General features: G+C 33.2%; 3 protein-coding genes and 1 long non-coding RNA gene across 4 annotated transcripts; 1 reads left to right on the top strand and 3 right to left on the bottom strand.

Annotated features, from left to right (window-relative positions):
- The first annotated feature begins 7,752 nt into the window (after nt 1-7,752).
- LOC115874243 lies at nt 7,753-9,606 on the top strand. The gene is made up of 2 exons (XR_004048804.1): nt 7,753-7,919; nt 9,480-9,606. It is a non-coding gene; the product is annotated as an uncharacterized LOC115874243 (long non-coding RNA).
- A 4,270-nt stretch (nt 9,607-13,876) lies between these two features.
- LOC115874283 (ATP-dependent helicase brm-like) lies at nt 13,877-55,657 on the bottom strand. Its single transcript, XM_030889389.1, has 4 exons — nt 55,467-55,657; nt 28,951-29,478; nt 23,421-23,611; nt 13,877-13,919 (listed from the first exon to the last, which is right to left on the bottom strand). Exons 2-4 carry the CDS (start codon nt 29,413-29,415, stop codon nt 13,877-13,879), a joined length of 699 nt encoding a protein of 232 aa, XP_030745249.1. The 5' UTR covers nt 29,416-29,478; nt 55,467-55,657.
- On the bottom strand, nt 34,598-35,246 carry LOC115874284. The gene is made up of 2 exons (XM_030889390.1): nt 34,961-35,246; nt 34,598-34,887 (listed from the first exon to the last, which is right to left on the bottom strand). The coding sequence occupies exons 1-2, from the start codon at nt 35,244-35,246 to the stop codon at nt 34,598-34,600; spliced, it is 576 nt and encodes a 191-aa protein (XP_030745250.1).
- A 790-nt stretch (nt 55,658-56,447) lies between the features above and the next one.
- LOC115874285 lies at nt 56,448-56,978 on the bottom strand. The gene has a single exon (XM_030889392.1). The coding sequence runs from the start codon at nt 56,976-56,978 to the stop codon at nt 56,448-56,450; it is 531 nt and encodes a 176-aa protein (XP_030745252.1).
- Between the last annotated feature and the right edge of the window lie 15,111 nt (nt 56,979-72,089).

Raw genomic sequence — 72,089 nt, forward strand, 5'->3', positions numbered from 1 at the left:
AAAAAGGCTTCGGAATAAAATTAATTGATCGTAAGACAATAACGTATTACAGTAGAGTAATGTAAAATAAAATAATATTAGAAATCTCCTAAAAAGTGACAGTGGCCGACTAGATTTTTTCCTAAAAAAATTGCAGCAGCCCACTATATTCTTTATCTAAAAATGTTTTTTTGTCCGGACATGTAATGCTTTACATTTTATTTTTTAATTTCAAATCGGTGAGTTTTATAAAAAAAACAAGTGACAAAAAAGTTTCTAAAGAAACTAAACTATCCAAATTATTTTTTTTTACATGTGTTTGATAAGATTTTTTTTTTAAATTTCCTTAATAAGAATGAGAGGGGTAGTTTATTTCAATCCCTTCCACTCATTTTAAAAAAGTGAGAAAATTACCAGAAAGTGTGTTTTCATAACAGGAATGCTTCTATAAAATTTCATTAGTCTATCGCTGTTCGTTTTCAAGACAAAAAATAAAAACATTGTTTTTCCGCCATCTTTGTACCGCGATATCTCCCTAATGATTGACTTTTGACCCAACGTTTATATAGCAAACTACCCTTTATTTTGAACAAGGAATCACCCCTTGAAGTTTTTCGCATTTGTTTTGAAACACCCTGTATATACCGGGTGCGTCTCAACAGTGGCTCGCCAAGTTTGAGCATGTACCAAGTGTGTGGTACTAAATTACTCGTAAAAAAATGCTTTTTCCAAATATGATAATGAGCCACCCTTGTTCCATTTGAAAAAAATTGCGGTATGATTAAAAATACGATTTGGACATCGTTTAACCGGCCAGGACAAGAAACGAAGAACATTCGACGATCAAATCAATTTTTCCAAGGCTCCTTGATTAAAAAATAGTGTTTTTAAAACAGCCATGGCACTCTAGATTGGAATTTAGAATACGACTTTTTAAGGGAGATTGTCAAAAGTTCACATATGTTATGTCATTCTATTCAGAGTGTAACTTTCTATCGAATAAAGTAAAAAATACCGAGAGTGTCATTTAAAAATCAAAAGTTGTAGTCATTTCCGATAAAACAGGAAGTGACCAAAAACAATTGAATATATGATAATCAATCCTAATTTATGTCACATACTAACATACCAAATCTCGACGATGACATTCCTATAATTTTACGTAAAAAATGACAGCGATCTTCTTTCATAGCCATCGCTGACGCCATTTTTTTTGTAATTTATTCATTCATTTTTATTAAGTATTATTAACTCTAAAAAACTATAATAAATTTCAAATTTCGGTATAGTAAATATAAATTCCTATGTGGTATTTTGGCAGCGACGAATCGTCAAAGAGATCGCCTAGACAAGTGAAAGATCGTTAATTACAACTTTCTAAGTTGTGATTACGAAATAGTTACCTACTATACTAACCTTCTCAATGCTAGACGGCGAACGCGACCTTTAAATTTTATTTTCGATTTTCGATCATCGGCGGACTATCAATTCGAAGTGATTGGCTGGGTTTTCAAAGAAAAGCTTACATTTTTAGACGGCATTTTTGTAATACTACATAAATTAATAAATATTAGACATTGTTATTCTTATATTTATACGGTGCATTTATATTTTTTCAGTCTAATTGTTTATTTTTAAACTGCTCGTAACTATTGATGAGGAAAAAAAAGTCTTGGTCTTGCAGGGTCCAAACTTGGTCTTGGTTTTAGTCTAGGACCCTTGCATCTCAGCATTTACAATAAAGAGTACAAAATGCATTAAGAAGTATAAGAAGAAGATCTGTTCAAAGAGCTATAAATAAAGTTGAACGAAAAATAGATTTGAGCAATATGGAGGGTGGTAACCCTTTCGAACATGTACAGCATTAGAAACTAGTTTGTAGAAGTTATTTTATTTATAATAACTAGGATTAATATTATGCAAATTATTAGATCGTACACTGAGATTTCAAATTCTCAATAAAAAAGGTTAAAAATAATATATTTAAATTGCTGACTTGGATATTATTTATTTGAACCTTTCATTTGGCTCGATTTTCCTTGTTCAGTGTTAGTTATTACTGATCGATATTGTTGCGATGAATATAATCAGATTAAGTAATTTAAAACACCAGAGTCGGATTTGAAATTATTATTTTAAATAATAATTAAATAGTTTTGTTGTTGTTAAGGTACCCAAAACAAACAAAAAAAGTATAAGTGTGGCATATCATTGTACTTAGGCGACCGAGTTCTTTCAAAATCTGATATAAAAAATGCAGGTCCGTATTTAAAAAAAAATAAATTGGCCTCTTATCTCACAAATTATCAGCTAATTTGAAAATCAAAAAATACTATCAAATAGCCCTAATAAAGTGGCTATGATGATGTGCAATTATTTTTTTGATTTTCTAAAATGTAACGATAGGAAAAAATAAAATTGATTTTCAAAAAATCCGTTTTTCCAAAAAACTTAGCGATCCTTGAAAATTTTAAAACATCTTGGGGAACATCCCAAGGCGGCAACTTTGCCCCAATTTAACTATCTTCGTATCTATTACGGTTTCCGAGATACCAATGCTCGTACCTCGAATTTGCAGCACCCTGTATACAACTAACTTGTCAACTCTGCTAGACTTCAAATCAATAGTAAATCTACGTAGTAAAAACAAAAAAAATAATAGTTTTGTTCATTATCGTGTACATGGTCAATTATTTTTTAAATATTATTAATTTTAGATTCAATAATTAATTATTATCATACATATAAAGATTATGTCAAATATTTAATTTACAATAACAACAAACCAACAAATAACATGTATTCGAAAACACTTGTCATTTTCAGCTGTTTACATTGTAAATTTAATATTTGACAATCAATAAATAATTCAAAATTAAATTACAATTGTGATTACAATCCACTCAGAAATAAAATAAGAGGAAGTAATACTTAGTTTTACAGGTTCAGTTGGTCAGGTACTTTCGGTACCGGGATTTCCCGGTTCTTTTGGGACATCAAAGAACCTTCTTCTTCTTCTTCTTTCAGTGCCTATCCTCTATGGATGTTGGCAATCATATTGGTCCACATAATCCTATTGACAGCCGCCCTGAATAGATGTACGGTCGTCATTCCCGTCCACTGTCTAATATTTTTCAGCCATGATGTTCGTCGGCGTCCCTGACTTCTTCTACTATCTATTTTGCCCTGCAGTATCAGTTGGATAAGTTGGTATTTATCATTACGCATCACATGCCCAAGGTATGCCATTTTTTTCACTTTAACACTATGTACTATTTCTAGTTCCTTTTGCATTCTCTGGATCACGGTGTTGTTTGTGACATGGTAAGTGTATGAGATCCTGAGCATGCGGCGATAGCACCACATTTCAAAGGCTTCCAAGCGTCTAGATGTAGCATCTGTCAGGGTCCAAGCTTCCACTCCATATAGAGGACTCCATAAGGAGCCCCCACTCCGTAAGGAGCGTGGATAATACGTAGCACCTTCCCATATAGCACGTCCAAATGAAATTACGTTTCTACAAGGGAGACACATGAGAAACAACATATGTTAAAGTGAACCTAAGTGTTCATCTAGTTCTAACATATACATATGAGATACACGCAGGTTTATATTGATAGAATTGTGTGATACAGTGTTTACTAGTTGTATACCGTATACACTCAAGATTCTAAAGAGTTTTTTGTAACGTAACAAATAATTATTAAAATGATGAAATCTGACGTCGGTATATGAGACATACAATGTATAAGTCATATGTATGTGTGATACTTCGTATCATAGTTGTGCCTATAGTACACACCTTGTAAAAATATGACGTATACACATAATATAAATATCTATATAGACACTTTGTAATAGTGTACTGTTGTGTCTACATTCTAGCATGAAATGAAGGTGTGCGCATGCGCGGATAGCCTCAGCGTAGATACACCGACCAAGTGTATCTTATGTGTCCCTCTCCTTTCTCCTTTCTAGGAGTGGTATGTGTTAGCAGCCATTATTGTTTTATCATTCTGAAGCTCTATATAAATGTTCTGTTTGTGTGTAGTTTAAAAGAGATTTTAAGGTAAGTACAAGTTTTTAATTACCTTGTTACACCTTCCTAAGAGTATTATTAATATTATAGCAGCGACTCTTCCCTTACTCGATACCCAATTTACCAAATTTTGACTCCAATGAATGAAAACTCCAAATATTCTCGTATAATGATAAAGAGGTTAGCCGAGTTAGCTCTGCAATATAATTTTTTTTAATTTGGAAATAATGAAAATCTAAATGGACCAGAGAAAGAAAGATTTAAACACTTCAAAGAACTTCTTACACTGATATTCGGTAAGTTATTGATGGATCGATATACAGATATGTTTAATATTCAATAATCAGTTTCATATAAAATTTAAGGGTGAGATTGTTAATCTGGAAATAAAATACAACAACATAAAGTCCAACAGAGTGCTCGATGAATGAGTATGCTAATAAACCAACTGCTTGGAGGGAAAAGGGGAGAAAAAAATGATTAAACGAGGTCCACCAAATCGTGGCGATATACCAGTGTTTACCATTTTAGTATGTTGTTATACTAGGTACTTATATTTTTAATATATTTTGATACAAATTCTGTTCTTTTACAGTGTTTTCTTACTTCTGGTTTCTCCAGTGTAAATAATAATTATTATTGTATTATTTGCGCTATTGCGTTCCATGATATAAAGAAATATAAGAATTTTATTTTTTAACCAATTAATCCATGTTATGGAAGAAAAATGGTACATTTAATACAAAACAAAAATGGAACAATTTTAAGGCTACTTCTCTTGAACTTACGATCGAGATACTTTTGGAAAATACAAAGTTTTGCATTCCTAATTTTCGTTCTAAAAAGATATAATTGGTATCATTGAATAGATATTTCTTAAAAAGAACGAAAAGTTAGGCATCAAAACTTGTGTTATTTCCTAAATTCGTTCATAAGGAGTAGTTTTATCTAGCACAAGATGTATAGTATACGAAGCAAAATACATACGTATACACGCGGTAGTCACAACTGCAATGTGTAAACATATTTTAAACGTAATACACAAGCACTGTGTATCCTACGGCACACTGTGTATCCCTTACTTTGTGTATCCGTAAATGCTATACTGTGGCTACATTGTGAGGCGGACGTTTAACCTTTGTGCATACGTGTTGAACTACAATGTGTAAACGTTGCATATTTACATCGGGGGAATTGTGTCACCCTGTGTCTACATCTAATAATGTAAACACATCGTAAATGTGATTTGATGTGCTATATGGGTTAGGACCTGTGTTCTTATAGCAATATTCAGGTGCATATTGCATAGGATTTTTCTAAGACGGTTAAAAACGGTTCTGGCTTTTTCTATACGGCATCTGATCTCTCGTGAGTGATCCTATTCCTTGTTCAAGCTGCAGCCCAAATACATGATTGTATCTGCTGTTTCCAAGGTTTCATTATTCGCCCTAAACTGGTGGTACTGCGCCTCATCGTTTTTACTAACTACTAGAATTTTGGTCTTCTTGCAGTTAAGTCTCATACCATACATATCACATGCCTCTACTACTCGGTCTATTAATTTCTGCAATCCCTCAGCACTATCTGCTATGAGAACTGTATCGTCCGCGTACCTTAAATTATTCATGGTTTCTCCATTGATCTTTATTCCTTCTTCTGTTTCACTGAGCGCTTGTCTAAACAGTATTTCGGAGTACGTAGTAAACAGAATTGGTGACAGTATGCATCCCTGATGCACTCCCCGACCCACTGTAAATTCTTGGGAGGTTTCGTTGTCTACACGTACGGTCGCTCTCTGGTGCAGCAATATTCCATTAATATTTCAAATAGTTTGTGATGTTGCACCCTATCAAACGCCTTCTCGAAGTCTATAAAACAAGCGTAGACATCGCAGTTTACGTCTCTGTATCAGGACCTGTATAGAAAACAGGGCTTCTCGCGTTCCCATTCCACTTCTGAATTCAAACTGAACTTTGCTCATGTTTTCTTCAAGCTTTCTATATATGCGAGAGTGAATGATGTTAAGTAGGATTTTCAATGCATGGCTCATCAAGCTTATAATTCGGTAGTCAGAGCACCTAGCAGCATTTGCTCTCTTAGGAAGGGGAATAAACGTGGAAACAAGCCAGTCGCTAGGCAATTCTCCTGTTTCGTATATTTTATTGAGTAGCTTTGTCAGAAGTTTAAGTTGGTTATCTTCCGACAGCTTCAGTATTTCTGCTTGAACATTGTCTGGTCCAGTGGCTTTGTTATTTTTTAACCGTGTTATTGAGTGCCGTACCTCATCTAGTGTTATTTCTGAACCTGAATCAGCATGGACAATGGTTTCCGCCTGTTGCTCCTCATCAAACAGCTCTCCCATGTATTCTCTCCACCTTTCCAGTATTCCTCCGGTGTCAGTTATAAGACCACCTTGTTTGTCCAATACCAAGTTACTGCTGCGTGAGCTAGTCCTTCCTGCCATGGTCTTGTTTTTCTTGTGCAGGTTGAAGGTGTCATGTTTTTGTTCCAAGGCTTCAATCTCCCTACATTGGATCTGTAACCATTGTTCCTTTGCTTCTTTGAGCTTTTTGTTGTTTATTTTCTTCTACGTTCTTTCGTTCTTATTCCTGTGTTTTTATCGTTCTTCCATAAGATCCAAGATTTCTTCTGTCATCCATTGCTGTTTTTTTTGTTCCTTTTTCAGGTTTAAGCATATTATCTGCTACAAGATGTTTTATTTTGCTCCAGGTATCTTCTACATCCATGTCTTCATAATTTATATCCAGAGATATAATCTTTAACTTCCATTCTTGTGGTGTTGTCCTTTAGCCTCTGGGTGTCTAGGCAAAGTTGTTTTATACAATGTCACAATAACCTTAACATGTCAAAATACTTGACACATAAATATACACTGCCCAAATATTTGAAAAAAAATATGTAAAGAGTCGTATTCATTTTTTTTGGAACCAGCTGTACATTATCCAAGTTGACAGATAATTATCAAATTTAGAAATGAATGTGACAATATGTCAGGGGTGTCTTCCATATATTGACCAAAATAGGCCAGACTTCTGCAACCAAATGCATAATATGGTGTTACATGGTATCGTCCAAACCATCTTTAAGGTAGGATTCTTTAATCCAGTACATATGTCCTTGTAGTATTTTAAACAAGGCCTTTCTAATATAATTAACTTGTGTTTAAACTTAACTATACTTAATCCGTCTGAAAAACTGCATTAATCACCAATGTCACAAAAAGTGATAATTCAATTATTTTGATTAGCAAATATGAAGAAATAAAGTTCTACTAAAAAAATAAAACAAAATCAATGTCGCATTAGTTAATACCCTTGATTATGTATAAATAGATGTACAATGAGGGCTTAGTACAAGCCCGTCTTCTAGGTGGCGCCTTGCCCGTTCTGAATTTTTGTATTCCCCTACGATTTTCTTTGAGGGGAATCCGTTAAACCCGCCCATCGTTCAAAAATGGAAGGGCGCGAGGTCACATCTATTGGGCCACTTATTAGCACGTTTCACCCATGTTTTACGAAAATAGCTTTATCCTTGTTTGTTTCAACTGTGACAAGAAAAAAGGAAAAAAGTTATATTCGCTTCTAAATTCGGCAGTTTTGTTGATCTTTCTCGACTTGTAATTTCGTTTCGTTTAGGTTATGTCTTATAAAAATAAATATTTATAAGCTTTTGAATTGAAATATACCTTAATGCATATCTGAGTAATTAAAAATTCAGTTTTTTCGTCCCTCGCGAAGAAACATAAACAGTATTTGTGAAATTTGGATTAGAAACTATTATTTTATTAGTTTATTTTGTTGTGTTTAAGTGTTGTGTATTTGTACCTACTGGATAATATTTTCCAACATATTTAATTAAGCAAAAAGCATCTGTTTTACAGGTAAGTAAATACTGTTCATATTTATTTCTAAATTCATATAAATTTGTTTTAAATCACTCTTGGGAAAAATGTTATAGAGTCTGATATAAGTTTAATAATAAACATTTGATAGATTGATAGATAGATTAAACGATAATGCCCAGTTTGCTTAAAAGTTTAAAAAAATACTGATTTTATGCTATAAATTGTTTCATTTCTCACTTTGCTTTTTGTCAGATATATTGTGTATTTTATAATTTTTCCGAGAATTTTTCTTAATAACTTGATAACGTAAAATATTTTTTATCTACAGTCAACCCTGTGTTTAGATAAAGCTTCATATCAGATTTCCTATTTTATATTTTCACTCAAATCATATTTTTTGTAAAATATGCTTGCAAAAGTAGCGTAAATTTGACAGGGAGGTATTTTTATAGATATACAGGATGATTCAAATATATATTTACTTTTAAAGTTATTAGTTATGAGCAAAGGTTATGAGTTTGTGAAAAGAAAGGCTATATTTTGTATTTTTGCTTGGTGGATTTGTTATTAAAATTCCAAAAAATACCATAATGTCGTAGTCGTATAGAGTTCATTTTGACCAAAGAATATATTTTGACCCTTTTTTGATTGAATTTTATTGTTTATATAATAAAATATATATTTAAAGCCCTCTCTTTCTAAGTTAAGTTAAAAATAGGTAATATCGACGTTTTTTACTGGAACTAATTTAAGTTAATAATTAATAATTATATAATTCATATAATAATATTAAAATAGACTAAATTGTTTATTATATACAGGATGAGTCAAAACTAGATATTATATTTTTTCTTTTGCTATTTCAAATGAAACACTGTATTTTATATCATAAATCAACAAAGCTTTTATGCAACTTTTGTTTTATTAAGATCTATATCCCAAATTAATAGTTATTAAATTGTTTTCACTGTCTCTTTGCGAATAAACATGATTTGTTTTACGCAATTTTTATTAGTAGGTTTGTCGTCAAAAGTGATGTATCTATTTATCAGCGACAAAAATTAAGAATTAGATGTCTAAAATAATTTCCTAATTATTTTTTACTTGGCATCAGTAAATATGATTTATTTTATCGATGCAGCTGAAAATAATTATCTATTCTAAAAGAGGACATTGCTGTATAAACATCGATTATGGATTTAAAAATTATTTTTCAAAACAAAGTTGGACAAAATTTTGGAGAAAAATTGGACTTCTGTTCGAAATAATTGAGAAAACCCAACATCTAGTTTTGACGCCCCCAGTATATATCGTGCATTATAGTTGATTATACTGCAATTTATTATACACACGTAGTTTTGTTTGGTGAAAATGAAACTTTCTAAAAGTATTCCCAATTAAAACATATTAAGAATTTCCTACATTATAATTTTGAAAGACGTTTGAGTGGGCAGACAATTTGGTCTAAAATAATCATATGTCTAAAAAAATTAGTCTAAAATAATCAAAAACCACTTAACACATATAACTCGCTTTTAAAAAATCTAAAAGAAATAAGTTTGTTTATTATATTCATATTTTATTAAATTATTATAGGTGTGACTGCTAAGTGGTCGTACTCGCCACTTTAACCAAGCATTGGTGGGACCTTCAGAGATCATAATGCGAATTTCTTCATACCATGTAAATCTATATACATGTATTAATAAATGCGTTTGCTTTATTAAATTTTTTTTCTTATACGGTATGAGCGAAAAAAAACGGCGTCTATTTGTTTACGTACAAATGACATCGATATTCATTTCCAAACCACCTCTGAGGCCGTTTTTTTTTATCGTATGGTATATATTTACATATCCCTTATCCTTTAATTCCGATTTATTTCTAATAATTATAAAAATAAGATACCTGATTAATTCTTCCGAAATATTATAAAATGAGATATCACGAAAGAAATAAAGTTAATTATCTCGTTTGTTTTGGGAATTCCAAAAAAATAAAAAAAAGGGTATAGAGAATCTTTAGAGACACAGTTCAAATGTTATTTTTGAGTATACTGGTTGCTTCAAAAAATGTGGCGGATACATGTTTTTTAATGCAAAACTCCATTTTTATTTTATTTTCGATTCTGCCTAAAATTCTATAACTTTTTTTTATAAATAACGTTAGTAAGTATTTACAATTTAAAAAAAAAGTAAAATTTTATTCCTATGTTACTTAACTGTCAGTTGTTTCCGAAGTTGGACTACACAAATTTGGTAGGAGTGTTTTACAGAGATGAAAAAAAAATATATTTATATGTAAAAATACTTGCAGTTAGATGCTACACTGTGTTCAAACATTTTTTTTGGCTGATCCGATATATATATTATTATTTTTTCTAGTGATTTTACAAAACCTTTCAACATTTGTTAAGAAAGTATATTAAGTACACCTATACTCAACAGCTTGCAATCTGTTCTGAATTTTATCCTTCTTTTAATTCATTTACATTATAACAAGTTGCCATATGACAAAACAAAAATTATTTATTATTAAACATTAAGTAAAGTGATTTATTTAGTTATATGACATTCTTAATAGAAGTTGAAGGATTTTGTAAAATCTATCAGAAAGAATTATAATATATCGGGTGTTTTTCAAAAGTAGCTTGATTGATGTATTCAATTAGTTTCGGTCATTTCTTGTTTCACCGGAAATGACTACAACTTTTGGTTTTTAAATGGTACCGTCGGTATTTTTTTACTTTATTTTGCAGAATATGGCATTCTCAATAGAATAATTCAATGTCAACTTTTGACTCTTTTACTTAAAAAATAGTATTTTAAAGTTCAATCTAGTAGAGTGCCATGATAATAAACAACATGTAACCGGTCGTAAAGATAACGACAGTTTGACTCGACATACGGAGTGTGTGGTACCAAATTATTTACCAAAATTAGGTACCAAAATTTATTAGGTATCAAAAAATGCTTTTCCAAATATGCTAATGAGCCACTCTCGTTTCATTAAAAAAAATTGAGTTATGATTAAAATACGAAATGGGCATATTTCAACTGACCAGGAAAAGACACAAAAAATATTAGACGACCAAATCAATTTTTCCAAAGCTCCTTGATTAATCCTTGATTAAAAAATAATGGTTTTAACACAGCCATGACACTAGATTGAATTTTAAAATGCTATTTTTGATTTAATTGAAAATGTCAAAAGTTGACATATGATTGTTGATGTCAAAAGTTGTCATTCTATTCAGAATGTCATTTTCTATCAAATAAAGTACCGTATGATCGAATAAAAACGGCGTCAGCAATGGCTATGAAATGAAAAGCGCTGTCATTTTATATGTAAATTTATATGAGAAATGTCATCGATGTTCATTTCATAGCCATCGCTGACGCCGTTTTTATTCGATCTTACGGTATAAAAAATACCGAGGGTACCATTTAAAAATCAAATGTATACATTTCCGGTGAAACAGGAAGTGACCGAAACTAACTGAATACGAATCAATCTCGATTTATGTCATATACCTACTAACATTCCCAATTTAGTTTTTTTCTCGGAATCTGAAAAAATAAAAAAGTTATAGAGGTGAACCACTTTAAAAAAAAACACTCAGTATAGGCTGTGTCATTGAAAGAGTCTGCAGATATTTTTTTAATTTTAAATACGTAGAATTAACCATTAATATATGTTGAACACCCTGTAGCATCTGCCTTAAATATCTACATAGTATCTAATATTTTTTCTTCATCAACAAATTGAAATATTAGAAAACTAGTTTTAGGTTACACCATTATACAAGGATTATACATAAAAAAGTAATAATTTTACGCAGGATCTAAAATAAAATAGGATGTTACATTTAAAAAAAAACATTATGTTAAATCCGTCATACTTTTTACAAAGTTACAGAGGTAGGTAGGTATAGTTTCATATATTTTTTTAATTATCCATCTAGAAATAAAATATATACATATATACCTAATATAATAATTTAGTATTTAACAAGGGGCCATGAAAATCAAAATAAATATAAATCCATATCCAAAAATAAAAAATGTAAATAACGCTTTGGGGTAAAAATTCGGTTCAAAGCAGATAAGATATTTTATTCTTTACCGAGAATTAAATTCGAAGAATTCCTAGTCCCTACTTCTTTGCCAAATTCAATAGTCTCCGCCCCTTTTTACGTTTTAATTTCTGCCACCAGTTGGCAGCATCGACTTATACAGGCACATTGACTAACTATTAATATATAAACAAGGTTAATACCAAAGATATTTTTAAATTCGGTTTGATTTGGTTTGGTTTTAAGAGTTTATTTTTAGAGTTTAAATATCTTTGGTTAATGCTTAAAAATGTTTTCTGTTATGAATTATTTTACTTTTCAAAATTTGATGAATTTCAATTGTTTAAAATAACCTCGAAAATAACTATGTATTGTAGGACCAAGAAATGTTTGATTATCGACAATAATTTCAATCCTAAATACCTTTGCTCAGATTTAATAATGTTAATTTTTATTATACTTATGTAACAATACACCAGAAAGTACTTGAGTTCGTTCATTGATTTCCTAATCCTAGATCTGAAGAGCTAACGCATTCGTGTTCTTTATTGTGACTTGTGATCATAAATAGATGCAATTAAACAAAGACTTAACATTTCCCATTTGTAATTACTCCAATTTGTTTCTTATCTGTTCTGCAACTTCATAGATTTCACAAGAGCTTTAATAACTACCACTACAAGGAGCATCAAAAAGTTTGTAATAAATGAAAAATTATACTATTAGAATATAAAAATGAATGTTGAAAAGAATGTGAATTTGCAGTTAACCAATTACAAAACTATGGTTTCCATTTAAAAAAAACATATTGTGTCATATGTCAAAAATGACAGGCTTCAGAAAAGACGGAGAACGAATTATCTACAACTTTTATCTGAAAACTTTTTGTCTAAAATAGATTATAATGGAAGTAGGAAGCATTTTTAAAATAGTCAAAATTTGTTTTTTTTTTCGAAATATCTAGTAAGCCATAAACGTTTTCAAAACTCTAAAAGCCGCATGTTTCTCCTCACAAAACTGCAATTCTTTCCCCCATTTAACCGACTCTCTAATTCCAGTAGTTTCCGAGATACCCATAGAGAACATCGTAGAAAACTCACCCTGTATTAAAAAAATAAATGTATTTTATTTGTATACAGGGTGGTGACAATTTCGAAACTCAACATTGGCATCTCTGAAACTACGAGACATACGAATTCGGATAAATTAGACCAATGTTCGTTATTAGAAATTTGACAAATGCCTATAAAGAAAACCTCGGTATTAGTTTCCGACTAATCCCAAAAAAAAAAGAAATTAATGCTTTTTTTATAAATGACAATATCTTCACAACTATACTGGGTGAGTCTTAAACAAGTTCAAATATTTTCAGGGCTGGTATATTTCGACCCCAGGAACACGTCTATTTATTACACGAGTTTTTTTTCCCAAAAAAGAGATGTTGAAAATCGTGCATTTTGTTTTAAATTTCCCTGCATATTTTTGAAAACTTTTTAGAACTGCCTGTTCACCGCAAATTTTTCCACGGCTTTACTCTATGGTTACGGAACTAAAAGGATGCAATTACAGAAAAAAATCCGGTGGCTCTCAAATTTTTTTCAAAAAAAATCGTTTTTTTTTAAATTTTCAAACTTAAATAACTCGGTTATTTTGGACTTTTCTGAAAAATGGCAAAGAGAAAATATGTTTCTTTTATCGAGATCTACCAGCCCTGAAAATATTTGCACTTATTTAAGACACTCACGCTGTATATCTATTGCAACGTGATTAGGTATTTTTATATTTTTGACCTCGGCGAGTTAAATGCCGTTTTCAATAATCTTCTAAGCCTTCTAGATTTCGCACAAACAGTCAAGTTTTATTTTCTTCTGGCCGCCATTTCGAATTTTTACAACATTAAATAGACCGAAAAAAAAATCTATAAGCTCAATTCAATTTTGGTCCAATAATCTGTAACATCTCTAGAAAATAAAGATTTTAAAAAAATATGCTCAATATCATGTCTGCTTTGGGGAATCAGTTAACTGTATGTTGTGAGAGTAAATATTTTTATAGATACTTTTTCGTAGTAGAGTATTTAGCATATAAGGGGTTGTTTAAACATTGTAACATTAAAACACCCTGTGCAATAATTTCGTGTGTAAATTTTCTTAAAACATAATTTTACGGTCTTGAGTATTTTGTTTTTTGGATCATGTCAATACATGCTTTGGTTAATTTTTAAGAACATAATGAACTTGCCACCAACAATTTGCAATTTGTTCAATTATCATTTTTTTTTTAAGTTACTTTTCAATATGACAAGCCGGCTTTAGTGATTATTGTGAACTATATACTACTATGAACTGCCCATCATGTTCGACGTTTGGCAAATGCTTGGCAGGAGGGTTGGAGGTTGCGAAGCGGTACCAGCTTCATTAAATGAACTTCAATTGGTTCTTAAAAAAGAATGAGAAAGCAAAACGCAATATGATATTATACGCAGCCTCAATGACAACATGAACGGACGTATACAGGCCGCTATTATAGCAGCCAATGGAGGCATACCAAAGTATTAGGGTACATTTTACATTTTTTTTCTGTTTGTATACTTGAGTATTACAGATGTTTTCTTTAATAATGTTAGTTTGGTTTGTTCAGACCCAATATTACTACAAATTCTTACACATTTCGATTTGTGGTCTCTTGAATTTCAGAAGAAATTTGACCATTGTTTTAGACTTAAAATGCCTAGAAACATTATTCACAGTTTAATAGAGTCAGAATAGTGACACTATCTCAACAGGGCTAACGGCAAGTTGCAATAGCTGAAATTGTAGGAGTTAACCAAAGCGATGTTTCGCGAATATTAAAGAAATTCTGGGCGAGAGACGAGGTTACAGACCAGCCAGGATGGGGTAGAAAGAGAGTTACTACTGCTGTGCAAGACCGTCAAATATCCCTAATTACACGACGCAATCCCCTGCTTTCTAGTACTTCTATTAAAAATGAGTTAGCTCGCCTTGAAGGAGTAAATGTTTCAAGAAAGACCATAGCAAGAAGACTCCATGATAGAGGATTACTTTTAAGGAGGCCTCTACGTGTTCCGAAGCTTAATTTATATCACAAAATGACGCGACTACAATGGGCTGAGAAGATGAGAGCAAATGGACCTAATTGGAATTTCGTCATGTTTAGTGATGAAACAAGAGTATGCCTAGTCTCAGACTCGCGACGAACTTTGGTATGGAGAGCATCTGGAAGACGAGCATGCTTGAATGCAGCTCAACCCCGTGTCCCGTTTCGAGGGGGAAGCATTATGGTATGGGTAGATATAATACGCGGAGCTCGAACTCCTCTTATTTTTATTGATGGCACAATAACAGATGCCTCATATCTTAGAGACGTTTTAGAGCCTTTTGTGCGTCCATTTCGAGGGGCAGTGGGGGATGAATTTGTTTACATGGACGATAATGCTCCTCCCCATCGCACTTTAGCGGTTCGCGAATTTTGTGAGGAAGGGGGTATAAGAAAACTGTGGTGGCCACCGATGTCTCCATATATGAATGTGATCGAGCATGCTTGGGACATGCTAAAACGCCATATTGCCAAAAGGAATGATCTTAAATGATGAGAAATGACCTTAAATGAATTGAAAATTGCTGTGCGCGAAACATGGGAAGCCATTCCTCAACATCTTCTGGACAACTTAATTGAGAGCATGCCACGTCGTCTCAGAGCTTGAGGTTCGAGGAGGCCATACAGACTGTTAGTTGTGAGAAATAATTAAAGTTGTTTTCTATATTTTCTGTTTAAAATGAAATTTGCTTTTGTTGATTTTCACTCATTATGAAATAAAATTATAATAACAGCCTAGTTGCACTTAGATTTTTAATAAAAGAATCATATTATGTCCAAAATAAAATAAAAATATCGATATATGCAATAATTTTGACCATGTGTGTATTTTTCTGACAGCGCTTTTGATCCTTTCGATTATAAATCGCCTAACCTTTAGTATAATCATACATATTTGGACTTCCTATCTCGTAATAAGCCCGATCCAATTACACCAAAGTACGGTAACGGTATTGCTCACTGTCGTAATCGAAGGTCTCGCTTCTAATCAAGACTCAATTCGCATTGCAGACATATCTCCCATGACTAATATCGAAACAGAAATTAATAAAACATCGAATAAAATGTGTGTACGCTCGCGGTACGTATGACATTTTACCATTTAAGCGAAAAAAAACCGTAACATTTTTAGGCAAACGGTGATTTGTTACAATTGGAATAAAGACAAAGCAAACAATAAAATACCTTTTCGAAGGTCGGTGAAGTGAAAGGACTCGGGAACGAACTATCGTTAAATCGACTTTTAAAAAGTTGTGCGTACGAGGGTGGTCCGATAATTACTCGTGTAGTCACGATGTGACGCTAACAGGGATGTGTTGGTAACTGGAGTACTATTTTTATGCAACACATTGACATTTAAGTACTACATTAGATAAATAAAACCGCACATGTGCGAGTCGGACTTACCCACCGAGGGTTCCGTGCAAATTTGTAGGTACCTGGTGGCCAATTAAGAATGGACGCCCGCTATATCTCAGAACCTGCTTATCGTATAACTATGGGAAAAAAAATCTAATAAGTAAATCGACCAAGAGAAATCGCTGGAAATTATTTTCAAGTTCGAAAAATGTCCGCTAAGGGCGTTTCGCTGATTGCCAATCAGAAAAGAGGGGTTTTCTCAAAAATATGCAGGTGAACAGGTATTTTAAATATTATTATTGTAATAATCGAGAAATTATTATTTTTTTGATATAGAGTGTTTTGCTCTATCTCATAAAATAAAGTGGTGGGGAAGGTTAAACTTGCTTTTAGTAAAATAAGGATAACTCTGGTTTAGGTTACACGATTTAAACAAACTAGGGCTCGTTTAAAAGAACTTTTCTTTATTAATGATCTCCAGTATAAATATTGTTTCCATAATTTTTTCGTGGTAGCTAGAGGGCGCTGTTTGACATCATAACAGATATTGCGCCTTTGCATAAAAAAAATAAATAGGAGCCTATATTTCTCTTTACACAGTTAAATAGAGCACAAAATTTCCAAAATATCAGCGTAAACCGCAACTTTCTATCTTCTTTCTAACCGGAGATATTAAGAGAACCAATCATGTTAGGGTGCCGCTTAGGATTATATAGTCTAAAAATTAGAGTAGTAGGCTAGGACACAAAAAGAGGTAAATTGGTTACGTCAAAATATCAAAACACATATTTTAATTTCATTTTAATACCATTTAATTGTCATGCATATTGAATCTGCTGACCTAGGTAGGCATGGAAATATGCCGCTCCAACGTCTCTATGTATTAAAGTAAGTGGTATCCAAGAAGCTCCACACATTCATAGCAAAATAAGCGGCACAACTACATCAAACTACACCAACTGCATTCATCGAATCAATTTCATCATGACGGATCCCCTAACAAAATTGGAAATTCATCTCTTAGAAATTATGGATAGTTCATGTCATTCTGAGAATTAAAAAAGTCCAATCATTCGCCATCCTAGAATTCCTGCCTAAACTTGTACCGACCAACTGGTCGTTTGACATCATCTATTATGATGTCAAATCAGCGCCCTATAGCTACCACGAAAAAAATTATGGAAACAAAATTAATACTGGAGATCGTTAAGGAAGAAAAGCTCTTTTAAACGAACCCTACTTTGTTTAAATCGGCTTAGCCAAACCAGAGTTATCCTTATTTTAATAATAGCAAGTTTAACCTTCCCCCACCACTTTATTTTATAGAGATAGAGCAAAACACTCTTATCAAAAAAAAATACAAATTTCTCAATGATTACAATAGTAATATTTAAAATACCTGTTCACCTGCATATTTTTGAGAAAAACTCTGTTTTCTGATTGGCTATCAGAGAAACGCCCTCTAGCGGACATTTTTCGAACTTGAAAATAATTTCGACCGACTTCTCTTGGTCGATTTACTTATTAGAATTTTTTTCCCAAAGTTATACGATAAGTAATTTCTGAGACACAGCCGGCGCCCATTCTTAGTTGGCCACCCGTTACATTATAAGTAAACTTTAAATAAAGACTACATATGCCCCCGGATTATCTTGTAGACTGTAAAATGTTTAAGATGGGAGTTAATCACCGCGACCTTACAGATCTATTTTGTTCCCCTTTCTTGAGTTATAACGAGCTATAACTCCCCAACTAACATTTTTTGTTTTATAATGGTAATGGTTACGTTTCGATAACCTACTTAATAAAACCTAAAAGCCTATCAATTGTTCGCGAAACGTTTTCGTTACCCTTATGACACCCCTATAGCACTTAAATGGAGAATCTTATAAAGGTAACGGTGACCAAATTTTAGTATCTTATAAAACCTTTAACGTGACCTTTACTCTCCATTTATTGGTAACTAAGAGGTTATCGTTACCTTTATAAACCATAAATAAGTTTTATAGCGGCAAGGAATACATTTTCGTTACCGCTTTAAAACCTTTAATATTCCTTATAATAGCCATTATAAAACGCCCCTTTCTACAACGTTTGTTTGCAATATATTCTATTTCAGGTTCTTGTTATTATTATTCAGCTTGTACTTTAAAGTTGACAGCAATGAATTTTCACTTTGATGAAAATGGCGTGTTATAATAATTATTATAACAACTTAAACACTCTGTAAGAATTCCATGAGGACTAAATTTTATTGGCATGGAAAATTTATCGAGTAATATTAACATTTTACCCTTCTTAAAACTAAAGCGCCCCCGTTTAGAACTTAAATATAATTTATTTTGTAAAAACCAAAAAATTAAAATAACGTCTCATGGTTTGTTTTTTTACAAATAAACATGCTTTTGAAAAAATACGTCTTAAAGCTTCGGTAATATTGCTTAAAATGTAATATTCTTCTTTTTTATGTAAGTACATACAACACAAACATAAAATGATCGCCTTATAAAAGGACGTCATGTTCGCCATTTCGCCTTTTAAAAACCTCTAGTTTTATATGGATCTTTAAGTAATCATCAACACCTTAAAAACTCTTATAACACTTTCCTAGGCGTCTTATGGGAATTTTGCGCTTGCAATAAAACTTTAGGTCCTTTTATGATACTTAATAGTTTTATAAGTTACAAAAAAGGTTTTATAGAAACTTGACCATTGACCATAACCCCACTTTTTGATTCGCGCGTTTTGGCTTTTGTAAAACATTTTTTTTCAATGCACTTCAAAATTGTCCAAAACACAGAAGATGGAAAATCAACGCCGTCTTTAACCAATTTTCCCTGATATCTATACATTCTTCCAAAGGTCATTTGCCCCTTCATTCATCGGTGGCAGTCGATTAGTCGAAGTATTTGGCAATATATCTTCTTGAGGAACGTCTAAGTTTTGGTAATTTTTAGTAGTGGTGTGTGGTGTGCTTTCCAAAATATTTTCACGGGTTTTAACGCACTTTCTATAAAAACTGCTACTGTATTTAATTCTTCTTCCATCTCTTTGATTTACAAAAGCAAAACAGGAACATAAAACATAACCTAACCTTAAAAATATAGCGCCCCCTATTCTACACATGAAAGGAGTTGCTACTGGGCCTATAAGTTTTATAATGTTCTTTAGGTTTTGTAGTAGCTGTAGAATATTTATTAGGTGCCTTAGATTTATAAGGGTTTTACGCAGTAAGCTATAAAACCCCAAGAGTAAAAGTTTTAAAATAAGATTTTTAAGAATGCTATAAAACCCTTTTAAAAAAACCTTAAGTAACCAACACCAAAGGTTTTATAAATAAGGTAACGAAAACATTTTGGATGCCATATTATAAAACTTCAAGTATTTTGGTATTTTTTCGAGGTGTTACAAAACTTTTAAGACCAATAGTGTTCTTATAAGACTTTAAACACTCTTATAAATATAAAGGTTCCTTATAAACCTCTTATAAATACCCGTTACCTTTTAATAAAACTTTAGGCTCCGAAAAATGTTACTTGGGTCATCATACAGTCTCGGGGCTTTAACGAAAGCCAGTATCTGACACGGCTCTACGGAAGCCAGCTCTCCATCCTCGACATCAGTCGTACCAAAGTTCATGGCAGGTACGGTCGACGTCTCGGCGCACGCAGTGATAAGGTATTCTGGTGTTTCCCCATTTTCCTCACAGAATTTGCATTCGCGGTTGTTTCTCAGCTTCAGCCGACTGAGATGTTCGTTGAAGAGACAGTGTCCTGTTAGAAACCCCGTGACAATCCGAAGATTGTTTTTACTTAAATCAAGGAAAATCTTTGATTTTTCTCGGTCGTAAGTTCTGAGAAACTTTTTCGAGTATCTTAGACCGTTGGAGGACACCCATTCCAGGTTAGGAATGGAGTCTTCCAGGTTCTTCAGTTCCGCTTTCGGTTAGTTCCCGCTTAGAAAAATCATGTTTTAGAGAAAACTAGAGACGCAAGAAATGATTTTTTATTCTTATGCATAATGATTTGAATGTACCCCGTATTATTACTAGAGATACGTTGTTCAAATACAGGAAATATAAGTGGCCTATATAAAAAATGACTTGCCAAGTAAAATTATGATTTATCGGCGACCACCTACCAATTTAGATTATCTTTTTAAAGCTTAGCTGTGTCGAAACTAGGTTGTAAATTGCAAATATTAATCGGAATTTAAAACCCTTTACGTAGATGCTTAAACGTTTCGCAATTCGCACGTTTCAAATTATGATTTATGTGCATTAGGTGGGTTCAGACGTATGCATATTTTATTTAATAAAATATAAAAAATATCATAATTTAGTTTACTGCAGTAACGTTCAATAAAATTACCATAATTTTTTTTAACCATTAATGTTGTAGAGGTATAAATAATTAGGATTATATTTTATATATACTCATTGGTAGAGGCAGTTAGATATCTAGGCTGTAGTCTTAAGCTGCGTATAAATATGTCGAGACGAGTGCGAGAGACACCCGAGACGAGTCAACCTCAAGCGGATTTGAAGTTGACTCGTCATATTTGGACGGGGTCTGAGCTTCGAGCCGAGCCTATGCTCAGTCGGACGGCGTTGTCTCCGTTTTTTCCGGAGCCTTTGGCGAACCATCAAAAGGATTGGGGCGTCTATTTAACCAGTGGCGTATACACCGCGGCTCCGCGGAACAAGTGCCTCGAGTCTCAAGGGGCTCGGATTCCACATCCCATTTTTATATAAAAATAAATATTCTTTCCTTTATTTGTAATAATGTTAATAATGCATCCTAACTAGAAATATGCAATTTTATCTTCTCTAAAATAGTATAGGTAAGTTAGCCAAAGTAGGTAAATCTCATATACAAAGATTTATTAGTGATTTCTGTTATAAAAACATGGAAATTTTATGAAAAATGAATAAACGTAATGAACTTTTCGTCGAGTTATTAACGGCTCAAACGTAAACTATGCGCTATTTGTGCTGAACGGAATTAAAGATGTAAAACAAGCTTCTTTACATATAGGATACATAGAAGATAAGAGAGGCAAATCGAGTGTGTTGAAAAAGGTGGCCATGCTATCAGAAGTTCCTTACGGTACTCTCATAAATAAAGGGAATCGACAAAAAAAGGAACGATCCGATATAGAAAAATCCAGAAATTTGAACTATCCAGACTACTAAGAAACTTAATTTATGGCAAATATGAAAATAATAAAGTTCCCGCCATAGAAATAATTAAAAAAAACTCTCCGAGCTTAAAAAAAACTGTTCAGAAAGCACAATATGGCGAAGGTTTAAAAAACTGGGAATTACATTTAAAATTATATACATATTAATAGTTTAAAAATTATTAATAAGCGTGCTGCAATGATGGAAAGCCATAGAATAATAATGTGGCAAATTGAATACCTTGAAAAAATATACAACTTTAAAAATGAAGAAATGCAGATATATTATTTACAATATATGTTCCAGGTTAGTTATTGGCATTTAAATGTAGATTTTTTTTTTAAATTAATAATTTAAATCTTAATTACTTAAATTTCTAATTTTTTAAATCAATAAAGTCGAATTAGGTCTTATCTTACAGCGCTTTCAGATGGAACGGAGCGTCCGCGACTTCGAGCAAGTACCATGAGCTTATAATTCTTTGGCTTATATGAACAATTTCACCTGGGTCGCGTATGCTCTGTCCGGATGAGCTATCTTGAAAAAACATCCGTGCTCTGCGCGTACGGTCCGCTCCATCTGAAAGCGCTGTTACTCTATTTTAAAATTTTATAGTTATACAAACTACATACAAAATATATTATTGAATAAAATAATTAAAGACTCAAAAAAACGGCACTGGCAAAAGGCTACGCCGCCGCCGCTGCCGTGCCGTTATCTCCAGGTATCTCAGTCGGCGTTCTCCAGTTTTTTTTTAATGTAAACAGTCCGAATATAATTAAAAATTTATCATGAATTCCTTTAATTTATCTAGCTTGTTTTTTTACCTATTTTGAAATTAAACAAACATATACAAGGTGTTTCAAAAAAACATGTTCCATCTCTCGTGGGGAAGTTCCTCACGTAAAAATAAGATTTATTTTTTATATCAACTAATCCAATTCTACTTTGATTCGTAGCTACAGGAGGTTAAAATAGTGTTCCCAGCCGTCCTCTATTCCAGAAACAGTCCTCTTTTTGATCTGATTGTCCTCTTTTCTCTCACGTATTGAAAACTTTGTTGCATACCAACTTCAAAATCTAAAAAATATTCGTTTATCGCCACAATGCTTTAAAGAATTGTTAATCTCTGTCTTTTCCGACTGATTTAGTTCTGGTCCTGGTAGTTTTTTGTATAAAACAGTGCCACCATCGTCGATTTTTTTCGTTAAATGCGAATAAGAAAATATCCCGATTATATTCTGGCCTTATCCCTTATTATTTTTATTTACAAGCGATCTTAAATTTATAACATATACATATATTTTATTTAATTGTTAACATTAGGGTAGTTTTACCAATAATTGTATATGTGTGGAATTCCACTGATATGTGTTTTAAGTTGTTTGTTAAATTTTTAAAATTTTTTGATTGTATTTTGCTCTCTTAACTTTGTAGTGTCCCGAAGATGGAAATAAATTTTGCGAAACGTCGACAAATTTAAAACAAAGGACTTCTGTTGATTTTTTTCGATCCTAATCCAATTAAAAAACACAGTATACTTAAATTTATTAATTAATTTTTTAAAATATTGAATGGTATGGAATAATACTTTAATATATTTATCAATATTTTAAAGTATCGATACTTTATATTCAATACAACCGATACCAAAATATCGATACTGCCTCAGTATCGCATAGCCCTATGAAGAATTTTGTGGGTTCGCCAAAGGCTCCACTGAAAATGGATAGCCGCGAGACAACGCCGTATTTCTGAACAATAATCAGCGGTGCAGTCGACACGTGTACCCAGGTAGTCATACCTCTCTACTCTTTCGAGCTCCTCACCTTCCGCGTACAGATGTTCATTGGGCACTCCAGTTTTAGTGACAATCATGTATTTAGTCTTTTTAACACTGAGTGCCAGACCATATTCTCGACTAGTTGTGATGACGTTATTTAACATATTCTGAAGGTCTTGCATGTTTTCAGCGAGAAGAACTGTATCGTCCGCCTAGCGCAAATTGTTCAGTGGTATGCCGTTAATAATATTAAAATAATATTTATTGATTTTTGAGCCCTTCAAAGCGTGAAGGCGCTTTTTATTGTGAGGCTCAATGTTTAGTCTTGCCGTAGTAGAATTATCTTTGGTCTTGCATAAAATTGGAATGGGGTGAGGGAGGGTTGCGTCCTGTCACCATTTTTTTTAATATCCCCTTGATGATATTCTAAAGAAGAACAATTGCTAAGAATCATCGTGGCATATTATACGTGTTAGAGGATCTGAGTTATGCAGATGACATATTATGTCTCCTTTCCAACAGTCACGCGGATATGGCATCAAAGCTACTTGACTCAAATGAAGCTCTAGAAGATAACCTGGCATGAGAAACCTGGACTCTTAAAGCGGACATTATAAGGAAACTGCAAGTCACACAACGCCCAATGGAACGAAATATGCTGGGAATAACCAAAAGAAAGACCGTAAAAGAATAGAGTGGATACAAAAATAGACTCTGGTAATACATGTCATCCACAGAATCAAATTCCTCAAGTGATAATAAGCAGGACACCTGGCAAGTAGGACGGACAACAGATGGACCACAAAAAATTACAGCATGGTACCCACAAGGAATTAAAAATCCTAGAGGAAGACTAAACCTGAGATGGGTATGATATATTAGGAAATTAGCATGGATAACTTGGGCCCGCATAGCCAACAATAGACAACAATGGGTCCAACTAAAAAAAGAGTAAGTGAGGAAGGTTACATCATAATTGGAAATGGTTGAACAAGCTGAGAATGATGATGATGATGATTAGGTACACTTGTTACGCAAATTAAAAGTTATGTAAATTATTTTATTTCTGTGTGTGTCAAGTGTGGACAAAAAATTAAAAACTACTATTTTCTCTTTATATTTGTAAAATTTACACAACAGTTAGGTACTTTAAAATATTTTTAGCTAGTCTAATTAATACAGAATTCTTTATCAAGGCTGTATAAATTAATTATAACAATAATATGTAATACGTTTAAGATCAATGACCTGTTTATTATTATTATTCCTATAGCATTGTGAATATAAAATATATATGCCAAAAAATAAATAATAAAATGCTACATTTTGGTAAAAGGTTTTTTCAATGACCAGCAGTTCCACATAACATCAAATTAATGAGTAAGGACATTTATTTTTACCAGTTGCGAAGATTCCTAAGAACGCAATAATAAGTAATATTAGAAAGGTAAATAATAAGATATGTTCCTTTTTTGTTGAAAAGAAAAAGCACTACAAAGAAAATGTCAAGAGTTTTAGATAGCATAGTAAAATATAATCAAATTATTATAAAATTACATTTAATTACCGTATATTCAGCTTTTTGTTAGTAGTAAATTATATATGTCATAAATTATTTATTTTATTGCAGAAACGTATGCACGTAAAATAATTTTAAGTAAATTTCTATTTAATCGATCGAATAAAATGTATGTAGTGTCATTAAATATTAAATAAAGCAACAAATATTCTATGTTTATGACATAATATTGGCAAAGTGTATGAATATTTGATTGCTGTTGTATAAAACGGGCCACACATTATACAATTTATCGTACTGCAGGTTGTACAACACAAATTTGATTCGACCGTTTGAACGACAGATCGGATGCACTGTTGTCCACGAACTTAAACTACTAGTTTAATGTCTGTCGTACAATAAATCGTTTCCCAGTTGATTTTGTCTTGTTCGCCGTGGCTTTGTGTTAGTCAAAAAGGACAATAGCTGCAATTGTGGTAGTTTTTTTAGTCGAAGATAAAAAAACCCTCCCAAAAATTGTAAAAATATTCAAAAGTAGCGTCTGCTTTTATTTATTTTAATTTTTCCAATAGATTCTCATAACATGCACTTCTTTAATTTTTGTTTAAGTATTCGTAATTTTTTACATCCCACACACCCATGGTAACGATATATTTTTATAAATTCTGACCAAAACTTTTATTTTCAATTTTTATGAACTGTATTGTACTTAATTTACCACGAAAAATGTTTAGATTTCGTTTCAACAAGAAGTGCTTGCACACAAACTTTCAAACCTATCGTATCTACTACTGCGTTGCAGTGCATTGTACTACAGATTGTATGCATGCTGTACTTCCGTACGATACGACAGAGTCTAACTGTAATAAGTTGCACTACAATGCCACTAACTATCCAACTATTGATCCAACGGTCGAAACTATTTGATTTTGTACAACTTGTAGTACGATAAATCGTATAATGTGTGGCCTGTTTAAGTAATAAATATTTTTATAATTAAAATTAAGAACATAACAAAATATGAGAATGAACCAGAATTAATAAGAGAGAAAAGTTATTTTGGTTTTTCATACATTACTTTATTTAAAAAATAAATCCATATATGATTGAGTTGTGTGAGCATGATTTAGTTGTTAACAAAAATGATATTATCATATCTTCCCCTAGGAGATGCAAGACCTTGTCGTTGTCGAGTACCCTGGTGTCATACCAGGCACCCTCTACTGTCTGTGGGCATTGGCCATGTATCATATGGGCAGAGGACGTGGGGGGTTTTAGTTTAACTGCCCGGACCAAGAGGAGACAACCTCACCAAAAACCTAAATCCTATGATGGCGGGATTAGGTCTAGTCTAGATAGAAGACTAGCCTCTGCTGAGCTGGTCTCAACCTTGGGGCACCAGGGAGCAACCTACTGTATTCTCGTCTCCCTTACTTCTACATGCAGGGCTGTGTAGAGGTGGATTGACTAAACCTTGCAGTGTATCACCAGTTTTGTCAGAACTCCAATGTAAGGACATCGAGTTGGAGAGTCATCAACTCGAGAGAGGAGAGCCACACAATACGAATTGACCTCACATTCAGAAAGGCAATAGGAAAAGAGATTATAGATCTGAGACAACGGTATCAGGTATAAGGAGAGACCAAGTTAAAGGAGTGGAGAAAATTGAGAGCTCCACCTTTATTGAAACCTCCAGCCTCCACCTCAAGGGTACCTGAGCTGAAGACAAGCTCCTCGACTGTGATGGCGGAAGACTCAACCCCAACTGTAGAAGGGTTATACCCTTGTAGAAGGTAGATCTCCACTCCTGAACAGTTTTATTGTCAGAGGAGGATGGGAAATACACTGTCCCTTATAACAGGAAGATCCCCATTCATGATGAGTTATAGAGTTTGATACTTCAGAACTTAAAATCATCTCTACTAAAGTAAATGTTAGTAAACAATAATAATATGAGTTTATAATGACAGTGGTATTACAACAACAATAAACAGTTTTTTAGAAGTTTGTTTATGAGGAAAAGCAGAGGCTTGCTTTCAATGCTAAAATTGCTGTAGATCGTTACCGTCTTATTCAAAAGCTAATATGTCCAACAAAAATAAAGCTATTGAGATGAGTCAAAAATGAACTTTCATCTTTAATTTAGAAAGAGATACTAAAAAGTCAAGTAATTTAGCTGCAAATTGCTTAAAAAAATCATCAAAATCGGCTCATTAGAACAAAATTTATTAAACTTTAAAACACTTAAAAATTTTAAGGTGCTCGTTTTTCCCAATTAATAGTACCCATGAGTGTAGATCCGGCGGAAATGGAACCTGGTTGCAGGTCCATGAAGTTTGACGTAACTCCGGATCCGACTCTTTTAAAATACCGGATCTAGAGAAGAAGAACCTACCAGCTAGCCTAATAATCTGGCAGTGTATCCATTATACCACGGTTTCTTTTAAAAATATAACAGAAAACAGTATTTTTGTTTTCCGTACATAATCAGGAGTTTATTTTTTTCCTTAAACAGCCTCTACACTATTCCCGAAATGTTTTACGAAATATTTCTGGAAATATTTCGTAAAACATTTCGCAAAACATTTCAGGAAACAGTACGATAAATATAAACCCGTGTTATAAAAATTAGTCCCCATCTATCCTGAAATAGATCGAGACCTGCCGTAATTGGTTGTTTATTTTTTTTATTGTTAACCCAGATTACCAGATTAACAATAAAAAACAAACAACCAATCACGGCGCGTCTCGATCAATTTCAGGAATCGTGGGAACTAATTTGTATAACAGGGGCTTATATTTATCGAGCTATTTTGTAAAATAGCAGGAGGCAATCAAGGTCAAATGTTGCGGTGGCTTCAGAAAAATAAGTAAACATAGAAAAACTGACATGAAAACATACAAGTTATCGATGGTAAATTAATTTGGCTATTTCTCGAAGGTTACACAAGAATATTTAGTTTTAATGATTGTCGAATATCATTAATTAGAATATAGTGAAAAAATATAAAACAGTGACTAACTAGCGGTCTACCGTTGATCGGCTTATAATCCATGGTATTGCGCCTCATGAACAAAATATACACAATATCATTTAAAAAATCGTCTAGTTATTTATTATTTCTGGTTATGGTAAAGTAACATTTATACTGTAGTCTGTAGCAAAGTTTAGTTTACAAATTTGGTTTTGTTATTCTAGTTTTAATTGTCTAAATCCTGCATAATAAATACTACTTGAATGGATTTATATCAAACCATGCTGGGTGCTAATAAGGGTATCATTTATAGATTCCTCTTAAGAACAATAAAAGAACATTGATTTTAAATAATGTCCGTGGACCATACTTTTGTTGACATCGGGTCAATTAATAATTTTACCAAGCGGATATATTGATAATGTTACCAGTATTACTCATCAAGCAATACTACTGTTATATTAATCAATTAAGGCCGTAAACAAACATATCATATACAATTTTATATACTAATTCATTATAATAAAATTAAATCATAAAAATATTGTAATTATATTCCTGCAGTTTAAGTGAAAAGTTTTGTTCCTAAATATCTACTATGCATATAATAAACGCGTGTTCAAATATTAATTCTGTGGAATATATATATATATCAATATAACATAAAACGAGATGTAATTAACGAAATATCTTCGTAACAACAGCTATTTTAAAAACGTCTAGGTTTACTTATTTCACTGAGATTTATGAAAAAAAATCCTTTGCCTCGGACACAGATACCGCCACGTTTTGGAAAAAGCTCAAAACAAAATTGAACGAGGCAACAAAAAACGCCAAAAAAAATCACCCCACGGCCTCCTCACGAATGGTTTTTTAGGCGCTATTAAGAATCGAAAGTAGGTCGAGGCAAACTGAAGTGGGTCAAGACAACTGCAAATAAATCGACATGCGTCAAAGTTGGGCGACGAAATGCGACCTTGACATGTTTCGAAGAGTTTTTCACGTAGTGTAGACGCTCTTTAACAGTTAATAAATAAAGATATTTAAAATGACTCACCGGTATTTGAACAAAACTTCCGTTATTTAACACTGGATGCGAGTACAGGGGCACAACCGGCACAGAACCGTTCTTCAGGTAAATCGGTCCCTGAATAGGAGTCACGGGAGGCACCGGATCGTCCTCGTCCTCGTAATCGTAATCGATGACCGCGTGCACTTTCGTCTTGGCACCGTCCTCCGTCACTCTCGTAAACACCGGTCCCTGCGGCTGCTGATTGGTCTGCGCCCCTTGGGGCAGCTGGTAGGGCCCCTTTTGGCTCTGGTGGCTTTGGGCTGGCGCCGGCCCATTTTGAGATCCCGCCCGAGCATAGTCTTCGTTCAAAAAGGGTTTTTGAGGTGGTGGGTAGGAGTAAGGCGTTTGGTAGGGTGGCAATTGGTGGGTGGGCGGTTGAGGAGGTCGGTAGAAGTTGGAGAGAGGGTTTGGAGTGGCGAGGAAAGGCGAGGTGTAGTTTAGTAAGGCCATGTTGTTGGGGGAGTGCTAGAGGACGGTCATTGGTGTGGTTTGGTGTAAAGTCGGTTCTATTTTCTGAAAAAGATAAAAATGGGTTAAATAAAACATTCCGTCACATTATTTTTGAGTAAAGTATTACCAAAATATAACTGTTTAATATATCCCTTCAACATCAGAGAATGTAAAGAAAATGATGGTACGGCTAGGCTTGTCAGATAAAATATTCAAAAATGTATGACCTATTTTGAATTATCTGTTTTAAATAAAAATAATGATTTATGTGCATTAAAATTAATGGTAAAATTCTGTCCATTTGTGTCCTACATAATATATTACGCTATTGCCATTCGTTACAGCTTAATTTAATATTATATTATTGCTAGCGCAACATATTTCAGAAAATAACGGAGTACTCAATAAATCACTTCAAAGCGCAATTCTATAATATAATACATAGTTAATATCAGCATTTATTAAAAATGCCAAGCCAAACCAAAATAAAATGAATAAAACATTAAAAACAAGCGAAGTTAAATAGATTTTCGCTGTAAGTAACGTACTTACTGTGTGAACAAAAATTGATTATGATTTCTGTATAGTACCTGCATAAAGGAGATCAGTTTGGACTAAAGATCAATATCGCGAAAACCCGGTGTGCTTCACTTGGGTAAAAAATGTATATGTGCCAAGCGACTGCCAATGACTGCGAAGAAGACGGCTTATATCTGCCATGTAAATATAATCGACTGATGCCAACGATTGCCAGCGACTGTCAAGAAAATGTAAATGTAATTCCACCCGCGGGACACCCCTGGCGAAAACAAAACTAATGGTTATTAGCAGGCAAGAATTTGATATTTTGCATCTTACTATCAACGAAGAAGTTATCCAAAAGAGCAGCTAAATTTAAATATTTGAGAGAAATTCTAATGAAAAATAGGATTGTTACGAATAAATGAAAACGCACATCGGAATTTGTAAAAAGTAGGCTAACTAAACTAAAAAAATGTATTTCTCCAAAGAACCTTGACCCTTAACCCTCTGCTGGGAATCCTAAAATGTATGGCCCATATTATTGTATGTCGTAGAAACATTGTCCCTTCACATGAAAACATCAAACAGAATAAAGCATTTAAAAAGAACAATAGAACGCTTTGAATCTCATCGGCCCAACATGTTTCATAATATCTTATTTGGGTCACATACACAATATCCATACTTGGGAAACTCATACTTTGTTTCGAATCTTATACTCTAAAGGAAAATCGAGGGGGAAATACAGACTGGAACGTAATCAGTATTCATGGGTCCGCAATATTAGAGATTGATATGGAATAGCGGAAACATATTTCGCCATTCAAAGAAAAAGGGTCCGCTACGTGGGGAGTGAACAACAGAAACGAGAAGAAGAACATATGTCTTTTTTCTTCTTCCGGTCCCATATGCAAGCTTTCAAGTTGGGATCATTATTTGTATACTCTCTTCAATTGATTGTAAGGGTATTGTCTTCTGCATGACGGAACATGGTTGTAGAATGTAGAATGAGTGAGAAGGGAGGTTAATCACTGGGACCCTAAAAATCTATTGTGCTCCCCTTCCTTGAGTCATCACACAGCCTGTAACCTATCATACCCCTGTTGTAGAGGGGACAGACATTTTCTGCACCTCTTTAACTTAGTCTCTCCTTAGACCTGATATCGGTGTTGTCCCGTATCTATAATAGAAGATAGGTCCTCTTTCTCTATATTCCTCCTTGGATTTGAGGTCAATTCCTATTGTGAGGACCTAACCATGACCCTCCTCCTTCGAGTTGATGTCTCGCCAACTCGATGTCCTTACATTGAAGTTCTGACCGTAGATAAGGCTCAGCAGGTAGGTGGTGTCTTTTTCCCCTTCCTCGGCAGAAAGACCGTGATGGCGGCCCCTTTAGGGATGTTTTCTGCCTTCACTGCGACCAGTTCCGGCCCTGGCCAATTTTTAAGCTTAGGTGCGATTTCCACCAACTAATTCACCGATTCGCGAGATACACAATCTATGAGGATCATGCCCACCCGAAAGTGTATCCCCGCAAAACGCAGCTGACCCACATTTTGTTGATCGTTGTGTTGTGATCCGATCGCCACTACTTCGTCCAGTATAGCCTCTTCTATAGACGTTTGCTGGTCGATGATCAGAGCAGTCTCTGGACGGAACGTGGTTACCGCGTCTGGTATCCCGCTTCAATCCCTGATGTTCAGGAGCCATGAGTGCTGTTTTCTTCCTGGCCCTCTTCGACCCTTAATTTTGCCCTTCAGGACCAGTTCCGTTGCGAGTTCCTCTCAAAATGTGCTCCAAATACAACATTTTCCGGGTCTTTACTATATTAAGGAGTTGTTTTTCGACACCAGCTTTCTGCAGGACTGCTTCGCTTGAAATGTGATCGATATACGAGATCTTAAGTAGTCGGCGGAGAGTCCATATCTCAAACGCATCATACATAGTACATAATCACTCTTAGTCGGAGGTCTAATGTCTAATGGTAAGCGTTGTTGTAGGAGGATATTCTGACGCCTTCGAAAAGTTGTTTTGGCCATGCTGATCCATCCATTTGTTATTGACAAACCTCCTAATAATATTAACATCCTTTATTGTTTAAAACTTAATATTTAATTTAGAAAAAGTAAAATTAAATATCTTCACAAGCTTACAATAAGGTTTTAGATAATCTGGCCTCACCATACTTTTCTTCTGCTCTGCATTGTTCCTGAAGGAAAGATTAAAAAAGACATCAGCCTTGCATATACATCGCTGCAAAGAAAAATTTAATATTGCAGCTTGCTTTGAAAAATTGCGCCTGTGTTCTGCTGCAATAAAATTTTGCTTCTTTATTACTATTATCAGGTATGCCAATCAAAGGCATGATAGTTCTTGAAATTAACACTTACCATTTAAACTACTTGATAGAAAATCTCTTAATCTCTAGGTTGTACCCTCAGGTGAATTAAGTATGAAAGTGTGTTTTAATTAGAAAATTATATGAAATACTATTAGAATTGTCTGTGATATTTGATATTAATATTTTTCTATACATTCAGTAGTAGTTGTTAGTCAATTTAAGTAACTAAGGTCAGACGCCAAAAGGAAAATATGACTATGTATGCTAATAGCACTATAAAACAACTTTTAATATTACTTATAACTCCTGTAAATGACTCATTATCTCGATAGTAGTTTGCTTTTCTATGGTGCCACAAAAGAATAAAATCAACAGATACACAGTTCTGCTATTAAGAACTTTTTGATTTATCGTTATTGAAACAGAATAAGATATAACATGAGATTAGTTATTAATAATTATATATCACAATTGTATTAAATATAAAACTGGTGCTAACGTTTGTGGTAAAAAATAATATACATTTCCATTGCTTATATTGGTTTACAAGATCAGTAAACAGAATTTTTAAGATTAGGTTGACTAATTCATCTAGTTCGTTAAGGTCGATTTGTTTTTAGTTCTCCTAAGTTAATTAATATTCAAGTAGTAATGAATTGCAATCTATTAACAATATTTTCTTCAATGAAAAGTCACTATACATGTCACAAAACACGATTAATTACGAATAATATACACGGTGCTGTTTTATTAACTGATTTTTTGTAATTTTTTCTCCTATAAGCACCCAACAACGTTTAATTATATTCAATGCGTTACTATAGGTATAGTAGTTGCATTAGTAATAAGCTAAAACGTCAGTTTCTGCTTCGCTGAGATACAAGAAATTTCCCACGATACCATGGTGGTATGATTTAGACCAAATAAAGAACAATGACATGTTTATTTTTCTGTTACAGTTTTTTTTCTAAAATGGTCATACTCAAGTTAAACAAGAATTAATGTAAATAAAACAAGGTTTGTCGAAATGGATTGTAAAATATCTTAAATAAATTTTATTCATAATTAAAAATGACTTGGATAACAATGTGACTACGTACGAGTTAGGAGTGTCTATATAATGTCACCCTTTTAACTAGTTGTGTTACGTATAGATGTTATAAACTAGAAATAATCCTGTTTTATGCGAAAAAAAATATTTTGAATACCTACTTTCATCGGCTTCATGAATTAAATTTACATTTTTGCATGAATTATTTTCCATTTACTCTACAATTTTATAACATACAATAGTATGTTATAAAAAGCAAAGTAACATTAACAAAGTAGTAGTAACATAACAAAAAAAGTAACATTCATTATTTGAAATTTCAAATGTATAGGTACCAGTGGCGACTCGTGAGTATATAGGAAGGTGAGGCTACATGAGGTTAATAATTTTGTTATATACTATAGGGGAGATCGGGGCAAGTTGGCGAAGTAAAATACAAAAGGCTCCAAAACACGAACTAACGGGTTTAAAAAAAAGATCCCATTTCATCTGTTAGTACATTTATTCAGGTACATAATAAAATATAAAAAACAAAATAAAAGTGTACTCTTGAAAAAATATAAAGAAAAAAACAAAAAAGTGCATTTTTCGTAACTTACCCCAGTACCGGGGTAAGATAAGGAGCCTATAGGGGCAAGATGACGATTATAAACAAATGTCGCAGGTATATGTGCCATCTTTTTCGTAGACTGTGCACGACTCGTGCCACCAACTCTCGCACGTGTTACAGTGGAATCCAGTCTTCTGTAGGAGGCTCAATATAGGATTACTGGCAGCCAGGACAAAAATGTCATTAGTTTTCTTCTTCTTTCCTACCTGCTTTTCACGATTTTCTTGAAATACCTTTCTCTTGACTTTCACAGAATCAACCTTCCTTCTTTTAATTTCTTTTAAGTTTTTTCACTGTTTTTCCTTTCCTGTTGGGTGGTGAGATGATGAGAGAAGCCCTTTGTTTAATTCTTTTGGTAGTTTTTATGGGACGTGTATATTTGGGAAAGGGTCTCATTTCAAGTAGTGTAACTCGACTATCAACATTAGAGACTGTTTGACTGGAGCTGGATGAACTTATAGTACCAAGAGCTTGTGCTTCATTGTTTTTTGCAGGATTTTTTTGCTGTAGGCCTGAAGGTTCAAGAAGAGACAAATTCATTGACCTTGCCTGCTGATTTTTTTTGGAAAGCAATGGGGGTTCAGCATCTGGTGTTTCATAGTTTTTATTCTTTGCAGAATCCATTTTATTCAATCCTGAGGGTCCTGGGAGAATTAAATTAACAAGCTTTTCGCGGCGGTGGTTTACCATCTTGTATTTCATTGTTTTTCGTTTTGGCTAGATCAATTCTGTTTGAGCCTGAAAACCCAGGAACTGCTAGTGGTTCATCGTCACTGCTTAAGAACTCGTGTTCTGCAGTTAGGTGCCTTTCACTCACCATAGAAGGGGCAAAATCGGCATCTCCAAAGATTTTGCAATTACAAGACTCAATGCCGCAAGCGGGAAAACTTTTTATGGCTGTTCCTACAGTTGCAGCCCTTAGATAAGCTTGCCCGAACAACTGACCAACTTCTTTATCAAATAGTTATCACAAGTCCGGTTATAGAAAGTTTTGAGAGCTCCAAAAAAACCAACATCCAACGGTTGTAGGCGGTGGGTACTCCATTATCCCTACAATAATTGATAGCTTCCAGTGAAGTGTGAGACGAGTGATTGTCAACGATCAACAATACGGGTATCTCTTTGTTTGGGCGAACAAATTTCACGAAATGTTTAAGGCATAGGACAAAGGCTTCTGTATTCATCCATCTACTGGGTTGAGCTATACCACCAGAGTTTGGAGGATATCCATTTAAAAGATCTGGTCGCATCCTAACTCCTCCAAAAATAAAAAGGGTGGAACGTAGCTCCGTTGACGAATTCATCATCTTGCCTCCGTCAACTTGCCCCAGGAAACATTTTTTAAGAAACAGCAAAAATTAAAATATTAATTAAGTGAAATTAGGTTGTATCTTACCGTCTAATATTTAAAATGTTCACAATAATCAAGATTAACTATGAAAGGGGCTTCTATTTTTCTTTAAACCTGCGAAATTGCTTATTTTCTGGAGCTGGATGTTTACATCTAACAGGTGTGAAAAGCGGTTATGATTTTTTAAACCCGCTGAAAAAGTGATAGCTCCATCTATGTGTAACCCGACGTATTATACACCTAAAGGAATTTATAGAAAAATAAATGGGATTTTTAGGATGTACAGTTTTCTTTAAATCAGTACTTCGTCATCTGTCCTCGTTCGTCATCATGCCCCGACCTCCCCTACGAATATATACTATACGAATATATACTATACGTATATATATACTATACGAATAAATTTTGTAACCTGTGAAGTATTATTCTGCGACGCGTTATCCTTTTTTTAATGATACCAAACCTATTAAATCACATACATACATATATACATAGGTCACATACATGCACCAAGAGAAACTATCAGCCGAACAAAAGAATACGAACTTCCACTAGCCATAGCTTTTATATATCCTAAGGCAATAATAGAAGCCAACAGATAGTGAAACAAGATATTGCAAGACCTAATAGAGAAACTCTCGCCAATATATTATACAAAGAAGCCAAAGCAAGAGTAATGATATATAAAACAACCGTAGAGTTCTCAACTGGTAAAGCGGCAAAGGAATACGACCGGGAGCCGCGATATTCCCAAAGCTGTTTACAGCAACACTAGAAGAAATCTTCTGTCAACTGAACTGGACCAACAAAGGATTAAAAATAGATGGAAAATACTAACAATTATAAATAATTAAAAATAGATGGAAAATACTACTCAACTATCTTTCATCTAAGATTTGCTGATGACATAGTCTGTCACACATACGTCACTGAAGAACTACAAGCACAAATTAATGAACTAAATAGAGCCAGCAATAAAGTGGGTCTCAAAATGAACTTATATAGCAAAAACTAAACTACTGTACAACGAACTAGTGGACAGAAAAGACATTCTAATAACACAGCACTGGAAATTGTCGAAGAACTCGTTGAATACACAGCTCGGTATCTCTATTACCAGAAATCAACAGAAGAATTAAGTGGGCATGGAGTACTTATGGAAAAAACTCAACCATATTCAAATCTAGAATGCCACTTTATCTAAAGAAGAAAACATTCAACCAATGTGTACTACCAGTGATGACCTATGCATGCGAAACAATGACACTTAAAACGGACATCATAAGGACTTACTGCTTACTGCAGGTCGCAATGTTCAATGGAACGAAATATGCTGGGAATAACCAAGCGAGAACATAAAAGAATAGAGTGGATACTACAATAGACCCAGGTAAAAGATGTCATCCACAGAGTCAAATCCCTCAAGTGGCAATGGGCAGGACACCTGGCAAGAAGGACGGACAATAGATGGACCACAAAAATTACAGCATAGTACCCACGAGGAATTAAGAGACCGAGAAGACCGAGAAGACCGAGCCTGAGATGACACAATGATATTAGGAAATTAGCAGGGATAACTTGGGCCCGCATAGCCAACAATACACAACAATGGGTCGAACTACAAAGAGAGTATCTTTGGGGAGGTTACACCAGAATTGGAAATGGTTGAATAAGCTGGAAATGTAAAAGTTTGTAGGACTGAGTCACAATTGGCCCTTGCAGCCGCAGTGGAGTGACCAGGGACCCACTAGTGGTTCACATTGTGGAACTCTCATATGTTGGAAAGTGTAAAGTGTTTTAGTAAGTGTCAACAAGAAATAACACTGGAATTTCTCCTATTTTGTCTGTTTCCAGGCGCCATTTATCCAATTTTGTGACGCATCGATGCGATGTAGAGACAGAAAAAAATTAGAATAAGGAAACAAGGTAATTGTATCATTTGTTATTCCCACATGGCTTTCAAATTATTTATACGTTCCTTGCTGGTACTCGTATTTAAATTTACATTAACTAAATATCTCGGTCTATTAAAATTCCCATTTAATTTTAATGATACATATCATGTTTGAATCTATAAAAAATGCATTAATAGTAAATGTTTAGGAACAATTAATGATTAAGTGAACCTGAAAACGATTTTAAGAAAATCGTTGATAGGGCTATAAAAATAGATACTTTCTAGTAACAGTATTAAAACAATGAAAAATATCACGTAGCAGCGAACAATGAATTACGCATTTAATCAGGACCACGCCTAATGTGTCCTTCCTCATAGTTTGGCAATCAATCATTCATATATTACATACTCGAAACAAATAATATGGTTTATGTTTAGGCAGTGACGGCAGTTGTTCGATACTTTGGGGGTGCACAATCTTAGAAAAAGAAATTGTCAAATATTTTTGGACCACCAAATCGTTAATCCAATAATTAAAAAACACGGTGACTGAAATTTGTTATCTTTAAGTATTGAATGCTAATGTCATTTTAGTAGATCGTGAAGTTAGAAGTATCAATCCAACGCCGATAATCATCCAATCCCAAGATGCAAGTGACCAATTTCAAATATGCTATATATCACAAAAAACTATAAAGAACTAGCGTGTACCCGAGACTTTGTTCGCGTCGAATTAATCATTTGTAATGGTGATGATAAAGCAAAGCAAGAATTTCCACAATATGACGATATTATTATATAACTTGGTAATATTTGAGGGGTAGTTTCATCAAGTTTCAGTTTAAGCAGAATCGTGGTTAATCAATTACCCAACTTTTTGGAACACCCTGTATGATTTTTTAAAAAATTTCAAAATATGTAAAAAAACAAAATAAATTATGCGTGTCCAAGCGTTTTCCCGAAATACTAACCGTTTTTTAAATAACAAATATTGTAATATTTGAGGGGCTTTTTCACACTCTTGGAATTTGAGATTCGAGAAACCCCTCCTTATTGAACCTCTACACCCCACAGCCAATTCGTTTGCCAAAAATCAACTTTAAACGTCAAGCAGTTTAAGCAGAATCGTAATTACTCAATGGTCATATTTTATGAAACACCCTGTATAAATTTTTAAAATATCTTAAAATATGTAAAACAACAAAATAAAATATTTGCGTTTAAGAGTTTTTCCGAAAAACTCACCGGTTTTTAAATAAAAAGTTTTTAAATAAAAAATCTTCTAATATTTGAGGGGCGGTTTCACCCCCTTAGAATTCGAGTATCGAAAAATCCCTTCTTATCGAACCTCTACACCCTAAAGTCAATCCGTTTTCCAAAAATCAGCTTTTTACGTTGAGCGCTTTAAGCAGGATCATCGTGATTAATCAATGACCAGATTTTTCGAAACACACTGTATACATTTTTAAAAAATCTTAAAATATGTAAAAAACAAAATATATCTGTTTAAGCGTTTTTTCGGAAACTTGGCCGTTTTTTAAATAAAAAATATTGTAATATTTGAGGGTGGCGGTGGTTTCACCCCCTTGGAACTGGAATTTCGAAAAACCCCTTCTAATCGAACCTCTACACCCTAGAATCAACCTGTATGCCAAAATTGAACTTCTTACGTTGAGTGATTTGAGCAGGACCGTGACTAATCAGTGAGTCAGTCACTTAAGGATTTTATATATTAGTATAGATTACTGTGTGCCACGAAGAACATATTTTAATTCACCTAGAGAGCATATAAACGGCATATTACTAACTAGCATATAAACGTGCATATTACGTGGATAAAAATATATAAAATGCAGGGATAAAAACATAAAACATCTGAAAATAGGTCTGGTGTGACCGAATACAACAATTCAGCATTATAAAAAAATGTAAAATCGATTCTAGAAAATAAGCTAGAGATAAGAAATATATCATGCCAAAATTGGAAAATTTGATGCAAAAAAGAAAAATACTTCAAGACTAGTTGTAATAAGATTCATTACTGTCATAAAGAGAATCACTGTTTATTTTAATAAGAAACAACTCTCAAAGTACTAAATTTATTTATGACAGAAGAACTTACAAAGAACAGGCTTTTTAGCCACAAAAACGATTCGAAATTATTTTGTCTGGACTGATCGAGGGAATATCCTTACAAAGTTAATCTTAAAGTCTAAAGTCATTAGTGCTTGAAAAACGTTATGATATATTAAGAATTTCAGAAACTTTGCTGGCACAAAATATTTCTTACGATATTGAGATACCCCATTATAAATACATCATAATGGATAGAAATGCCAAAATGTAATTCCAGTTAATGCCAATTAGTGCTTAACTAATCTTATCTCTAATAACAATTGTTTAATCTGCTAGTAATTTACATAAATAATAATTTCTGTTTGAATTAATTGGCTTGAAGCGTGCCGCACCAAGAATATTGTTTGTTGTACATTTTCTGTCAAATTTATTAGCAGTAAAACAATATTGCATATTAATATGACATAGGATAAGGCTTTCCAGATGGCAACATATTCTGCGAAGAAAGCTGATGTTTCATGTACCAAAGTCCATCGGAAAGTCGACCCGTTGATAATATTTACACATCCAGTATCAGTTTGTTTTTTTGGATATATGATCATTTTTCTGTTGTATTGATCTAGGATTGTCTGGAATTATCGTTGGTATATTTTAGGTGAGGTGTCTAAATGTTTGAGGATCTAATCTTTGTAACGAAAATATTTTCGTTACATTTTTCCTTTTATATCGTTTATCCGTTTTTTTATATATTATCGATTTTTTGCGGAACCTCGATAGTGGTACACATCACTAGCGATGGTTGTTAAGGGACTTGTTTTGCCGAAAATCACTCTCTCTCATCTCGATCTTCTTTGCTTAAACACCTAGTTTTTTTTCCAGACACCGGCACGAGGTACGACTTGGAAATGATTTATTAGTTTTATTTTTTTAAACATTTCTTACTATCTAATATGATTTAATTATTTGATTTAATTATTTAATTAGCTTGTAACTTTAAATTCCTTTTTCTATTTTATCTTTTTATCTCACAGTTCAATTTTTTTATCATCATTTCTTTATCTTCTTATCTTAGTAGCACGTGTATGGTAGTTTTGTACAAATTTTTCTAATACCTTTAACTTTTATTTAGTACTAATTATTTTTATCTTTCTTATTTATGTACTGAGACGCAAGCTGTCGAACAGGAACCTGCAGAGGTGTTCGATTTAGCAATCTCAGGGCCATGAATAGAATCAATCACTGCAGGAGTACTCTCAGAGACGAACCAGGAGGGACTCTGTAAGTAAGGATTTTTATAGTATTTATATTATACGACTTATGTCACCTTTAACGAATCCTTGCTTGCCAGAAGGCAACTCTTGTTTATCTGGACCCTGTAGTGGTGGTGTCCATTGGCAGGCCATTCGACAGATAGATTTTGTTTTTTGTTGTTTTTGGGTCACTCTAGGGAACGTATCTTTACCTCGCATCTGCCAAATTTACCTTACCTTATCTTTATCTTATTTTATGGATGCATTATCTTTGTTCCTGGTGTGACATATCTTTCTTTTAGTTTTTATCTGTCGAATTGCCGCATTTATCGTTTTTCGTATCTTATCCTATCTTTCTATTTACCTTTATCTTTCTATCTAGTTTTTTTAATTTATCTTTTAATATCGCATTTTAGTATTAACTTTTGTTCTAATTTAAATTTTCATATATTTCTATTTTTTTATCTTACATATTTTTTATTCTTTTTTACACGTGTCTACAAATTAAATCAAATAATTTACTGTAACAATATATATTTTTTTTCAAGTCAAAACCGAAGTGATTGTGGTGGTCTGGAATTTCTAGAGAGAGAGCAAAATATTTTTCTTCTATATTTTTTATAATTCTATATTTATATTCTTTATATTCTTTAAATAATTTGGACAATCTTTTTCAAATATAACAATTTAAACTGTCATTGCCTATTTCTTTTTTAAATTTTAATTATAATTTTTATTATAATAATTAGTAGTTGGATTTAGATATTGATTATTGTGTATTTGAATCACTAATATGTTGTTTAATCATAAGTTATTTTTATTGTACCTTCATTGGCAACCAACAGACAGTTCAATTGGTAATTTAGAACACCACCACAAAACTGGGTACTTATCAATTGTGTTGAGTAGAATACCGCTGTTTGTTATCTTCTAGGAAGATACGAGAATTGATCCTCCCCATAAGTAGCTCACGCACTGAGACTGGTGGAGTCTCACAAGCTCTCCAACGTTAGTCGGACAATCACGCTACCCACCAGCGGACGAGTGCAGCGAAGAGGGTGAGGCCTTTCTCCCAACCAACCGAAGCAGAAACACTTAAGTATTCCAGTTGCATATCTAATCTCATATAATCGAGACTGTCACAGCCAATTATATTGATTGTTTATAATTGTTAATTAAATATAAGTCATTAATGAAATTTTCTATTGTCTTATTTAATTCCAAAGCATACTTCCACAAACCAGTAACTTTTAGAATTTTGTGGGTTATATCTTACCTCAGTTTCAGGTATTCATGAGGGATTTCATTGACTATCATTAGAGATTCATCAAGTCAAGTAACTTGATGTTTTTAGAAACTACTTGACTTTACTTGATTTTCAATCGTTACTACTTGACTTGATACCAAGCAGTTTTAAGCTACTTGATATTACTTAATTGCATCTTTTTGCACTGCGCACCCTATAATAGTGATTGGATATCGGTTATCTAATATCGATGATAATATCACTTAATATTATGGATGCTGATAAAACAACGGTTGAAAAATATCGATGTTTTAAAACATCAATGGTTAGTCTTGACACTAATAAAAATAAAATACTTGGCCCTTTAACGGCGTAGAAGTTACAAGTGTGAAGTGTGTCCAAAATCCCTATCATACCATAACTACATGTAGATAAAGCACTTGACCGAATCATAATCCACCTTGTGATATGGTTTCCTTGCTTTTTAAAAAACGACGCATCAGCAAATTCAAAGTGACATTTGTAAATTAAGTGATACTAATATGAAATCTCGAAACTATTTGCATACAAAAATGGTTTAATTTTGCCTATATAGTTGAATCAACACAACTTTGGAACAAGTGACTACAGGACGAGTAATCAAGTAGCTTGACAAAAATCAAGTAGTTGTGAGCAATTGTTTCATTTTTCAAGTACTTGAAATTGTAACTACTTGACTTGAACCTGACTTGATTTCAAGTCAAGTCAAGTCAAGTAGTGAAACCCTAATTATAGACAAATGCTCTTCCATATCGTCTCTTATTGTCACCGCGACCCTATCGATCTATTGTGTGTCCCACTTTCTTGAGTTATAATGAGTTATAATTCATCATACAGTCTCAGGGCTTTGACAAAAGCGAGATGGTTTTACAGAGGTTAGTTCTCCATCTTTGATATAAGTCGAATGGTTGTCATCTCGGCGCACTCAGTAATGAGGTGTTCTGGTGTTTTGTTTGTCCCCATTTTTTTCACAGAATCTACATTCGCTGTTATTTCTTAGTTTCAATCTACTGAGGTGCTCAAGGAAGATTTTTCTCGGTTGTACGTTTTCGGAATATTCATCGAGTATCTTAAAGCGTTGTAGGATACCCATTCCAGGTTACAGATGGAGTCTTCTAAGTCCTACGAGTTTCCCTTTAAGTTGGTTTCCACTTGGGAATCAGAACGGTTCTGGTCAAGTTAGTGGAGTGTTCGTTCCTTTTCTAGCTATATCGTATGATTTTTATTGCCTTTTATCAGAGTAGGAGGACTTATTTATTATTATTTTGCCTAATTTGTTTAGCTCCTCTAGACATTCTTTGACCAACTTCAATTTGATTATTACTGAGTTGATCGCTTTTAATGCTTTTAATTATTTCTTGTTTCCGATAGTTGCTATCTGAGATAAGTTGTACGCATATTCGATAGTGTATATTTCTGCTTAAAGGATGCTGGGGTAGGGTGCCCATATTTCGGAGTATTTAGTTTTTGGCTCAAATATTTCTCTTCTTGGCCCTGCTTTGGTTTTGGAAGTATCAGTATACCACGTTATAGTATGGTCTTTTACCTGCTGAGCAAACGTTTCTCTCTTCCAATCCTTTTTATTGCTCAATACTACAGTGAGGTGTTTCTCAAAGTTATACATTCTTGGTATGTTATCCACTAGGAGTTGGAGGAGTGGAACTTTCCTTTTGAGGGTGTTTCATAGTCCTGAGCTGACAATTCTCCCAGTACTGAACCTGACTAACTCTAATCAATAATATTTCTATGTTCCAATATCAAGTTAAACTCTAGTTTAACAGTATAAGCTCTAGCTTATCATTCATTCAAAATCCTTCCCCATACAACAGGTGAGACTCATAGAGCACACACATTATTCATTATTTCATGTAAAAAAAAAAATATACTTTATTGCTCCACATTATAAATTCGAGTGCTAAGATTTCCTTGTTAATAATTTTTTCCATGTTAGTAATTTTACATCTGTTTAAAATAACTTAAACTGCTTTTTGATTTTGAAAATAGTTACGTAGGTATATGAAAACGCACATGAGACCGATTTAAAATTTGATACATTCCATAACTTATTAGTTTAAAATAGTATAAAGAATGTGGTTCGAAAACATAAATTCTTTCGCTTAAAATTTAAATATATCACACTGTTTTAAGATCAAAAGTGAAAGTATAGTGACTCCTATAGCAGACCGATACTTTTTAATGTCTTAATTTTTCCCAAATAACTATTATATAAATAAATAAATACTGTTTAATCTGTTTTTTTTTCAGAAATATTTTAGAAACAGTCTTACTTTTGTTCAGACGCAGCTGGTGCTAAAGGGTACAGGGTACGTGCCTACCCAACTTCTTACTTAAAATTAAGAGTATTATCCTATTTTTATTATAATGTCGCGCTCAAGAAGTTCATGTCAACCATTAAAACTAGAAGAATAAACTTTATGTACAAAAGTATTTCATTAAAAAAAATTAGAATCTCATTTAGATACAAATTAATTGCATAGAAACACCTACAGGGGGTTGAAAAAATATTAATTAATAGAAACAAACAATACTTCTTTGGAAAATGTGGCCTCTTTCCTTTATATGTAAATAGTAATAACCATGATTAATTAATAATTCATTAATTCTTTGATGACTAATATTAGTATGTTTGGTAAAGTTTGTAATTAATTATGGTACACTGCTGGTACAGTGTCTTTATAATGCAGTACTTAACTTGAAGTACCTCCTACAGTAAATTATATTAATTTTGTACCAATAACTTAAACTTAGTAAAGAAAAACCTAAATACCAGATGTATAAACTAATTGATATTTTTTTTCAATGTACCATTATTTAGGTATTTAAAAAAATGAATTATTTGAAGTATTTTTGATAAGGTATAATCATCATCATCATCATCGTTCTCAGCTTATTCAACCATTTTCAATTATGGTGTAGCCTCCCTCACATATTTAGATACTCTCTTTGTAGTTGGGCCTTTGGTTGGGCCCATTGTTGTCTATTTTTGGATATGCGGGCCCAAGTTATTCCTGCTAAATTCCTAATAACATGGTTCCATCTCGGGTTTGGTATTCCTCGAGGTCTCCTAATTCCTCGTGGGTATCATGCTCAAATTTTTGTGGTTCATCTGTTGTCTGTCCTTCTTGCCAGGTGTCCTGCTCATTACCACTTGAAAGATTTGGTTCTGTGGATGACATCTATTGCCTGGGTCTTGTGTCGTATCCACTCTATTCTTTGACGCTCTTTCTTGGTTATTCCCAGCATATTTCGTTCCATTGAGCATTGTGCGACCTGCGGTTTCCTTATAATGTCCGTTTTAAGAATCCAGATTTTGCAGGCATAGGTCATGACTGGTAGTACACATCGGCACAAATTAACTATAACAGATGCGAAAGAACACCGAATTCCGCGTTCAGGTTTCTGTGACCTTCAGAAAGAGTTCATAGACAATCCGCATCAATATATAGTTTGGATTATTATTTGTTTGGGTGAAAATAATCTGCACCAATATGTTATCGAGGCATATAATCTCACAGTAATTTAATAGATTACTCGTCATATTATATCAGTTCGTAAGAGTTTAGGAAAAAAAACTTTTTCGACTATATAAATCTTTGTTTGTAAACTTAATGCATAAAATATTTTCAATCTAATAAATAATATAATGATGTAAATAAGAGGAAATTTCTCACATGGTTGGTCAAATTCTATAGTTTTCATTATATCAAACAGCCTCTGAATGTTTTCTTCAGTGCAAAATTCATCAAAATTTAATATAAATAATTTTTCCAGCCTGTAAATAAAATGAACAAATTTTTCCACTTTCATGATCAAAGGCGAATAATAAATGGTTAAATAATTTCGAGTTATCCAGAGATTCGGATTCTTTTGCAAATTTTAGACAAATATCACATTGATGTATTTGAAGACCCTTTTTAATGATGTAGTCAAACATAATTAAAGGCATTTTGAGTTAAAAACATTTCTCAGAGGCTGTTTGATATAATGAAAACTATAGAATTTGACCACCCATGTGAGCAATTTCCTCAATGATTTATTAGATTGAAAATATTTGATGTATTAAAGTTTACAAATAAAGATTTATATAGTCGAAAAAAGTCCAATAGAACCAATAGCAAGGTAACTATTTTGTCACATTGTTAATTAAATTTTGTTAAATAAATTAATTTTTTATACTATAAATATCTTATTTTTCCTTATAAATAAACACATTTGTATCCCATTTTAAATAAGATATACAAATTACCAAAACTTAGAAATAACAGTTCAAAAGTTCAACAAAAATCCTACACGCGTTTTTAAAAAGAAACATATAACCACGCACTATGTCACTCCAACAAGCGAATACGACACAGCATGGGTTTCCGGACTAAACGACTGGTGTATTTACACCACTCAATAGCGTGTCGGGTTTGCCGAACGGTTTCCGATGCAGTCGCTTTCTTTCGCATCTGTTATAGGTAATTTGTGACATCGGTCGAAATAAAAAATTAAAATTTGAAGCACTAAATTATATATTCCTTAAATAAACGGATAATTGAATTAATTACAACTTTTGGAATATTTTTCAAACAAAAAAAAGTAAAACAAGAACTTGAGAATTGTTGAAACAAGAACTTGAAAAATTAAAATGTTCATTTACCTATGAAGTAAAATTACCTTGAATTTTGTAGTTTACCAATTTTAAAATGTAATAGAAATACCTATATTAAACATATTCTCTGCAAACTAAGCATACTTAGGTACCTTTTCGACACACAATCAAATTATATTCATTTAAGTTTACTTAATAAATTTGATATTTACTTTTTCTTTTTTTTCTTAATTACAAACCGAGGACCTTCAAAAATAATTAAATACTATACGAAATTTTTATGGTTCATGTAAATATAAATGACCCATAAAAACGCCGCTTTAATATATCCTTATATTTTACAAGTTCATTATATTCTTTATATATATTAAAACAAAAAGAAATCTTAATATAGTTTTATTTTTGTAATAAACCTATTTTGAGAAGGCTAATTTTTAGCGCAGCAAAAATAGATTGTGATTAAATTGTTCTTAACAAAATAGAATAAGAAATCTTGGAGAAGTAAAAGTATTTTATTTCTAACCTTGACAAAATGTTTCACAAACATAGTTGCAGAAAAGGTGAAAATTATTTTTCACTCACTGTACTCAGAAAACGCACTAATATCAATGTAATTGATAGTTTATCGAGCTTATTTGGCTTTTTTTCAACCAATATTTTGTTATCTATCCCTTAAGCATGCCTTCTGTCTTCAGTGAATATATCACCGCAGATATCCTATTATATCTGACAGCTATACTTTATATTTTATAAACTTTTTTAAACTAAATTATTATTTAATTAAATATTTAAAACGTAAAAAAGATACTTAAAAATATTAAATAGAAAGATGTCTGATTTGTATCATAGCCTTATCATAGGTATTTTAAGAGCTCTAACATATACAGTATGATCGAAAAAAAAAAGCGTCAGCAATGGCTATGAAATGAAGATCGCTGTCATTTTATATGTAAATTTATATGGGAAACGTCATCGATCATCATTTTCCAGCCAACTGGACGCCCTTTTTTTTCGATCATACGGTATCGACATCTATACTAATATATTTAAGTGACTGACATACTGATTAATCACGGTCCTGCTCAAACCACTCAACGTAAGAAGCTCAATTTTGGCATACAGGTTGATTCTAGGGTGTAGAGGTTCGATAAGAAGGGATTTTTCGAAATTCCAGTTCCAAGAGGGTGAAACCACCCCTCAAATATTACAATATTTTTTATTTAAAAAACGGTCAAGTTGCCGAAAAAATGCTTAAACACGTATATTTTATTTTGTTTTTTACATATTTCAAGATTTTTTAAAAATGTATACAGGGTGTTTCGAAAAAGCTGGTAATCACGATCCTGCTTAAAGCGCTTGACGTAAAAAGCTGATTTTTGGAAAACAGACTGACTTTAGGGTGTAGAGGTTAAGAAGGGATTTTTCGAAACTCGAATTCTAAGGGGGTGAAACTATCCCTCAAATATTAAAATATTTTTTATTTAAAAACCGGTGAGTTTTTCGGAAAAACTCTTAAACACGTATATTTTACTTTGTTGTTTTACATATTTTAAGATTTTTTAAAAATTTATACAGGGTGTTTCATAAAATATGACCATTGAGTAATCACGATTCGGCTTAAACTGCTTGACGTTTAAAGTTGATTTTTGGCAAACGGATTGACTGTGGGGTGTAGAGGTTCGATAAGGAGGGGTTTCTCGAATCTCAAATTCCAAGAGGGTAAAAACGCCCCTCAAATAATATTACAATATTTGTTATTTAAAAAACGGTTAGTCTTTCGGGAAAACGCTTGGACAAGCATAATTTATTTGGTTTTTTACATATTTTGGAATTTTTTAAAAAATCATACAGGGTGTTCAAAAAAGTTGGGTAGTTTCTTAACCACGATTCTGCTTAAACTGCTTGACGTAAAAAGCTTATTTTTGGCAAACGGATTTTTCGAAAGTCAAATTCCAACGAGATGAAACTACCCAAATATTACCAAGTTATATAATAATATCGCCATATTGTTTTTTTCTCATGCTGACATAAATGTGAGAAAATTTTATCCAGTTTGTATGTTAATGGAAATTCTTGCTTTGCGTTATCATCACCATTACAAATGATTAATTCGACGCGAACAAAGTCGCTGGTACACGCATATGTATATAAAATGCTAATGTTGATCTGTTTCGTCTCTACTGAAGTAACAACTTGCTCTAGAAAGTTGTTTTTTTTTTACTAAAAGATAGCTAATTGGCTCTTCTAAAAACTGTCGTCGCCGGATTATTTGTTTTTCATGTAATTAAAAAAAAACAAAAAGTATTTTTTTCCTGATGTCATGTCGTGGCGGATGCGTCATGCTTCAACTAGTTATTATATATAATTTTTAAAAACAAGAATATATTAGATATTTACTTTAAATGGTCTATATTTACTTTGCTATAAATATCGCAATCTTAAATCATACAGGGTGTTCAAACTTCTACGGCAAACTTTCTAAAATATAAAATAATTTTTCTTTGTTTTTTTTTAATCGAGACACCCTGTATATTATACTTTTATTAGATGGAGAGTTAAAAAATGAACATTTTTTATATTTAATGTATTTCAAAATTTTTAATGGTTTCGCAGATACATGCAGCATAATTTCATATGGCTCTTTCAACGGTAAAATACGAGAGAAAAATCATTGGGTGGCTTTGATAAAGATTTACTGTGGAAAATGCCATATGAAACATAAAACAGCTGATATCTGCAAAACCGTTAAAATTTTGAAATACTCTAAATACAAAAAATGTTATTTTTTTAATTCCTCATCTATTAAAAAAATAATATACTCGGTTACTCGGTTGTTTTTCCATTAAAAAAAAAACGAAGAAAAATAATTTTATATTTTAGAAAGTTTGGCGAATTTTGTTTGGCGTAACGGCGTAACATCCTGTATGATTTACGATTACCATGTTTATAGCAAAGTAAATACAGACCATCCAAAGTAAATGCCTAATAAAGTTTTGATTTCAGGACAGTTCTTGTATTTTTAATATTTTTTTAAGAAAGACTGAAAAATATATATGTTTTATTTATTTACTATCTCTGGAACTATAGAAGTATATTTACTCATATCTTATGTCAAGTGATCCGAAAGGAAGCCAAAAATGCAATAATATACAAGGTGTTCCATTTAAAAAAATCATAGTACCCTAGTACATACTTTACGTTTACCCTTAAACAAAATTCCCAAGATTTTAATTCTAGTAGCTATATACAGAGGCCCGACGCACTATTGCCGGACCCTGTATGTCGTTTTTCAAATTTTGATAGTGCATGATATATTGTTAATCTAGATATAAATATATAATACAACTTAGGATAATATTACAACTTGTCATATTGCATTTTTTTTTCTTGTAAATATTTTTGCTTAAGATTTGAAAAAAATCAGTATATGATTTTAACCAAAATTTGGCATATCTATCAAAAATTCCGTAGTTATTGTGCCATTCATAATATCTACACATTAAGTATATCCTACAACGTAACGTTGTTTACATTACACATTCGCAAATATCGTTGAGAATTTAACATTGAATCTGGCTGGTAAAAATACCTCAATAGAAAAGCGAAAGTTTTTTTTAAATGACGAAATCACACACATCCTAAACAACAGTAACATGTGTCATTCGAAACATATTTTTTATATTCACTCACTTTATATTTCAGAAATGAATTTCGAAACTGACCAAAGAGTGCCGAATGATGCGAATTCCAGGACTGTCAATTACGGAAACAAAAAAGCGCGAATTTAAATGCAGTAATACCATACTAGTGAAAACTAAAAGACTTTACACATCATTTTTGACAGCTTTGTTTGACGTTTCAATTGATATTTTTGAACTGGACTTGAAATTTTGGGAATTTCTTAAGCTTTTCTGAGCTTATTCTATTTTTTTTTATTTATTCTACGATTTGTTTTGTTCAGAGATAGTAAATCTAGAACGATATTGTGTCATAACTTAAATGAGCAGCGACATTATTAGTAATTCCAGTAAAAGACTGTGAAATAGTTGACAACCCAGCGTGCGGTAGAAATTCGGTCAAAAATCAAAATAAATAAGGGAATAACCTTTTATTGCTAAGTTACTATAGATCATACCAAAGGATCATACCAAATAAACTTTTTGTCACGTGATTAAGCTTAAAAAAAGCGTTGCCCACTTGACGTATTTTCTTTTAATCAAAATATTTTAAGAAACAAAAATAAATTAATTATAAATATACAAGGTGTCCCAGAAATAAATGCAAGTATATTAACTGGTAGTATAGTTCAACCCCAGAAACAAGCCTATGACGTTTTTTTCGCGAAAAAAAAATTGAAAATTCGAAATTTTTTGAAAAATTTTTTGGAATTTTTTTTAGTTTTTAGTTAAAAAACATAATTTCTTGGTAATATGGCAACATAGATATTAGATTAAATTTTCAAGAAAGAAAATCCAGAAAAGATCCAGTGGTTCTCAAAATTTTAGCAAAAAATTTTTGTTTTGGAAATTTTCAAAATAAAATAACTCCGTTATTTTGGACTTATTTGAAAAACGGTAAAGAGAAAATATGTTTCTTTTATCGAGATCTACCACCCCTTAAAATACTTGCACTAATTTCTGGGTCACCCTGTATAAACATTTATTATTATCATTAAAAAAACTCACCACCTTAACAGCGCTTAAGGGACATAAAGGGCTATTACTATTTCTTTCCCGTTCAAAATATTTTAATAAGGTTGCGATGAGTTTTTTGCAACGGCTATTAAGCTATCTTCGAGGGGTAATTCTTGGAATTTTTGGTATTTTTTGGAATTATTTGGAATTTTTTGAGAAAAAATTCCATTTGGTGTACACGATTCGAGCAGCGGTTTATCCGTCGGCTATCTTGTACACTTCGCATTAAAAGAGGTTAAAAGAACAATATTTGACTGCAAGGTTATTATAATCTATTTTAATAATATAATCTTTTTGATAAAAATATTTTTTTATTATCATTTTAATAACTAATATAACATTTATTGACGATATATAACAAAATTAAGAAATTATTGAGTCTACTCTACATTATATTTATATAGGTTTTGAATAAAACTAGAATGGCACTGGCACCGGAAATTAAATCGGCCATTTTAGTACCCCATCGTGCTCCACTTAAGATTTTTAATATCCTGCATTCATGTGTATGTATGAAGATATGTTTAAAGATCGCGCACACTATACCTACACGGACCAGTACGGACCAGCACAGCACAAACCTGCATCCTGCATGACGTCGCACACTTTACCGCCACAGACCAGCAACATAAGCGAGAGTTTCGAAAAAAGTACAGTTGTCAAGGCTCAACTACTAGAGCGTGCAACATAGAAGTATTGAAAATGAGTAGTTCAGTGGAAGAAATTATTATTTTAGCCATGTTGTGTGAAGAAGAGGAGGAAGAAAAGGAAGCTAAGAAAAAAAGAAGATTTTGGGTTCACCCTATAAATCAAAAGAGAAAGCAATATGGCGAATTTCATCATTTGTTTCCTGAATTAAAAAGATTCGAAGAAAAGTTTTTCCAATATTTTCGAATGTCACAAATCAAATTTGATTATTTTTTTTTGCTATCGACTCCCATATTGCATCTTTTCTTTCTTGGTCTCTATATATAAAATGCTTGGCTCGTATCGCACAGCTCTGAATACTTTTGTACCAGTAAAATAAGCTTTTTTTCATTCATATTTAAAACGATTTAAAGGTTCGAACAAAAATAAACGAAATCTAACCTACATCATGCAACTTGAGCCAGCTAGCGTACTCGAAATACTGACAAACCCTTCAATATTTGCATGTTTGTGGAGGTGTGCTGGTTCGCCGGTGCGCACATTAGGTCGGACCAGCACGACCAGGCATAAATATTGCCGGTCATATTTGTCCCTGACCGACACGACCTGTTTTGACGGTCGTGGCTTGTGGCGGTACGTGCTGGTACTGGTCTAGTGTGCTCTACTCTATTAAATAACACGGTCACCTTTATCGGTAGATTTTACTGGTCTGGTCCGTGCCGGTCCGTGTAGGTATAGTGTGCGCGATCTTTTAGTTTTATTCAGATACATTTATATGTTTTAGTCTCTTTTGAAATCACTTCTGAATCACTTTTTTAATCCAGTCTTTATGAAGCTATTCTGAAATTAATATTTAAAGTTATATAAATGTTTATTTTTTTATTACGCTGCGCGATGGCGTAGAGGTACAGCTCTCCTCTACCATTGTTATTTTAAGCTCCATTCTCATGAATTTTTTAGTAACCTGTATACAGGGTTGTTCACCACATACGACACGGAGTATTGTAGCTAAACGATTAGATTTTTACAAATTTTAAGTTTTGGGTTGGTTGAAGGACTATTAGAGCTACAATTTAAAATTATTTTTACAAGATACAGAGTGTCCCAAATAAGTAAAAAATATTATAGTTGTATTTTTTTAAATAGAACACCCTGTATATTATTCAATTTTTGGATTCTACGATTGAAATAAAGGTAAATTTGATTAAGGTTTATCACACTTAAACCTTACCGTTTTTTAAATATTTTCAATTTTATGAAATTGCAGTAAAAATTTTAAGGCTTAATTTCTCCAAGGGTATCAAAGTTTTTATTACTAAATATTTACTGAAGATTATTTATTGATCAGATATTGTGTTGCTATAATAAACATTTTACTACCTTATACAGAGTGTCCAAAAATTTATATTAAATAATTACTAGCTTTAAACGGCAATAACTTGTCTAATTTAAATGGAACACCCCATATATTTTACGTAAATCAGATGCAGAATGTAATTGTCTATGAAATTGTAATATACCATTTTTTGCCCATCTCTTCAAGTTTTCGTATAAAATGCATTTTCTTATAATTAAGACTTCAATTATTACTATACCCATGGAATTGATATTTTAGCTTATTTTTAAAGATGTAACAAATTTTCAAAGGATACAGATACTAATATTGTCGCTATAGTTCGCTTATTTAATTAAAAAATAAAAAAACTGTTTAAATATTTTTTGTTAAAGAGGACCAATTAATATGATCCCAGTATTCAAACTACATTAATTGACTGTTTACGTTGATTAATAATAATTGCTCCAAATACAAAAAAACTGAATTTTGTGTGTGTATTAGACAGTGTGGTAAAAAGTAACACTTTATATATTGTATTTCATTTTTTGACGAATGCTTATTTTTAAAAACAGAGACGTTCATTTTCATAACTTATTATTATATTGATTTCTGAGCCAAATGCATATTTATTTAGAACAGCTTATTAATTAAAACAATTTAAAAGTATGTAATTAACTAAAATTTTTGGTGTTTTTGGTCGAAAATAATGGTGGGATATTTAATTGGTATACTCTATTACAAAGATTTAAATAGTTTTTTTTATATGCCAATGGGTTGCAATATTTACCACCTGTATATTTTGTACATATATGGTGCTATAAAAAAATCTGAAATGTCAATATTCCATAGGTATATTGATAAATGAGGTCTAAATTATTAGGAAACACATTTTCTACGAAAACTTGAAGGGATGGGTAAAAATGGTATAACACAATGATAGACAATTACATTGTGCATCTGATTCACGTAAAATATATAGGGTGTTCCATTTAAATTAAACAAGTTATAGCCGTTTAAAGCTAGTAATTATTTAATATAAATTTTTGGACACTCTGTATAAGGTAGTAAAATGTTTATTATTGCAACACAATATCTGATCAATAAATAATCTTCAGTAAATATTTAGTATTATAAACTTTGATACCCTTGGAGAAATTAAGCCTTAAAATTTTAACTGCAATTTCATAAAATTGAAAATATTTCAGAAACGGTAAGGTTTAAGTGTGATAAACCTTAATCAAATTTACCTTTATTTCAATCATAGAATCCAAAAATAGAATAATATGCAGGGTGTTCCATTTAAAAAAATACAACTATAATATTTTTTACTTATTTGGGACACTCTGTATCTTGTAAAAATAATTTTAAATTGTACCTCTAATAGTCCTTCAACGAACCCAAAACTTAAAATTTGTAAAAATATAATCGTTTAGCTAGAATACACCGTGTCGTATGTGGTGAACAACCCTGTATAATTATATCAACTTTAAATTGTAAACTAAGTTTATAAGAATAAACTTTCGTATTTGGCATATTATACAGGATTAATTGAGGGGTTGTTCTTTACCCTAACTTTAAAACACCCTGTACAATAATTTCGTTTGTAAATTTTTCTAAAATGTAATTTTACGATCAGAACCATGACGACTTGTTTTTTGATTCATGATTCATGTCAATACAAGCTTTGATTAATTTATAAGAGCGAAATGACCTGCAGGTGAATGGCAGGGTAAAAAAACAACCCGTTAATTAACCCTGTATTATATGGCAAATACTAAAGTTTATAACAAACTGGGTTTACGAATTAAAGTTGACATAACTATTACAGCTTGTTAGAAAAATTATGAAAATAAAGCTAAAAAAAATTTTTTTAAAATAATAGCTATAATAATTTCTATAGAAAGAAGAAATCGCTAAAATAATTTCTATTAAAGCTTTTCCAACGGTTTTTTTTGTGGGTTTTCGTTTGAGGTCTTTTTTTATTTATTATTTATGCTGACTAGGGGGGGCCATGCCTCCCCCCCACCGTGGGCGCCCTAATGAAACCAACCAAAAGTGCCTAACGATACGTCGCATTCCTGGGTTACCAACTGCGTAAACAAATACACGCCAATTTAAATTCAGTAATGTCACACTAGAAAACAAAAACGGCGCGCGAAGATAATCAAAAGGTGTAACACATTTTCAGTATTTTTAGTTTAATACATTTATATTATATATTATACAATAAATCAAATTCATGAATATATGTCTAGTTTTATTTTATTATGTAAATGTTTATAATTAAAGTTTATTGTTTACCTATTCAATTGAATATGAATATTATATCATAAGTCATTTAAAGAAAATATTCAAAGATAAATTTCGAAACTCACCAAAAAGGCGCCGAACGATGCGACGAATCCCAGGCCGGCCAACCACGGAAACAAAAACGCGCGAAACGCACTAGAAATGCCACACCAGAAAACCGAAACCGTTGGCGCGCTAACCGAAAAAGAAAATACTCGACGACGAATCTCTACGTATTTCATCGACGAAATAGTAGTACCATTGTCAATCGAGTGCGAAATTGTGACTGAAGTGTTAAAGTCAATCGAGGTTTAGAGAGTTGCTAGACCGTTGAAGTGAACCCCACTCGGTACGCCTACTCTTACTTTTTCAGTCGGTTCGAATGCTATTACATACGTGTTATTAAAGAGTTCGAAGCGATGAAAAAGTGTATTAATGGGATTAGAGCGAACGACGCGTAAAGGGTACACGCGTGATTTAATATTGGCTTGGCTTTCTTTGTGTGAGCCTGCCTGCGAAAGATCATGGGACTAATAAAATAATGACCTTAAGATTCTAATTATTGGTAATATTAAACACCCAGTGTACGGTTCGATGTGCATATAGTTCAATTCCTTTAGTTTTAATTAGAAATAAACGATTGATTACATAAATATTCTAAAATTCTTGAATAATTACAAATCTTCTTCTTCTTACTGTGCCATGGCAGGTCCCCCTGACGTTGACAATCAAGATGGCGAGCTGATCCCTGTTTTCAGCCACTTTAAACAATTGTTGGGCGCTATGAATGCCTGTCCATTCACGGATGTTCTTCAACCAGGAGATTTGTTTTCTTACTGTTCATTATTAGTTGTAGGATACGGTAACGCATTCCTCTAAGAACATAGCCGAGGGATGACAGCTCTCGGCATTTAACTGTTATCAAAAGTTCACGAACAGCATTTGCCCTGTCTAAGACTGTTTCATTTCTCTGCATAGCCACCCATGGTATTCTTCGCATTCGTCTATATAACCACATTTCAAATACTTCCAGACGGTTGATTGTGGTAGCTTTGAGTGTCCAGATTTCAGTTCCTTTGTAACAGCACAGACCAGATGTGACATTTAATCATTCTTTGTCTCAGATTGAAGTTCAGACTATAGTTACAAAATAGTGATCTCATCTTCTGGAATATTGTAAGAGCCGATTCAATCCTGCATCTAATTTCTTTAAACGGGTCAAGTTGCTCGGTGATGTAGCATCCAAGGTATTTAAAATTGGATACTGTCTCAACGTTTTGTCCATTTATCTGTAGTGACGCGTTGAGGTATGGCTGGCGGCCGAAGACCATGAACTTTATCTTAGAAAAGTTTATATTCAGTCCCATCGCATTAACTGAATCTATGAGATTTTGGAGACCCAGGAGATCATCGCACAAAATAGCATCATCAGCATAGCGAATGGTGTTAATCAGTTCACCGTTGATTTTGACCCCGAATTCTTTTTCATATAAAGTCTCTTTAAAGACTGTCGGAATATAGGTTGAACAACAGCGGAGACAGGACACATCCTTGTCGAACGCCGCGTTGGATTTGAGGTTCATCTGTAACTCCGTCATTCCCTCACCAGTACAGGTTCTTAATTATACGCAAATCTTTCCCATCAACTGCAGTGTCCTTTAATATGCTCAGTGTCCGGTCTATAGTTTGCTCTAGTTTCAATATAATTGTAACGCTCGGTTGGTTCTGACTCGGTTGGCTAGATTCTGTCACGTCCACTCGGTGCCCACTGAGCAATACGTATATAAGCGCTCAAATTGTAGATATTAGTTTAGTTTTAATAATCTGCTGATGATGCTAGTATGGTTAGCGAAACGCGGGTCCAGTACAAAAGTAAAAGTGTTTTGGTGTATTGGGGTGAATTAGTGTTTTATTTTGCTGTTTAACACCACAGGTTCCAACCCCCAACTATAATAATTACAAATCGTAGGTGAAATGTGATTAACTGTTAACTCCATTATTCCTAATTTTAGAGAGGAGAAAAAAAAGGGTACAAAAAATATGTACAGGGTGGGTCAAATTCGACGCTTTTAAATGGAAACATCCTTTTCTATAGGAAATAGACGAAAACTAATATCGGTGTCTAGAGCTCAATTTTCATCAAAAACATGATGGTGAAAACCGCACATCAATATCTGTTACCGTTTCGGAGTTACGGGGTGTTTTTCAAAAATGTGCATTTTTAACAAATATATATATATATATATATATATATATATATATATATATATATATATAATATATATATATATATATATATATATATATATATATATATATATATATAACTTTTTTGCTATGGAAAATTTTGTATTTCTATGAAAACATTTCCAAAGCACCTTTTTACGTAGAATTTAATGGTTAAAGTATAATTTTTTTAAAACTAATAATTTAAGAGTTATCAACAGAAAAATTGATTATTTATTTGGGACACCCTCTATATTTTTAATTAACTGAAAATAATTTAAAATTACCTTTCCAAAAATATAGCACACTTGATATTTTGTTATAATCCCCTTCGAAATACAGAATTTTGAAAAGTTTGCCACTTTTAAGGCTAAGTGGGTTTTGGACCCCTTATTGATGATATGCCCTTAATGGAACTCGAAAACATATTTTTCCAGCAAGACGACGCACCGGCTCTGAACGCTGAAGTTATCAGCAAATTTTTGCAGCCAATTTCAAGAATAATTGAATAGCTAACCAAGATCCCAGCCGTTGGCCGTCGAGGCCGCCTGAGTTAGTGCCCATGGATCTTATCCTATGGATATATTTGCGGAAGAATAAAGGTTCCTTATTCTTCCGTATAATCTAGACAAGAATTAGAAATACTTAGCAGAGGGTATCTTTCACCCCCACTGAGTTAATGAATTCCGCGAGAAATGTTCAAAAACTGCCCCGTCTGCCCATAACAGAAGACGTATATATTATTTTCGTTTTAATTGATGCTCAGAGCTTTTTTTGCATTACAGCCGGTGCCGTTCAAAGATTGTTAATCTAAGGTTCAAAGCCTACTTATTTTAAAGCGGGCGAATTTTTTTATACTCTATATCTCGAAGAGGAATCGAGCAAAATATCAAGTGTGTTATATTTTTGAAAAGGTAATTTTAAATTCTTTTTAATAAATTAAAAATATACAGGGCGTCCCATATAAAAAATCAAATTTTCTATTGATAATTCTTAAATTATTAATTTAAAAAAATATATACTTAAACCATTAAATTCTACGTAAAAAGATGCGTTGGAAATGTTTTCATAAAAATACAAAACTTTCCATGGCAAAAAAGTTACAGCGATTTGTTAAAAATGCATATTTTTGAAAAACACCCCTAACTCCGAAACAGTAACAGATATCGATATGCGGTTTTCACCATCATATTTTTGACAAAAATTGAGCCCCAGACACCGATATTAGTTTTTGTCTATCTCCTATAGAAAAAAGTGTTTCCATTTAAAAACGTCGAATTTGAGCCACCCTGTACACATGCAGCAAGTATGTTCATGCGTTAATATGATAAAGAGAACAATAATATTTGTTGGAGAATAATAAAATTCAATATTTTGTTAAAACTTTTACCTCCCCAAAAATGATATATTAAACGTATTATTCACTTAAAATCAAAAATGGAGTTAGCAGATTATCACGTTTCAGTGACGAAATAGTGTATTTGAAAATATATTTTAAACTGAACCAAAGAATGGTTTCTATGGATAACTGATGAACCAGATGATCCGGACAGTTGTCATTTATTCTCCATATTTTTGTGAAGCTAGTTCTAGTATGTTATCGATTTACGGTGGACATCAATTATTACAAATGAACGTACATGAAATATCAAATTTCGCTAAAAATTGTACTACTTCTACCTGGTTTTCTATTTTAAAAATGTTTGAATGTTAATAGTATTAGTAAATATTGAGTCATATAAAATATCGGAAAATTGCAGGTTTTTTTCACGGTTGATGTAATAGTTCCTGATAAATTAATTTTTAAAGGAAGTCATCTGTGAAATCACCAGTGCATGTAAAAGTGTAACTATTCAATTAATGGTTAAAGATAACTTTAGCAAATTTATTAAGTCATCCATGTCAGATTCTCGTCTAAAAGTAATTTTACAGATTTATTGTAGTGAAAAGTGAAAGTAATAGGATCAGATTAAGGCTCGTTTACATTTGTCACTTTTAATGATCGTTTTGGAGGAATCATTCAAAGTGATAAGTGCAGATTGCCCTTAAATTAAATTTCGTCCAAAGTGTACAATAATGATAAAGGATGAAAGAATTTGACCTCCAACCAACTTTTGATGAAAAAATCCTTCCCCTATTCAAGGATTAAAATGATTAAGAGGTCCGATTAAATTTACATCTGCAAAACTAAAGTTTCAAAAAAAATCATACTCTATCTACAAATTCATTTACCCACCAGTAGATATAGAAACATTTTTGGTAAACTCTGTCTCAAATAGTTTCTGAAAAATAAAATTATTTTTTTTAAAAGGTCCGATTAAATTTATATCTCCGAAACCAAAGTTTCAAAAAAAGTCATATTATATCTACAAATTCATTTACCCACTAGCAGATATAATTCAGAATGAAGGTTGAGAGAAAGGTTTAAACATTCCCATCTTTATTTTTTATTTCCGCGGTAGAAGAATGTAGAATGTATTGGTAGAAGAATGTGGAATGAGTGGGAGGGGGGTTAATCACCGCTGGTACATTCGGGTGGCTCTCATGGGTCGGGTAAAGCGGGTGTGTGGGCGAAGGAAATATATATTATATTTCAGAAATCTGCCTAAGACTTAGCCCGATCCTGTTGTGTTAAGCCACACCTAAAATTCCAAACACATGTGCTTTAATTAAGGCTTGATTAAGGTTTGCAGAGCTTCAGCATTTGCCATAAATTAGCGTACAATTTGTTACAAAACCATATAAATTATATATATGACTGTAATCACAAAACTTCAATATATTTACGTACTGTTACGGAATTTTAAATTATGTCTTTATTTTCGAGAAAATTTAGTCCAAACATAAGAAATATTTTGTTGATGTTTGACCAGCAAAATCTTAAAAATAAAGAAGTTGTCTAAAAATGTGCTACAATAAGGATATAATATAATCCTTTATCTTTAATTTCCTTCTTCATTTGTGTAAAAATACCTAACCAGTTTTACATAAAACGTTAAATGCCGAACGCTTATTTTGCTACTTTTTCGGACTAGTGAAATGGACTCTTAAAAATATACCTAATGTGTCCCCCTTTCTTGAGTTATAACTCATCATGCATGTAGTTTCTTGTTGTAGGGGACAGGGTATTTTCCATCTTCCTCTGACAACTGTTCCTTTCTCCAACATGTTCCAGTCCTCCGAGGAGTGGATATCTACCTCCTACGAGGGTATACACCCTTCCACGGTTACGGTTTAGCCCTCCATGACCTTAACAGTTAAGGAGCTTGTCTCCGTCCTTGAGATGGAGGCTGGACAATCTGTCTCCATTTTTTCCACCTCTTTAACTTGGTCTCTCCTTAGACCTGATACCGGTGTTGTCCCAAATCTCTAATAGAGGATATATCCCTCTTTCTCTAATTTCTCCTCGAATTTGAGGTCAATTTTTATCGTGGGGACGTGACTATAGCCTTCCTCCCTCGAGCTGATGACTCGCCAACTCGATATCCTTACATTGGAGTACTAGCAAAGCTGGTGATATACCGCAAGGGTTAGTCGGTCCACTTCTACAGATCCCCGTAAGTAAGTTAGAAAAGAATATAATCTGTTGCCCTCTGGTGCCCCGAGGTTGAGACCAGTAGAGGCTAGTCTTCAATTCAGCCACGCATACGTTTGACCTGGTCCCGCCATCGTAGGATTAAGGTTTTTTGTGAGATTGTCTCCTCTTGATCCTGGCGGTTAAGCCAAGACCCCCCCCCCCCATCCCATGATACATGACCACAGACAGTAGAGGGTGCCTGGCATGACGGGCAGGGTAGTCCTATCCGGCATCGTTATACGTTTTGGTGCAATTTCCTGGCCACAACACTCCAACCTGGGACAAGACAGTGAGATGATCGTTACACCCAGTCTAAGGGTTAGAGGGGATTCCTCGTAGCGCCTGACCACTTGACCAGGAACTTCCCCACCAACAATAAAGTCTCGCATTTCCTAGAGGAGGTTAGTACTGGTAGATTTAAATTTTAATTTGTTTAAAACTTATTTTAAATATACAACTACTCATTATTATTCATTATTATTCGTCATTATATAATATTTGTATTTCTTCACCACGGAGACATTCTACCATCTGGTACCACAGCTATAATAATCCGGAAAAATGGACCTTTACGCCAATGTCTTTATCCATAAAGTAGCCCTTGCACCATTTTACACACAAGATGGTGAGCAGTGTGCAGTAATCTTAGTTTTGGATACTTTGGATTTATATAAAAAGTAATACAATGTGTAAGTTTCACTATAAATTCTCTACAAAAGTTCTACAATAAATGCAATAACAAATATAGAAAGAATATTAGACTATTTTTAACTATTTTTTTAGACCCATCATTATTCTAAGTATTTTATAATTTATCAGTTATGGATACATGGAATTAATAATGATTTCTATTTATATTATAGACTGTATTCTATTTATAGATAAATGTGTAACAATTTCAAAATTTTACCAAAATTATAATGTCACCCAAAATTTGCATAAGTATATCTTAAAATTAGTGACAGGGACAGGAGAATTAATATAGATAATAACTGGTTTAAATTTTAGAAAATTTAGTAGAGCCTGAAATGTAAATTAGTTTAGAAAGTTGTCTAACGACATTGTTATAAAACAGAATTTTCTATAATTCTTAGTTTGGAATCTTTCAAAAATTGGTTCATCGCTCAAAGAAAAAAATAAATTAATCTATGCAACGACCCACTTAATAATATTCATAAATATTTTTTAACAGTAAATGAAACTAAAATGAATATCATTTTTTGATTTTTTAACACGTAATTTTATTTTATTTTTTAAAGATAGAATTTGTTTTCTCGGTGACTAATAAAGGTGTAGGTATAATATTTTGTCAAATAATTATTAAGGAGTATTAGTGGGTAGATAATATAGCTGTCATTATTCAACTGCTATCCAACATTTTTTGACGTTAACACATATAAGTACCATGGTAGCTTTCTTGCTTTTGATTATGTATGATGAATTAAAGAAAACATCTACCGACCTTGTGCAATGAATCTAAAAGGGATTAGTTTCAAAATTGCTACTTTAAGAAGTCTCTTGACAAGACTATGTCGAAAAGCAAGGAGTTAGGCAGGGATGTATCTTAGCGCCTCTCTTATTTAACATATTCATGGCAGCGCTCTCCATTATAGTGGACAGTAAACTACAGGAGAGAGGATTGGGCAATAGATACAGATACGACGGCGGCGGCGGTCTGTTCAACATAGAAAGACTCAGAGCCAAAACACATACAAAAGTCATTACAAAACTTCAAACTCTCTATCGCTTCGGCAGTTTGATTTCGGAAAAGGTCAATATCGACTCTGAAATTCAGCACAGAATTAGCAGCGCCTCAAGAGCATTCTGGAAATTACAAGACAGGGTTTTCTACAATCATAATTTGAGCACAAAAACGAAACTAAATTTGTAGTGTACCGAGCAATAATAATCCCCACCATGTTATATGGGAGCGAAACCTGGGTGCCGTACCGCCGACATATGAACGCATTAAACAAGTTGCAACAGAGACACCTTAGACAACTCTTAAGAATCAAATGGTTCCACCGTGTCTCAAAGGTCGTATCGGTCCTTGAAAAAGCTAACTGCGAGAGTATTGAAGTAGCAGAATACCGCATACCAAAATCTTTGCTTTACGGTGAGCTTGTAGACGGTAAAAGGAGGCCGGGTGGACAACTCAAAAGGTACAAGGATATTTTCGACGAAAACTTAAAGGGGATTAACATGCAGAATGAGTATCAAGAAGCAGCTCACAATAGAACGCAATGGAGAAGAATTGTAAACTCAGTTAACAGCAAAAAATCAAAAAGTAAAGAGGCAACAAAGCAATGAGATTTTTGAATGTCCGGAGTGCGGTAGACAGATAACATCACGTATCGGGCTTTTCAGTCAGAGAAAAGCGCATGAAAGAAAAGTTCAGTAATGGCAGTATAATCGTCAGCTAGTAATGGCAGTATGTATGTGTATGTATCGAAAAGCCAGACACACTTATGGATACTGTCTCTTTTTTTTGACAATAACATATTTAAAAGGAACATCAGAAAAGATCAGGTGATTAATAACCAAAGAATATAACACAACAGGTGCTCTATGGTTTCTTCATCTCCGTATTCTCTACAGTAGTCGTCGTTGGAAATCTTCCATCCAAGGAGGTTTACCCCCGTGGGGCAGTTACCAGTAACAATACCTACAATTATGCGTACTAAGTTCTTTTTGTGCTCTAGTAGCTGTCTCGTTTTTTTGCTATCCATCTTTTTGTTATCCGATCTACCATTGACCACAGTTTTCGAGCTGTAGCATTGTGGCGCTAGACGAATATATTTTAGATTTTGAGCTTGATGTTTAAAAAGAAGACTTTTTCACGCCAGAGAAAAAGAATAGTACGATCAAAAAGAGGGCTGTCATTTAGAATAGAGAACGGTTGGAAACCGTATATAAAATCGCTTAAATTTTGAAATAAACTTCAAATATGTAGCATTACTAAAATACTCATTATGTAACTCTGAAATAATATAATAACTGAAGAAAAAAAAGCAACATTCAAACCAAACAAAATCACTCACTATTTAATAAACAATTATAACAATGAAAGATTATTGGTGCGTGATAAAGCAACAAAATACTGAACCTTTTTAAGCGGTAAAATTCCAACGGTGCATTTTTTAAACTTTAATGTTATTAGTTTTGTGTTTTATGTTGTTTTATATATTTAACTAATTCTAAAAAATAATTATTTGAAACTCTGTGTCGCTACAGTGAATTGAATCTGAGGTACCTTCTTCTTCATCTTCCGGTCCCATATGCAATCTTGCACGTAGGGTAAGGGTATTGTCTTCTGCCCGACGGAATATTGTTTCCGCGTCCGATATCCCGCTTCAATCCCTGATTTTCCGAAGCCATGAATACTGTTTTCTTTCTAACCCTCTTCGATTCCCAATGTTGCCCTGTGGACAAGTGTCGGAATGGCGTAGCGAGTTCCTCTCAAAATGTGTCCCAAATAAGTATGACATTTTCCGGCTCTTTACAATTGTCTTTAGACACCAGCTTTCCACGGGACTTCTTCTTTTGATATGTGATCGATATACTGTAGCGTTTTTTTTATAAAACATTACCACTGCGAACGGCAGATTTTCATCGGAGAGCAGTCGTGGATAAGGTATTTCACTAGAAAGAAAACTAATCAATAACAATAAACAAAAAAATATAGATATTGAGCGCCAGGCATGTACAGAGAAAGAAAACACAGTTGTATATTACTTAAAACTAATGACCTCGCTAATGACTATATTTATTCATGATGTTCTTTGTTGGTAAATGACATTGTAGAATTCTAGTAAATATAGTGGCTGTATGTCGAAGAAAGTGGTGTTAAGAATTGTACTAAATATCTATGAAAACGACTATGATAAAATACAAAACATGTAAAGTTATAGAAAATATATGAAAGGTAGCATTACTTTAATTAATTTGATATATCTTATATGATGTTAAATCGAAGATGTTGCAATCCGTAGATTCTAGAATCTATGTTTGGTTATTCATCTGTTAAAATAGTGCAATAATAATATCTATGAAAGTAATACTATTACAAGAAGTAATGTAATGAAACCTAAGACCTAAATCATATTTTAGATACTAAATTGACATGAATGTTCTTAATGATCTAACCACTAAACATAGTCTGCAATGATATTATTCAAGATGTATGTTATTAACCAAGACTGGAAATGTGTTAAATGTTGAATGTAAAACTAAAACTTAACTCTTAACTTAGTTTGTTCTAAAGCAATCCTGTTTCAAAGAGTAGCAGCGTGAGTTGCATCTCTGGACTCGGCTATCCAATACAACAAAAGGGGCCAGAATGACACCATGAATTAATACAGCTGTAACTACTGACTAGCTTATAGATGGGAACGAAGCAGCATGGGGCTCAAGCTACATCCACGCTGGGGCACTTTATATGTAAGATAAATCATTCCTACTTGGGACACTCGTCCACAGGACATCCGTACATAGGGCATCCAACCATAGGACAATGTCGTAACTTGGACATCCGTCCATAAGATAACGGTACAAGGGAACCTTGGAACCTGGAACACTATTAGGACCTTGGATAATGCCCGTACCTTGGACCATAACCTTGGAATCAATACATTTATATGAGACATCTGCCCATACCTTGGACACAGTCCGTCCATAAGACCCCAAAAACATGAAACTCGTGTTTAAAACCTAACAAGGTGTAATAAACACAATAAAGCTACCTCGAAACCTTCCGACGGCTCAATAATAAACAAAAGAACTATCCTTTCTTCCATTAAACATTCTGGAGGACAACAACAAAAGTACACCAACGTGTCAGCAAAATACAAATACGAGTTAAGGTGGGCCAATCCAAAACTCTACCCTAAAAATACGCAGTAATAATAACGAATCTAATAAAGATAATATCTCATCTTTACCTGTAGCTTCGAAATGGCAGCTGATTCAGATTTTGCAGCAAGATTTAAATTACCATTTCTAAAAGCAGGGTTTGCAACCGTGCCGCAAACCGGCCAAACCAAAAAGTGAGGTTAATGCGCAGAGAGGCGCCTTGAAACGATCTTGACAGCCTTCCACAGCTGCAGTGAAACGATACTAGGGTTGTGGACTAGAGAACGTAAAAATTACGCCAAGCGCGTCAAATAAATTATCCGGCCTGAACGATAGGGAATCCGGTGATGATACGCCAGACATCAAATATCATATACAAAGACATGTAACGAACTAAAAACGTTACAATACTAATTATATTGGCCATGATTCCACACCCTACAACATACATAGCACATAATCACTCTTAGTCGGAGGTTTAATGGTAAGCGTTGTTGTAGCAGGATATTATGAAGCTTTCGAAACATTGTTTTGGCCATGCCGATGGGAATTTTAATTTCCTCGTCGCAGTCCTCGTTTTGTTATCGACAACAGAGCCGAGATATACTTAAACCTATCCACTTGATCAATGATCTCGCCGCTTACAGTGAGGTTAGCATTTTGAACTTGCCTATACTAATCATCAGGGTCTTTGTTTTTAAAGTATTAATATGTCCGTACAAGAGTACGGACATATTAATACTTTAAAAACAAAGACCCTGATGATTAGTATACCAAGGCAAGAGTCCCACACTATTTATCTTATATAATAATTAGGCCAAAAAATCAGTAACGTCTGCAAATCTGATATTATTAATGACTCATTTTCGAGAGCAAGCTGGAATATTTTTTCGACATAGATGTTAAAAAGCATTGGTGACAAAATGCATTCTTGTTGTATGCCTTTGATTACTTCAAAGGCTTTTGTCGAGACTGTGTTATTTATCTTCACTTCGGCTGTCTAGTTCTAGTATAGTTGTTTTATGATTTGGATGTCCTTCTCATCTACCCCGATCCAGTAGTCTTGCCAGAAGTAAATCATACTGAACATTACCAAATGATCTTTGGTAATCAATAAAGATGACATCCTGTCATTGGTTATAACATTTCTGCACTAAAAGCTTTAGCGAAAACAAGGCTTCTCTAGTTCGTAGTCAATCTGAGATATAAAACCTAACAAATTCGGTGCCAATGACATAGATTTAGTGGATATTGCACAAAAGAATCATGTATATGTTAAATAATAAAGCAAAACAAACATGTTTAAATGTATATAAAAAAGAAAGTGATGAAAAAAATCCATATTAACAGTTTTCTTGTAGTACTCTATGTCTTCTCGTAAATAAAGCATAGGGGGTTGAAAAAGAAATCGATGGAGAAATAAAGAGAACTCAAATTCTGAAGAGTTAGAACATACGTTTAGAGGTGTACATAGTTTTTTTATGATGGCTTTTTTTATGGCTCCTCTGTGCAACGGAGCAATTTTCACAAACATTCCTATAAACATCCCAAAGAAATTACAACCCCTCGAAAGGTTAACTAAAAATAACAGAGTTTATTAGGATAGGAGAATAAAAGAAGTACCACCATTAGTACTCGCTACCCTAAGGGAAAGTACCCTTTCAGGGCTGTTACGGAATTTTACATTATCGTCATTCGCTTTGGCATTAAAATGTGTGTAAGGGTTCAAATTTCAAGAAAAACGGTTTACCAATGTTAAAATTAAACAAAATGTATTATTTTTGTTCAACCTTTCGAGGGCTGTAACTTCTTCGGGAAGCATTTTAGGACATATATTCATAGGAACTTTTTGTTTTATTTTGATATTTAGAATCACCTACCAAAGTTACATACACTATTTATTTGATCACTCTGTATATGACAATATTATAACAATTACATATCAACAATTTGTTAACAAACGGGTTTCTTACGGTATGCCAACGCAAGTGTAGATTTCGAAAGGGTGTTGAGATGTATTCCGTTGATAAGGAACTACTCAAACTTGCATATTTTTTTGTTCTTTGTCCAGTGACCATGAATCCGGTGATATACAAGTTATGCGTCAATTGTCGACAATACGAACACGATCTTATCAGTAAGAAAGAATTATTTATTGATTTTTAATTAGGTAATTATTAGGTACACAAAAAAGCCATATAATGGGCTATACGAATTAAATACTAGAAAAAAAAAACATTTACTATTGTTAATCAATAAACAGTTTTGATTGAGTGTGGGTATATAGTTCTTCTCGAATATTTTTTCCTGGTTTTGACATTTGATATTGTGTAAGGTAATACGCTTTGTCTCAAACCAAGAATATCTAGACAGTGGATAGTGAATACAAACGCTGAGCAAACAAAATGAGCTCAGTAATAGATGCTCTGTTGAGATCTACAAGCTAACCGTAAAGGAGAGATTTTGGTAGGCGGTTTTCTTGCATTCTGCATACGTGATCAGCCCATCTTAAGCTGGCTTTTGTAATCATGATTTCTACGTTCTCGCACTAGCTTTTTAAGGACTAGCTTTTTAAGGACCGATCCGTTTGAGACATGATTGAACCCAGGGGTGGATGGGCCATATGGGAAAACGGGAAAAATTCCAGGTGGGTCGGTGGAAAGATGGGCCGGTGGGCCGGTCCCGATCAGAGCCCAAAAAAGATTGGATTAGCAAAAATTAAATGGTTAATCTTCTAACTAAAGTGACGTAAGATGCTAACCATAACTAACTAATCAATTTGCATCAGTATAATCGTCAGTTGCTTTTAAACATAAACACCAATTTGTAAAATAACTATTGTAAAATGTCTTTCTAATTGTCTTGCTCTATAAGAAGTGCAAATATTTTTAGGGCTGGTAGATCTCAATAAAATAAACATAATGTATTCTATATTCTCTTTACCGAGTTTCAAATAAGTCCAATCGAGTTATTAAAGTTTGGAAATTAAAAAAATAGATTTATTTTTAAAAAATTTGAGCCACCTCATTTTTTCGGTATTTGCATCTCTTTTAGTGTAGTAATATCAGAGATTAAGAAACTATACCGTGGGAAAATTTGCGGTAAATAGGAAGTTCTAAAAGTTTTCTAAAATATACAGGAACATTTAAAAGAAAATACTCGATTTTAACATATTTTTGTGTACTCATAGACGTGTTCCTGGGGTCGAAATATACCACCCCTGAAAATATTTGCACTTCTTTAAGACTCACCCTTTATAGTTTTACCCTATTCTTTTATTAATAAATATGACTGACTGGCAGCAGAAAAAAGAATGAATAGCATTCGGTAAATTTAAATAGTCTCGATCTAAGTGATGAATAATACGGATAATAATAATGATCTAAGAATACGGTAGCGTAGATTTACAACTTGGGGCCGAGGTGCAATATTTTTCGAGCTCTCCTTTGTAAAGGCTGTTGTAGCAGACAAGAGAGAATTACAATGTGTAAGAAAGTATATACCCGAAAAGCTAAGAAGTAATGTATTTCACAGAGGATTGGGTCAGCTTGCTCTCATCTCGCGCTCGGCTCGTCAGGTCTGGACGCACCATAGACTGCCGGAGTGCTGACGTCACGAATGTCAAATTGCTTTTCAAACAAGGTTTAGTTCTTTTATATTTCTATTGAGCTCTTCCAAATGACGTCACAAATTAATATAAAATGTAAAAAAAACAGGTGATTGTCGACAACCGCCGACTTGTGTCTGGTATTTTCAATACGCTTATGATGGTTGCGCATGTTGCAAAATCTGTGAATTTTTTTTTAAACCATAGAGAGGCAAAAGAGCTTTTTCTCACAAGCGAAAAACAGCCTTACTTATACAGGGTGTCCCAGAAATAAGTGCAAGTATTTCAACTGGTAGTATAGTTCAACCCCAGAAACACGCCTATGAGGTTTTTTCGCGAAATTTTTTTTCAAAATTCGATATTTTTTGAAAAATTTTTTGGAATTTTTTTTAGTTTTTAGTTAAAAAACATAATTTCTAGATAAAGTGGCAACATAGGTATTAGATTAAATTTACAAGAAGGAAAATCCAGAAAAGATATACAGTGGTTCTCAAAATGTTAGCAAAAATATTTTTTTTTTTCTGGGACACCCTGTATATTAATAAACAAAATATGTCATATCTTCGTTATGGTCATTTTGTTTTTGTGGATTTGGGCCGGTTGCCTGTTTTTCCCGGGCCGGTTTCCATTTCCCCATCCACCCCTGGTCGAACCATTCGATTCTTAAGAGTTATCTAAGGTGTCTCTGTTGCAACTTATTTAATGCGTTCATGTGTCGGCTGTACGGCACCCACCCTTCGCTTCCATATAACATGGTAAAGATTTATTTCGTTTTTGTCCTCAAGTCATGATTGTCAAAAACCCTATCTTTTAATTTCCAGAATGATCTTGAGATGTTGCTAATCCTATTCTGAATTTCAGAGTCGATATTGGCCTTTTCCGAAATCAAACTGCCGAGGTAATTGAATTCCGCTACGTATTCCAAAGTTCTTCTCCGATTTTTATAACATTGTTGTGTTCTTCTGGGGGAGTGCACATGATTTTAGATTTATCGATGTTCATCTTAAGGCCCAAAGCCTCGTATGCCCAGATATACGCGTTCAACATTTCTTGTAAATGCTGTAACGTTTTTTCAATTATAGCGCGGTAATCAGTGTATTGAAGTTCTGTGATGAGTTTTTGCCCTGAGTCTTTTTATGTTGAACAGACCGCCGTTGTATCTGTATTTAATGCCCAATCCTATGTTGAATAGGAGAAGCGCTAAGACACATCCCCGCCTAACTTCTGTATTGGTTAGGAAGAGACCGCTCAATGATCCATGATGGTGACACTCTTTACTTGTTATGGAGGCTTTTAAACACTGTAACAAATTTGTTGTGTACTTCCATCTTTTTCATAATTGCCCAAGCGCATCTCTGTTCACAGAGTCGAAGACTTTCGTTAGACCGATGAATGCAACATAAAGTTTACACTGCTGCTCTTTTACTTTTTCCTGTAGTTGGTGGACGGAGAATGTGGAATCAACGGTGCCGCGGTTGGTGCGAAAACCCCTTTGCGATTCTGGGAGGATTTTTTCTATATGTGGATGCAGCCTGTTTGGCATACTTTTTGGAAAAAAAATTTCTCCGATAGCCAGAAGTGAAATTCCCCGGTGGTTTCCGCAGTCTGATGCACTTCCTCTGTTCTTAAATATATTCACTATATTCGCGTTGCAAAAGTCCTGAGGTAGCTCTCCGCTTTCCTATATGACATCGAAGAGAGTTTAAGATGGATATATCTTCGATGTCATGGATATATCTTCTCGCCGGACAGAAATTATGTTCTATGTGTATCCACCATGTAGCATTAAATTTTCTTAGATGACTTGAAAGCTTAAATAATACAGTTTTTAATTCATATATGTCTATTATATTAACCAAAACTCAACAAACTGTTGGATATTTACTAATTGTCAATGTTTGATATCTCTTTTATTGTGTATAGTATTTTCTTAAGAAATACAAATTTACATTAATATTATAGCAAATCTATGACCACCTTACAAAAAAGTTATTAATAAATCATGTAGGAAGTATATATCTACACAGCATATTTTTTATTCTTCGAGATAATTAATATATATGTATCAGTTTTGTGACAGCTCTGTCAAACAAAAACAATTCTTTACACTTCTACATAACAATATGTCTTAACATATCCGGATTGTTACAATCGAACCAATTTAAATATTTTTTTTAGCATACGAGTAACGGTCCTTATCTGATTGGGAAATACCAAAATACGTTTAGATAACATTACATTTTGGTATCGATACTTTCGATGATTGATTTGCAGATACGCAAAAAACGCTCATATGACACAGCACAATTTATAACACTTGTATATGTAGGTAATGGTATGCCATACCAGAAGTTGGTTCCTATACATATTTTTTGAATTGGTCCTTAGTGTCAATTAGGGGTCGTCATTTTCTTGACAATTTCTTGATCTTGTCTTGATTTCAAGACA

The sequence above is a fragment of the Sitophilus oryzae genome, unplaced genomic scaffold (assembly GCF_002938485.1).
Source record: "Sitophilus oryzae breed Bouriz unplaced genomic scaffold, Soryzae_2.0 scaffold_125_pilon_pilon, whole genome shotgun sequence".
Lineage (NCBI taxonomy): Eukaryota > Metazoa > Arthropoda > Insecta > Coleoptera > Curculionidae > Sitophilus > Sitophilus oryzae.

Bases quoted from the DNA above. Each gene is read 5' to 3' on its own strand.
- LOC115874283 (XM_030889389.1), bottom strand. From the start codon at position 29,415: ATGGCCTTACTAAACTACACCTCGCCTTTCCTCGCCACTCCAAACCCT. The intron at 23,612-28,950 runs GTGAGTCATTTT...AATTTGCGCTAG, and splicing joins GAAGTTTTGTTCAAATACCG to GCGGACGATACAGTTCTTCT. The intron at 13,920-23,420 runs GTATGACTACCT...TTTATTTTCTAG, and splicing joins GAGCTCGAAAGAGTAGAGAG to AGATGTTACAGATTATTGGA.
- LOC115874284 (XM_030889390.1), bottom strand. From the start codon at position 35,246: ATGATGAATTCGTCAACGGAGCTACGTTCCACCCTTTTTATTTTTGGA. The intron at 34,888-34,960 runs GTTGGATGTTGG...TTGATAAAGAAG, and splicing joins AGTACCCACCGCCTACAACC to TTGGTCAGTTGTTCGGGCAA.
- LOC115874285 (XM_030889392.1), bottom strand. From the start codon at position 56,978: ATGACGGAGTTACAGATGAACCTCAAATCCAACGCGGCGTTCGACAAG.